The 72,089-nt window shown below is 38.0% G+C and overlaps 2 protein-coding genes across 2 annotated transcripts; both read right to left on the reverse strand.

Annotated features, from left to right (window-relative positions):
* Positions 1–4,458: 4,458 nt before the first annotated feature.
* Positions 4,459–54,045, reverse strand: mybpc3 (myosin binding protein C3). Its single transcript, XM_084716176.1, has 33 exons — positions 53,997–54,045; positions 48,362–48,631; positions 45,643–45,840; positions 43,338–43,415; positions 42,763–42,911; positions 42,130–42,247; positions 41,945–41,993; positions 40,397–40,435; positions 37,635–37,694; positions 36,090–36,116; positions 34,533–34,696; positions 34,302–34,434; positions 34,124–34,126; positions 33,804–33,928; positions 32,815–32,920; positions 31,466–31,632; positions 28,406–28,571; positions 27,306–27,412; positions 27,169–27,198; positions 26,940–27,079; positions 25,408–25,479; positions 23,482–23,641; positions 23,189–23,293; positions 22,888–23,076; positions 15,907–16,041; positions 14,611–14,778; positions 14,389–14,477; positions 13,505–13,700; positions 13,275–13,414; positions 9,299–9,458; positions 8,731–8,867; positions 7,051–7,237; positions 4,459–5,014 (listed from the first exon to the last, which is right to left on the reverse strand). Exons 1-33 carry the CDS (start codon positions 54,019–54,021, stop codon positions 4,974–4,976), a joined length of 3,933 nt encoding a protein of 1,310 aa, XP_084572302.1. The 5' UTR covers positions 54,022–54,045; the 3' UTR covers positions 4,459–4,973.
* A 5,379-nt stretch (positions 54,046–59,424) lies between these two features.
* spi1b (Spi-1 proto-oncogene b) lies at positions 59,425–69,362 on the reverse strand. Its single transcript, XM_084716186.1, has 5 exons — positions 68,985–69,362; positions 68,363–68,453; positions 66,867–67,066; positions 61,286–61,436; positions 59,425–59,759 (listed from the first exon to the last, which is right to left on the reverse strand). Exons 1-5 carry the CDS (start codon positions 69,024–69,026, stop codon positions 59,446–59,448), a joined length of 798 nt encoding a protein of 265 aa, XP_084572312.1. The 5' UTR covers positions 69,027–69,362; the 3' UTR covers positions 59,425–59,445.
* Between the last annotated feature and the right edge of the window lie 2,727 nt (positions 69,363–72,089).

Genomic DNA, 72,089 nt, shown 5'->3' on the forward strand with positions numbered 1-72,089 from the left:
GTGCCAAAAAGTATGAAATGGACCATTATAATTGAAATGTAGGTGAGCATTATTCAACCACAGACATTTAAAGACAAGTATCTGCAGTGTGTTTGTGCATTTAAAGGATTTTTTTGGGGGGGTGTCTGCCTGCACGTGGGTAGTTTGTGTACCTGTTGAGGCACTTGGAGCTCCGCAGAGAAGAAATTGTCCAAATTTTGATCAGAATAAACGGGCATAATGGTACAAAAAGTCGAAAAATGGGGCCTGCGTTGAAAATAAAAGGAATTATCTTCAAACTAATTAACTTTCCAGCCAAGTTACATTATCAGACACTTGCTGTATGTTCATTTCAGTCTGTATAACCCAGTTTTATTGCGCAGGTCATCAGAAGAGCATCATTATATTGTAATATATATTAACGTAGATCTCTTTTCCTGACCCGAGTGAGTCTGTGTTTCGAGGGATTGACTGATGTTCGGTGTGCTGGAGCATGACTGTACACATTAAGGTGGATACACCCTCGGAGCATGTATCCACAAGTACACGTCATGTGAGTGCTCAGGAATTTAGGCAATGTAGGGAAAAGTTTTCTTCCACCAACGAGATATCCTTGTGTCCTTATAATGCACCGTTTAATCTGAATTGTTTGGGTTTTATTTTCAGTTTTCACATATTGTCTTGACTGGTTGTGTCAATACTTGCACCAAACAAAATGTCTGTTGATTGTTTGAAATGTCCCATCTGGTGAAAATGTACAAATCTTTCAGTAGGTTTTTATTTTTTTTTTTGTATTTTTATGTAAATTATTTGAAAAGAAAACATGTAATCAAGAATGGGATGCTAACTAAGGAAGCTACCTCTTCGACTGTAGTGGCTACCAGCAGTGCTTTGTAAAAGAAAAGTTTTCATTTGTTGTTATTCTTTGTTTGCCTTCTTTTTGTCGACACACATGGTTGTACATCATCATTTTAGATAAGTGCAAATTGTGGGAGGAATCTATGTACTGTATACTGTGATTTTTTTTTTTTTTAACCAAACTATAAACTATGAATTTTTTTTTTGTTTTATCTTTTATAGATACGAACTTGCAGAACAATACAGATTATAAACAGAATCTCACTTTAATTTCAGTTCAATTTAAATCTTATTTGTAGTTTTTCATGTGAGATCTTTCCGAGTTGTTTTATTCTGTTCAAGTAGAAAAATAATTCTATAAATTGTGAATGAATAAAATTGGAAGAACACAAGCATTTTTATTTACCTTTGTGTAAAAATTGAAACACTGCAGTTAACATCGTCTTCATCAAATATTTTGTAATTTATCTAAACCTTGTTACAACTTAATGTGGTCCTGTCACACCTGTCTTGCTAATGAAGCTTTGCCTTTCCAACGAAGATGATACAGAAAAATCTGTTTATTGCAAAGGTCATATCCCCTGAAATGAACATATTGACTATAATTCTACTTTTTCTTCCTGAAAGCAGGTCAGACCCTCAAGGTCCAGTATGATTTACAAGATTTTATTGGCAGAATACAGCAATGGAATTAGTATAATATTCATGTACAAGTATGTTTTCATGACTGTATAATCACCTGAAAATAAGAACTGTTGTGTATTTGTTACCTTAGAATGAGCTGTTTATATTAACAGAGAGCGCAGGTCCTCTTCTGTGGTGGCTGGAAATGTTGCCTTTCACGTTTTGCAGGAGCTTCACGGACACTGAAGGTTCTCATATACGTGTGGAGAGTCATATGAGGCAGGATGTGTGCAGGATTTAGTGGCATCCATCAGTGAGATTGCATATTGCAGCCAACTCCGCTTGCCTCACCCTCCCCTTCCAAATTTGTAGGTAGCTGTGAAACTCACAAAAACACAAAGGGCCCCCTCTACAATTTAACATGGCTCCTTCTGTGGATATAGCGTACCTAAGCCACGCCCCTTTCAGTGTGCCCCATCGGACCTAAACTCTGAAAAAATATGAATTGTAGTCTGTGACGAGTCACGAATTATTTTTTGATTCTGTTTGAACTGTAACACAAATGATATATGTTGCTTGTCAATTTAAAAAGTTAATCGTAGTTTAGGTTAGTTTTGTGTGAAACCACTTAGTGAACCACAACTCTTGTTTCGCACAGTGTACGTCATCAACACCAATCTCGCTGTCCCTTGTAGCGTTATCTTATCCGACGTGTTTTATCCAGCAACCTGCTGTTGTGTGACTACATCCTGATACGAAACAACGCAGGCATCGTAGCTTCAGTGGCTAACGTTAGCTTTTGAAGGGAGAAAATCATGGCATAACTTACGCAACTTCTGGGTGTGTAGTCTCGAATTACTTACTACATTCTTATTACAATTTTACAACAAACTACAACTTTCTTGACTTGTAAAATTATCTCTTAAGTTGACACACATGATGTTTAATTTGTGGCATAATTCAGATGGGATAAAAAAAAATAATTTGTCTTTTTTTTTGTATTTTTATGTAAATTATTTGAAAAGAAAAGAATGGAAACAGTTCACATTTTTTCCACAGTTAGGTCCCATGGCGGTCCACCAGAAAGGGCATGACTTAAATGACTCATGACTGATAAATGACTCATTCTAAGGTAACAAAAACACAGCAATTATTATATTCAGGTTATTATACACAAATGAAAACATATTTTTGAATAATATATTTCATTTCTTTCATATTCTGCCAATAAATCCCCATAAATCGCTGGATCTCTAATTTTTCATGTAGTACCACCATCAGGTCAAAATTACCTTTCAATTTGTGTTACGACTGCAGAAAGCAGTTTGTACAAAAATGCATCAGTAATTATAATCCAGTAATATATTATTCTGAAATGGACCATTGAGCATAATAAGTAATTTAAATTGTGATACTTTAAGACTATGTAGTGTTGGCTGTTTGAAGCATTTTGGCTGTCTTCTTTGAGTATTTTTACTAAGAATATAAATTACGTTATTCAGAAAAACAAACATAATGCAATGGAAACAGACATTTGACATCTGTCCGAAGTTTCTCATTATTATTTCGAAAAAGTCTGTACTGTGATCACCTTATCATCATTAAAAAAAAGTTTTCATCTACCTTAATTAATCACTGATTGAACGCACCAACATTATTCCCTTCAACTGTGGGATACTTTATATACTTGTATATATTAACTGTAGAGTTTCTGTTTCCAGTGCAAAGCAAAATCTTTGTTTTCAGTTTTTGATTTTCCAGTATTCCCTAGTTAAAGGGGAGAAGGAGGCGAGCTTCAGACAGTTCAGAAAACAAGCTAAAAATATAAAAATGAAGGAAGAGAGAGACATAAAAAAAAAAAAAAGTGATTCTTTGAAGACACAACAATTACACTGCCAATGAATATTATTTTAGAAAATACAACATTTGGCCAATTTAACGTGACTCCCACTGTAAACCACGCCCACTTCGGGTCTTCTATTCGAATACAAAAACCAAGACAGATAATTGTGCTGGTTAAACAGATACAGATACAAATAATCCTGTCTCTGTCTCTGTGCACCTCTAATTTCTATACTGTTAATCTGGCTGTCTGCCACCACTGCAAATCTAAATGTTTAGCTCAAAGCACCACTGTGCATTAAGTACAGGTTCACAGAGCTGTTAGCTGTAGTCTTGTTGCTCGAGCAAACACCATTTTAGCAGTGAAATCTTTCCATTCCTGTTAACATGAATAAGATCGTTTGTGCCAGTCAGTGGAGTTTCCTTCCGCCCTCAGCCGCACGTCATGTTGTCCGCCGCTGCTGGCTCCCGTCACTCGAGCACCGAGCTGTAACTTGGTGATGAGTGAAAAATAACCTCTGGGATTGTGTAAAGAAAACAGACATGAAATTCGATGCGTCCTGTTTAGCTCAGAACCGTGTGGCCTCCTCACTCATAATTTGTGGATTTTGGTGAAACCTGCACGTCAAAACACCTGGCGAACGTGTAGGCTAGAAGACATTTGTCATGTGTGTTAATAGCCGCTTGGTGACACGTACAAGGCTCGGCGGATACTTTGCAGCTGTATGTTGAGAGGGGCACAGGAAATATTTACATTCAAGGCATCAAAGGAATAACTGTCGAGTGATGTTACAGCGGCTCCTGCTCGACGAAGCTCGCCATGTGTTCCACTTCACTGACACTCGTCCTCAGTGGTATAAGGACATCTCAGCTATTCCAGCCCTTCACACACATCCCGCTGTGGCGTGCACATTAGGCACATGCCTCACACCTCTGGCTTTAGAGAGGCTTTGTTACAATAAAACTAAGCCCGTGACAATTCTTGTCCGTTCCTCTGGACTTCTGAGTATCAGTGCCGTGCTTTTTCTGAATACCGCGGCTGCTGGAGCTGTCATGATGGCAAGTTCAGGAATTAGGCTCCACCTGTGCACTATTACTTTTACTATTACTGCATTAATGCCGTTATTTGATAAAATGACTGACTGAAATCACTCATTCTTGTGTTTTTGAAGCATTTATATTGACCTTTGTATGCACACAAACAAATCAAAACATATCAATTTCTATCAGCTGAGATATGGAAGAGACAAGATGACAAATCATACATTAATTTCATTAACATTACTACTTTCTTGGGCTGTTGTACATATTTACTGACCATCATCCATTTCTCTCTACTATTTAAAAGGAGTGACGAACCATGAATTATTATTTATTAAATAATACATTAATACTAACGCTTCCCTTCTAATGAACAACAAATTCAAGCACGAGGCTCCACCAGTTTCAGTGATCAGACGGTACACATGATGCTCGACATAACAGTGACGACGACCAGATGCAAGATGACTGCAGAAGAAGAAAGTCATGCAAAAACAAGACACGGGTGTGAGCTAAACACAGTTTGTGATGCGGGTGAAGAGTTTCTTACGACACAAAACAGTCAACATGCAGGAACCGGTGAGGAAAAATCAAAGTCGATCTTCTCTTCAGTCAGCAGCTCAAACCTCTCACTTCTTCTCTTCCTTCTTTTCTTCTTTAGCAATTTGAGCTGCAAGGCAGGAACATAAGTAAGATACAGAGTTAAATCAGCAGCACAATCCTCAAAACCAAACATTTACATAATATTCAACAGTGTACTACTATTCGTGGATATTTTAGTTTTGTAATAAATAAATAAATGAAATAAAAATCTTCTGACTTAAAGTTTTAACAGTATATATTTTTTGTCCACTTGGGGGCAGCAGAAACAAGGTGTGAACACAATATTGACATATTAGCATCTTATATGTTCATATGACAAACCTATTCACACATTCAGCAGTTACTGAGTAACAGTCACTCTTTTTTTTTGCTCTGTTTTTGGTTTCCACCAACTCCGGACGGAAATAAGTTGGGTTTTTTAGTAAATCTGCTATAGTCTTGTTTTACTGCAGGAACTTTCATCAGGAACTACTAAGAACCTTTGGAGGAACTTTGTGTTTCCACTGCAGGGATCAGAGTCTAAATTAAATTGTGGGTATAGTATTTTACCCCCTACCCCCAAAAGTCTCTGCTCATGGGGAAGCACCTTCCAAAAGTACAGGAACTCTGGGGGTGGGGCATGCAGCACTTAACATTTCTGATTGGTCGAATACGTCATTTTGTGTCAGCCACCATTTTATATGCCATCATAGTGTTTGGCAAAAAAATGCCTAATCTTTGCAGGTCTTTAGACTGTGGTGGAAACACAGACAACAATAGGCTGAAGGAACCTTTTTGTTCTTTGACAAGTAGTTCCTGTGACTAAAAGTTCCAGGTACTTTGGGTGGAAACATGGCTTATGCTCATTTTACCGAAATCAGTCACATTTAATCCCCTTACGAATGTTATCTTGAGTCGAAATGTTGTGGAAAGTCAATACGTTTTTAATGTCTACATCAGATAATTGTCTTTAAGTGAAGATGATTTCACAAGTCCTTCTTAATCATTTATCACAGTGTAGATGGGGTTGTGTCTTACCTCAAGATCACAGGTTGGTTTGAAGCACGACAGGAAAAAACATTATCAGTAAAGGGTGAAGAGGGAGACACTCATTTAGCGCTGGATCAATGCTTTAAGATCTATTTTAATGTGATTAGCAATACATGTTAAGAACGTTTGTTATTTTGACCATATGACCACATCCTTCCATGTTTGTGTTTGTTGTTACTATAGATACCATGATATAGTATTCTTATTTGGCAACACTTTCTACAGCAGTTACTAAAATGAAATGCTAGTAACCCTGACTGTTTTTTCAGAAGTGTACAGCTGAACATGGAAAAATATCAAATATCTACAGTCAAGTCTACAAATCAAACAAGGTTTCAATGAATGAAAACAGAAGAAAATCAAATTCTGAACACGACAAACAACTCATTTGTTGTCTCGGGGGTTTTCATTCAGCCACGTCTCATAGCCGTCCTCAGCACATGGACTTACTGAGCCGCTCCGATTCAGGGGTTCTCAACCATTTGTAACCTCAGGCCCACCTCTGATTGTTAAAAAAAAAGAAAAAAAAAAAAAAAAGACCACATTCCCAAATAATGAGAGAAAAAATAGAACACGACAAACCACAAATACACACACACATTACATCACACCAATTAGAGTCTAATTAGTACCAACTGAGCAGAGCAACTGAGACGTGTCTGAAAGCTTGTGTTGTGGTTTTCTTTTTCTTTTTTTTTGACAATATTTATTTGGGTTGTAAGTTCAGCAGCTCTTTTCCTATTTTTCCCAAAATGATAAACTCACATTGTTCTTTTCAGGAAATGTTTTGGAAATGGGGAAATAAAGCATTTTAGAAATTCCAGAGGGAAAATAAGTGTTATAATTAAACCTGTTGACCAATTTTATAGATATATTTTCATATTAACACTAAAATGTGTTTTTCTCCATAACAAACTGATATTTATTTGGTGTGGACTTTCACAGGGGATGAAATGCAGGAGAAAACCGTCGGGGTTAAGGAGGATACCAGCTAAAGTGTGGAGAGTCTGAGTGGGTCATAAAAACAGAAACCACATGTGTTTCCGTCCCTGTCCCACCCAGCAGGATACTTACGGCGAACCTCCAGTTTACACTCCACCGTGTCCTCTCCGCTGTCGTTGACCGCTTTGCACATGTACACTCCTCCATCGAACAGACAGGGCTTACGGATCTCCAGCGTCAGAACGCCCTGCTTACTGAGCATGCGGTACTTGGCTTCATTTGAGATATCCATCTTGTTTTTGTACCAGGTCACTTTGGGCTAACAAGGTAGGATGAGGACAAAGTATTATAGTCGGGTCAGGTGATATTTTACACAATCCGCAATACTGTCACTATCGCACAATTAGCACTAATCCATTAACAACAAGAGTAATCTCTGGATTTGTGCGGTGGATACTGTTTCACTGAGGATAAGGTGTTTATTACTTGATATAAATTTCCAAATGTCTGCATGAAGAGGCGGGCAGGGTTGTGTGTGCATGTGTGTGTGTTAGAGGGTTAGGGGTATATTTCTATGGGTTTACAAGTATTTTGCTTTTTTATGTTTTGTTGTTGTATATTACTCAGTCATTCTATTGTCCAGTAAAATACTGAAGCATTAAATTTATTGTATTTATGGTAGGAAACTCTGCAAAAAGCCAGTAAGTGGACCTTGAGTTTGGATTGTTTCACTATTTCCAAAGTCAAGAGTGAAGTTTTCATGCTTAACCTTTAGGTCAAACAGATAAAAAAAAGTCCTAAAAGTGCTCAAAATGAAATAATAACAGATGAGAAAGGGTGAAATCAGGGGCAGTTGGGGGTGATCATGTCATGTCAGAAGGATTAAAATGTACAGAATAATTTAGAGTAACTTTAAACTCTAGCTCTAGTAATTTGTTATTAATTATGAAGTTCAATTACAGATTCTAAGGATGATGTGAAGGACAGTGTCCTGACTGTGTTTACAAGATGCATGAACCATTATGCACAGGTGACGGTTACAGTCATTTTAAACGTTGTTTTATCAAATGTTGTCTTTAAACTGAAGGAGCTCACAAACACATTTTAAAAAATATTTTGAACCAAATTCCTCCGGCAGTGACGAATGACAATTTGTTACTTATGATAGCCTAATCAGTGCAATAAACGAGTGAAATCACAACAAAAGTCTTGGACATTTTACAAAAATTATCAGGGATTTAGAGAGTAAAAAAATAATGTAGTAATTCATGTAGACTAATTGAATTAAAGCTTTCTCTCATTTGAATCTGGAGCTTTCGTTATTCTGGTCACAGCAGCAGCTTGTTGCGCGTATCTGCGTTATTAATTATTCATGACAATTTGGCAGAGCTCCAAAATACACAATACACTCAGTGCGGCATTTTTCAATACGGCCGTGTCACACCACGTCAGGTCTCATCAGCATTTCTGCCTTCAAGTCTCAAGTCAAGTCTCACAGGACACAGACTGCTCTTGTTTTAGCTTGTCCATATCATCTGTTAATTTAATAGTTCATTTTCAGGACAAACAGGACAGGAGTTGGGACAACTGCACCATGACTCGGGAATGTCTCCAATTTTTCAGGACATCTGGTCGCCCCTAACAGCTACTGTTATACTGTTATACTAACAAATGAACTTTGAAAAGGATTTTTTTTCATTACAATAAAAGTTTTGAACACATGCAAGATTTTTTTTTGTTCGTTTGTTTCTGTGACCGAAACTGAACACAAATATCTTTTCACGAACATTTTCATGCAGTGACCTCACTGACCTTTGGTATGCCTCTGACGGAGCAGCTGAGGGTGGCGTTGTATCCTGCTATGATGGACCGGTTCACCAGAGGATGTGTGAATTTAGGAGCCTCTGAGAAGTCGTGCTCCTTGTGCGAAGGCGGCTTGTATGCGATACCTAACAAGAAATTATCTTCAATTTCACATGTCAAACTAGAGCTGCAATGATTAATCAATTATTAATTGTTTATTAAATTAATGCCAACTATACTGATAATCATTTAATTGGTTTGAGTAATATTTTAAGAAAATAAAAATCAAATTTTTTTTATTTCAGCTTCTTAAATGTCAAAATGTTCTGGTCTCTGTATCGCTTTATGACAATAAACTGAACATCTTTGGTTTGTGGACAAAACAAGAGATTTGAGGACGTCACATTTTTCAACATGTTCTAACATTTTATGGACCAAATAACCAATCAATTAATCAAGAAGACAATAGATTGATCAACAATGAAAATTGTTAGTTGCAGCTTCACATAAAATATGTTAACATGACATAATATTATAAGTGCTGTGTAATAATCATGTATGTGTCGTCGGAGCCCACCTGTCTTCTGGATGTAGGCGCTGTCTTTCGTGTTGCAGGGATCCTGGCTGAGACCCACCAGGTTCGTGGCAAAGACTCGGAAAACATATTCGTTCCCCATGATGAGGTCAGACGCGATGCAGTTGGTTCGCCTGTACTGTTCGTAGACCGTGTACCACTCCTTCGTATGAATCACATAAAAAAGGTTCCAGATTCAGATTTGATGAAATGAGCGGAGAAACATCATGAATGCAGAACATAAAATGATTTGATGTGAATCATGTGCTGCGGCCTGTGTGCTGTTTGGCAGCACCCGACAACATCACCGTCAAAACACTAATTCAGAAAATACATTCTGAAGGAGCAGCGTTCATCCCAGTAGAGGGACTGGCTTGACAAGACTTGAGTCTACGCAAAGAATCACTGAAGCTGCTCTGGAGCCTCGTGGAGGTCAAAAAGCTCACGAACACACTTTGTGTTGGTTTTTAATTTAACATGTGATTTGTGCTATATATTTATATTGGACCCTTTTCAGAGATTTGAGACTTACTTGCTGTGGTTTTAGACATTTTCTGTGTATTAGTCCTACATGCTGACGTATACAGTTACATTTAACAATAAAAAACGCTGAAGCACCCAGACTAAGGTGACAAAACTTTATTGCCACCTTAGTCTCTGTGTGCTCCAGTATCTTCAGATCTGTTTTCAAAGTCTTTCTGACAGGTCTGACAAGAGTATCCAGCCCTTGAGAGCAGCGGACAGGCCCGCGATTCCTTGTGAGTCTGTTGAGGTGCGTTTAAATTCTTCATTCATCTAATACACTTGAAAATACTTTCTGTATCTAATGGTGCAACTAACATTTAACATTTACTCAAGTACTGTACTTAAAGCATAAATTTGAGGTAGTTGTACTACTTGAGTCTTTTCTTTTCGTGTTGCTCCACTTTCTGCTTGTTCGACATTTCAGAGAGAAATATTATACGTTTTACTTCACTACAATTATCTGACAGTTTTAGCTACAAGTTGCTTTATAAATTACGAGTTTTGCACACGAGACATATGAAGACCTTAAAATTATTATGTTTTGTTACAAATGAAAATACCCAATAATTATACAAGTATAGCTGAAGTGATAAGTTGGTAATTGTGATGGCACTTCTCATCATGTTTTTATACAACAAACAATCAATGGATTAATGGAGAAAATAATAAGCCGGTTGAGCCGTCATGCAAATAATCAATAGTTGCAGTCCAACACAGTTCAGCTCTGCTTCAATCATCTACGACAGTAAAATCCTGCTTTTTCACTAATCCATAATAATAAGCTGATGAGCCAATATTTAATGGTGTAACAGTCAAAGGGAACCTTTTTCCTAAATTGAGTACTTTCACTTTTAATCCTTGAAGTACATTTTCTTGAACATACTTAATACTACACTTAACTTATATTCATTATATATAATGACTTCAGTAACATTTTCAATGCAGGACTTTTACTTGTAACAGTGTGGTATTAATACTTTTACTTAAGTAAAGGATCTGAATACTTCCTCCACCACCTGTATCTAGTTAGAGGACTTGATTCTCCTGAGATCTTCACCTGATGATGTAGCAACTTTAAATCAAATATTTGAGCAAATACAGAATGTAATACAGCGAGAAATGACTGTGAGCCGAGAGGGGAGTTTTAATTAAGAAACTCATGTATCAAAGTTAAAACATGCTAGAAAAAAATTATTAGTAATAATTAGTAATAATAGAAATGTATAAACATTTCCGTCTTTTTCCAATATCAGCCCACATATATTAACAGTGTTGACAAATTATATTTAAGCATTAAAATATAGCAAATAACAACAATAACATCCTACAATAATGATCTGATTTCAAAATAGCTTCATAATATACCTGATTCTAAAGAAGATGGTCTTAATTTAATTTTTTTCACTTATTTAGGTACAAAAAATGAACTAGGATATTAGTAGATTTAAACTACATGTGCCCCCTTATATTTGCCTCTGACTTCTAACAGGTACACAGTACATTGTTATTGGTAACATGATCATCGGCATCCCCACACTTGCTATAAAGAGACACAAGTGAAATTAATTTGATCTAATAATGACTACAGTGAAACATGAACCTTCGGCCAAGCTGGCCGGCAGAACAATGGCCCCTCGTCACCGCACAGACAATCCAGACCAGGTCAAGGCTACGAGGATCAGATTAGGACATTCCTGGCCGACATTGTTCCTGGCAGCTCGAGGTGGAGGACGGTGCCAGTTGGAGCTCTTGCCAGCAGGCCCATAATGCATCGCTCCTGGCCCACAGAGGAGACTGTGTGCTCAGCATCGGCTGATTGCGACATATGTGTCACAAGGGAGGCTAAAATATCCCTCTGTGTCCGTGCAGCCTTCATCCTGACACATGTACCGACACGTTCATGTTCATAGAAGCTAAATCGGTTTCAGTGAACTAGAAGCTATGAGCTGTAATGAGATGGTGACCGCTGCCGTCCTCTGAGAAGATCTGTTGAGACCAGAGTTAGGCTATGTCTAATTTACTTTAAATTTTATCGGGATGGGTAGTGTCCCATTGTATTCATGTTGCATCCACGTGCTACCCAGATGGACCCATTTCCCAGGTTGGAAGGTCGTTCTTCCAGCTTCAGTGCCTAAATCAGGCAAATGTTTTATTTTTCTGCTCTAATATTGACTGGCGATTGTGCCTTCAAAGCATCAAAATGATTTAAAATTGGCATATAATCATTTATGAAATACATTTGCACATCATCTTACTGTACTTTTCATCTGTCTCTCTCTTTTTTATTTTTATTTTGTACTAAACTAAGTTTTATGGACTGATTAACGATGTTTTATAAATCAAAAGATTCTGTTTTGTATTGGAAAAAGGAACTATTAACAGTAAAAATATGAAAAGCATCTTTCAGTTGAAGGGAAAAGTCTTCAAGTGATGATGCTGCGTTCACGTTTCTGGATGTGTTAATCTTACTGCAGTTAACTGTACTAGAATATGACACATATACACATATATTATTATCATAAAACAATAATAATAATGATACTACTACTACAAATTATAATTATTATAATTATATGAAGGAGAAGAATTAATTACTATTAAAGTTAAATACTTTTGTAAAATTGTACATAAAAGTAAAAAGTAGCACTCTGAATGTTACATTTTGTTAATAATTCTTCTCAGAATAATGACAAGCAATTTCGGATAGAAGAAATATCTGTTTGTCTCACATTATTCATGCTTTCCCAAATAACGTATTCAGATTCAGGTGCATACCTTCTTGTTATCAGTGTTGATGATGATAAATAACTTTCCAAAATAATCAGGTTAAACAGTTACAACCTGATACCATATTACAAATACATGTGAGCAAAACATTCATATGCAATATATCAGTTAAAAAAAGATTCTTAATATCAACCAAACATTTACTTTTGTCCATGTTTATGAGTATGTGACATCAGCAGACAAACTCAGCAAGTTGTGTAACAATTTTTTTCTGATTCTCCAATTCGTTCTAACTTAAGGGGGCGTTCACATGAATCTTCCCTGTCAGGAAATCATTTTTCCAATTATTCCAACACCACATGAATGCAGGGTCTGATTTTGTGTGTGTCAGTACATCCAGTACCCACATGGAACAAATACCAGTACTAATGGCTACACTCTTCAATCACAGCTGCTCATTATATGGTGGTGCAACATGCTAACACCAGCAGTGTTTGAATCTCTCTGACTTCCTTCTGGTCCCGTCGGGATCTAGTCTCTTTTTGTGAAATTTATTTAATTTACATTGAGCTCATGACTGGGCCCAAGAGTGTTTGCTTCTGGCTAATTGTTGTAAAGTGATTTAATTTGGATAATACTTGTCGACCAACAACATAAGAAGCTTGTTTTCTGCTTCATTTCATGTAATACAAAAATAGATGTAGGCTTTGCTGTGCTGGAGTCTCACCATGGTCTTCTTGTCGGCTTTCTGGACGGTGTATCCAGTTATGTCACAGTTGCCGTTGTCCTTAGGCGGCTTCCACTCAAGTGCCACATTGAAGCCCCAGACATCCATGATCTTCAGAGCCTCAGGGGGCCCTGGGAGATCTACACAGGAGAAAAACAATTTACTGTCTGCTGGTAAAACCACTGAATGGTAGGTTGAGACAGACAGCCATGTGTCACAGTCCTGCTTACCAACGACCTGCAGTGTGACACTCGCTGTGTCCTCCACGTTCTCAATCTGCACCTGGAGATCGTACTTCCCTGAGTGTTTTCTGTCTGTCTTGCGGATGAAGAGGATCGTGTCCACGTCACTGTTCCTGACGCTAGCAAACTGGGCGCTTAGAGGCTCCCCTTCTTTGCTCCATGTCACCTTCGGCCTGGGCTTACCCTGCATAGAAAACATAAGGGACCTCAAAACGCCATGTGTCCGTCTATGATGAACAAATGAAAATTTTAACACCAGCACACCAAAATTATTCCTGAACCAACGCTTGACTTAATTAGCGATGGTTACATGATAACATAACGGTTGATTATGTTGTCATGGTAGCATGCTCGGCAAGAACACGGCCTTTTTTCTGGCACCACCTTTGGACCAAAGTTTACATTTTTCATCCTGACTTTATCCTTTCTTCTGCATCTCTCAGACTCTCAGACAGAAGTTACTGGTTAATTTCAATGTTTCGAATGTGAATAGTAGTCTGTAAGATTTAGTAGCATCTAGTTCTTTGCTTGCAGATTGCAAACACCTTGTGTCACTTTTCCATTCCAAACATTTAGGACAACCTATGGTGGCCAGATCTAGAGCTAGTGTTTGGTTTGTCCGGTCCGGCTGCTGTAAAAGGATGGTGGACTTCGTGCAGGACCTGCAGCCTCTGTACATAGAAACAGCTGAGGTATTTTCAGGTGATTATACACTCATGAAAAACATGTAGGAATATTATATTCCATTTCTGCCATATTATTCCAATAATCTTCCGTAAATCTTACAAACTGGACCTTTAACTAAGCCTTTTGGTGTTTTAAAAATGATTTCAAGAGGGCGTATGATTGATTTAGCTGAATGTACACTGCACCTGGAATGGGATCACAATGTTGACAGTGTCTCCGACTTTCTTGATGAGAGTCTGGCGAAGATTTCTGGGGAGCCAAATTTTAGGCCGTTCTGTGAAAAAACATTCACAAAATAAGAGGCATGACAGGGACTGAAAAACAGAAGAATAAGGCTGTACGAGATTTCTTGTTTATCACGCCTCATTAAGGCCCAGATGTGGGTGTTGAAACCTAAAAACACTCACGCATGATCTCTCTGATGGTGACAGGTTGAGCCAGAGTTGCGGGAGCGCTGGGTCCTGCCATGTTGTAAGCTCGCACACGGAACTGCAGCTTGTCTCCGGTGGTGAGATCTCTGATGATCAGCGAAGTCCTCTCAGTCAGACCCTGAATGGCTGGTATCCATTCATCGGCTATGACCGGACAACACAAAACAAACGAAAATAACATGATTCACTTCACTGGAAATGTTAAAAAGGAGACGTGAAAAATACAAACAGTAGCTCATCTGAGTCTTGATTTTGCCAGCATGACGGAGAGACACAAAAGTTCATGGCAGCAGTAAATTTCAGAAATAACTACAAATTAAAATAATTGAAGTAGATAATTCCAGTCATTACCAAGGTTAATGTGATCATATAATCACCATGCCGATGGCACCCCTAGAGCAAAATATTACAAGAAAAGATGGCTCAGGCATTCATCTAAACCGACATGTTGAAAGAAGCATGAAAACACTTCATCTTGTATTTATTGTTCATAGCTGGTAGCCTTTGGGCTTTAAGATTAATTCTGAAACTTATTTCTCAGCAGCTTTTGTTTGCATGTTCATTTTTGCTTGATCGCATCAACAAATCATACTGATTTTTTATTTAGATGTAGCATAATGCACTGTTTATTATTCATTTATTTTAGATTTTCTTTTTTGGCATTTCTACATGTATTGGAAAGCTTTTAGCATGGAGACAGGAAACAAAAACTGGGGATGTTCAGACCATTCTCTGTAAACCTTAGAGATGGTTGTGCGTGAAAACCCCAGTAGATCAGCAGTTTCTGAGATACTCAGACCAGCCTGTCTGGTGCCAACAACTGTGCCATGTTCAAAGTCATTTAAATCAACTTTCTTTCTCATTCTGATGCTAAGTTTGAACTGCCATGTGGTTGGCTGATTAGATATTAGCGTTAACGAGCAGTTGAACTCGTATACCTTAGATTAAAACTCACCCACATCAATGCTTTTGGTCGTATTTAAGACACTGGGTACACACAAAAGTAATCACCATTTTTCAGAGAAAAAAACTTGCCCCTCAGGTTTTCTGTATTATTCAGCTACCTGGTTAAAATATTTTCTCATCATTTTCCTAACTGTACATTGATTTTGTGAATCTGACCATCCTGTGAGGGCTGTTTGGAAATGTGAAGGAACCCATTGCTGCGCTTCATTGCGATTGACTGATTGTTGCATATGAACTTTGATGATACATGCTATAAAAAAAACCTTTCTTATCAAAGGCATGCAGGCGAGTGGCTCCAGCACTTACTGCCCTCCTTGCAGTACTCGACCCCATAACCCTCGAGTTCAGCTGCGCCGATCCTCTCAGGCGCACGCCACTTCAGCGAGATGGAAGTGTCGCTGATGTCGTCGACGCACAGTCCGATGGGCTCACTTGTCGGGGCTGAGAGTGAGGAAGAGAGCAGATAAATGGGCTGTTAGTCAGTTACAGCATTAATGATATAAATTCAGAATTAATTAATGGACAAGTGGACGAACTAGATCAGGAATTAAAAAACATGTAATGTAACAAAAAAACCTTCCAGAGCTTTTTAACAATAAACAGTGCTTCAAAGCTCTTATCATAATTCATTACAACTTTACGTTTAGAAATGTTGTGTAATGGGTAAAAAATATGTTTATAAAAATTCACAAGTGTGGGCACAGGTAAAAATAAACTAATTGCTGGAGAGCAGCAAGTGAAAACAATAATATAACACAAAGACATGATGTTTTTTTCTCTAGATTTTGATTTTGATTTGCAGTATATTTAACATTTTTAACATTTTTGTCAACTAATACAGTAATATCAAGCCTAATCAGCTGACAGGATTTTATTGTGAGAGGCTATGATACAAATTTTGACTCCCAAATCCTGCCAAACATGGGAAGTGACTGAAAGCAAGGTAAGCTAGCTGCTGGCAAAAATAGCCAGTGGAGGACGCCAAATTGTGGGTAATACATTGTTGAAGGCCGAGTCAGATGTATGGGAGGGCTCCTGCCACTGTGTTCAGTGACTTTGCCGCTTGAAAAAAGTTTCATAAAGTATTGGCATTTGATAGCGGCATGTTAGGCTCGTCATCACTATGGAAACACACTGACAGCTGGACGAGCACAGACGCCGCAGCGTTTGAGAACACAAGTGAATGACAAATGAGTGACTGCGCCTGTGTGTTTAATCACGGGTATAGGGTGGTTCTAGTTTTCAGCTTTGCAGGTGGAAAACCTGTCCACAATGTCCACATGAGTGAAGGATGTTCATGTAAAACACAGGACCTTTACACAGGACACCAGGGTTTGATTCAAGTGTTTTACAAATAGTCAAAGTTGATTGTTTTTAGGAAATAGTTACTTTAACCAAGACTTTTCCCTAAATCTAACCATGCAGTTTTGTTGCCTAAACCAATGCCGAACTGTTATGGCACCTGGGCGGCATGGTGGCGAAACAAGGTCATGAGTTCAAATCCGGGGCCTCTCTGTGTGGGGTCTGCGTGTTCTCTGTGCCTGCATGGGTTTCCTCCAGGTGTTGCCGTTTCCCCCACCATCAAAAACAACGTATGCAATGTCAATTCTCCTGTTAGTAGCCCTGAGCAAGGTGCAGGGTTAGATCTGGAGCTGGTTTCTGAGTGCTGTTCAGCAGCTGCACACTGCTCCTAGCACTAAGATGGATTAAATGCAGAGACTAAATCTGACCGTATAATTGTACTCTGTATGTTTGTGTACGTCACAACAAAGTTGACCTTTATTTTGAAAGTCTAGACGTTACATACACGGGTTGTTTCATACACTACATGGTGATATGTATAATATTTATCTCCTGTAATAAACTGCAGGGCACACTGGTAAGCAGCATGAACAAGAATATTTTTTTTATTTTTTTTACTCACCTGCAGGAAACAGAAACGCTATGAAGGAAAAGTAACACTGATCTTTCAGCCAGTTAAGGAGGATAGTGGGTGATCTGGACAAAATTTTGTGGGTTATATGTGGTTAAATGGTTCTGATGTCTACTGTTTCTTTCCATTCAATCTTAAATAACAAAGTGATATATCTAAGTTTAACATTAAAAATGTTCATTATCCAAGAAACCAGTTACAGTTAACATTTAATTTACTAAGAGTGATGTAAGTGAGTACAAAACTGAACAACGGACTGCTTGATCCTGGTGATATCCAACATTTGTTGTTGTGTTATCACTTATCAAAACAGTCTATTAGCCTGTAGTAACCCTGCTTATGTCATCCTGCGAAAGATGAGCTTTCTGAATGACCTGCAGTTCACAGCTGGGCTGAAGTCTGAGTGCCTGTTGTTGTTGTACTTTCTGTCCCGCAGGGATGAAATGACATGATTTAAGTTCGCATTAAAAGACTCTGGTTCATCAGCTTCTACCCACGCATTTCTTTCACCACAGAAGTGCCAAAAGCAAACAACCAATGTCACAACACATTTTAGCAGCAAAGACTAAAAGGCCTTATTTTCAAGAAAAAACAGCAAATGATGAAGACATATTATTATTACAGAGTTTAGCACTGGGATTTTAGGACCTCTACTCTCATTCACAAACTTACTCATGTCTATTATAAAAGTGAAGGGGTCAGGAGGAAGTATGGAGGGAGAAAAATGTGTAACTGACTGCTAGAGATAAACAATGGTCATGCATTATACATATCCACTTACATAAGAGAAACTAATTTAATTTCACGCAATTTTTAAAGTTAAGGAATAATTCCAGATGACACACAAATGTCACTACTGATTCCACACATCAAACACAATAGATTCAAGCAGGTTTGTCCCTCAGATGGCTATTTTTAGCATAAATTTCACTTGGCTATATGAAAGAATTACATTATTTTGGCCACCTGTCAAGTTTAAATTAGCATGCTAACTGTAGCTGGGACTGGAGCTCTTGAAGCACTTTTTGGTATTTACACCTCTGACACAGGAGTTTTGTAAGAGGACGAGATTTTTAGGCCCAGTATTGGCAAGAATCTGACAATATGATACGTTTACATTTCAATATACTGCGATACTGTAAGTAAAATGTTATATTATGCTATTTTTAAAAATCTCTTTTGATAAAACTGTAATTTTATGAAGAACAAACCACCATACCTTTGACATTTTAGTTAAAAAAGTTTGCATTTTTATGCAACCAGAACAGGTAACAGCACTGCTATGTAGTGGTTGGGGGATGAAATAAAACACAAAATTCAACCCCTGCCATGGATCTTGGTATGTATCACAATATCACAATAAAACGTTTTGAGAGTCAATATAATATCACAAACTATCAGGAATTCTGGCAGGGAGCTGCACCGGAATGGGAACCAGAATTGGAGATGGCTGAAGGGGGAACAGAACCGTGCTCAGCAGTGTTTCGGTGAACACGGCTGCACCAGGACCAAAAACACCTGAGCAACACTATCAGGCTATCGCCCCTCAAGGTACAAAGTGGTGGTAGAGAATGGGCCGGGGCTTTTAGACAAGTAAAGTATGCTGGAAATTACAACCAGCTTGGTGATGGATTAACACACACTGGATAAAACTTTGGTCCCACTGGCAACCATGAACAGCACATACTACTGCTGGTTGTGTACAAGTGAAAACTCCTTCAAATGGCAGCAGAGAAGAGCATCATCCCTCTGAGGTAATATTTAGTAAACGGCATATTTACATGTTGTCGCAACAACTTGTTGACAACATGAGGACAGACAGAGAGGTGATGAATTTTTGTTGTGGCCTCTTTGTCACTCAGGCCAGGGCTCCGTGTCACAGGACACATGCAGTATAGTATACAGAGGAAGCAAATGATGGGAACACCTGTCTGAGGTCAAGGGTGTCGGACACTGAATAGATCGTAAAGGGCTGAGGCAAACCATGATTTGTGATATTGGGCTATATAAATAAAATTTGACTTGACTTGCCAAGGATATTCTTGCCTGTAGAAAGCGGTATTTGTTTAAAATGTAACTCAGATGGTCTGGACAAAAGGTACAGTGAAAAAATCTCATTCAGGAGACTTGCAATATCAACAGCATGATTACTAAACCATGCTTATCACTTTCAAACACGCACACCACTGAAAAATGAGGATCTGGAATATGCAGCATTAAGGTTATTTAACAAAAGTTTAATTTCTATGTCTAAAACCTACATGAGAATCCAGCATCTTAAAATGAATAATGCCTACTAGCAGCAGGTTGAGGCTCTGGCTCTGGTTCAGCTGCAGGAACAGGCTCTGCAGGGGTCTCCTCCACTTGGGGGGCACTTTCTGTTGGGGGGACACCCTCTGCTGGTGGTGCCTCATTCTCAGCTGGAGCTCCCTCTTCCCCGCTGGGTGCTGCCTCTGCAGGGATGGCTGTAGGTGGCGGTTCGCTGCTGGTTTCTGGTTCCTGTTGTACCTCAGGAGGCGGAGGTGTCTCTGTCTTAGGCTTGCTGGCTTCCACCTCTGCCGGTGCCTCTGCTGGTGTCTCCACTGGAGCATCAGGTGGTGCCTCTGTTGGTGCCTCTGGTGCTACTTCTGGCGGAGCATCAGCTGGTGCTTCTTCTGGTGGAGCATCAGCTGGTGCTTCTTCTGCTAGCTCCACATGTTTCTCCTCTTCCTCCACTGGCTTTTTCTCAGCGGTCTTAGGAAGTTTCGGCTTTGTCATCCTTTCTCAGTGCGTGGCAGTCCTGCTGCTGGTTAAAGCTGGTGTTTGCACGTGTGCGCCTCTTCTGCCAAATGCCTCGCTCTCACCTATGCTCTCATTCTCTCGGGCACGCACATACAGCCTCGCCTTCTCTTTATTCCTGTCTTTGCTGTGGTGACAACAATGCTTCCTCTGGAGCAGCCTCCACAGTAGCGTGAACCCCTCAGTGTTAAGCAGCTGGTCCCAGCAGAGCCAACCACTTCCAAGTCATTATTTATAGAGAGGGATGCCACAGATAGTTTCCTAATCAGCTGCCTTACAAGCGATTGGCCATCTGGATACAATGGTGTTTCTTTTAAATCAACAAGTGGAGGATGAGATGGTAAAAAATAAGAGACAAGCCAAACCTGAGCCTCTGTCTTACCATCAATGAGTGAGTAGTACATCTTACTAGACTGGTTGTAGAGTTTTGAGCTACTGCATATGTCTCCAGTTTGTTCAGCAATTCATATGGAGGGAAGTAAAACTAAATGGTATTTCAGTCTGATTTTCAACCATATTAATGTTTCTATGTTCAGTCCCAAGCTGACTGCCAAATGCCAGAGTGTCCTTATCTGTGTCTGCTGTGTAGCACACTTTCTTTGACGTACACAAGATTTACACAAGGAAGAGCATCATAAACAAGAAATACAGTAAAGCGAGTGAGTGATCACTACTGGACAAATTCCTCAATGAAAAAGCCTTTGAAATCTTGGCTTCCAATCTCAAGTTTTTTTCTAAACAGTCACAACTAAATAAGCAAAAATCAAAGTATGTAGGTGATCTGAGTTGATTTGAAGTGACAAAATTACCAACCAACTGCAGAAATCATACTGCTCAGCATCAGTTTAATCCTCTTAGTTTGACAGTGTTCACCAGTCCATGGTGGACTTTATTCTTAGAGTCAACCAAAATCCTCTACTTATAAAATACTTGATTAATTAAATCACATGTGATTGCTTGTGTGTGTGTGTGTGTGCATGAGTGAGTGAGTGGGTGTGTGAGTGATCAACAGTCCTGAAGCTTGTCTGCAGCTAATCTCAAATACAACTGGACTGATCAGCCGATTTTTTTGTGCACATTCATGACCACGCAGGTGACAGCCACAGCCTGTAGAGATATGTTTTCAGGTCATCCCATTCTTGTGAAGGTGATATCTCATGAAAGCCTGGAAAGAATTTCATCAGAATTGGCACAAATGACTAGTTGGACTCATGAATGAACTGATTAGAATTTGGTGGCTAAAGGTCAAAGGGTCACAGTGACTTCGCTGAACACACTTTTGGCCATAACTCAAGGATATGATAATTATGAGAAACACACAAAAATGTAATAGGATAAAATGATGAGCTGACGACATTTTATATCCAAAAGGTCAAAGGTCAACTTCACTGTGACATCATGTCTATCAGTCCTCTGTACTCCTCCGTAAAAATAGTCTCTTAGCAACAAGACAGCATGTTTCTCGCTGGAAATTGTTCCCTGAAATCACACATGCATAGTGAGAACTTCCATTTAGCCAAAAAGTACACCTAATACCTTTTATTAGATTCCTTCAAAGTTACAGGTCGATATGATGGTACATTCCATATTAAATTCCTTCAAAGCCATCATTACAGACAATATATGAGTCTGGACAGACATGGATGTAAACTACAGTGTTACTGGCAAGCGGATGCATACAGCTGTGAGGCAGTAATTTTATTTTTTGACAGCTCAGCTTTATGACCACTGACAGCTGACTTCTCGATTTTCTTAAATGGCATTGTCAAGCAGAAAGACTGACCAGCACTGTTATAAAAACCAACAAATCCTGCTGACCTCGTCAAAAAAACAAAACAAAACAGTACTCTCTACTAGTGAACTTAAAAAAAGCAAATAATGCTGTTATTCTAGTACCAAAAAGTTTAATTTGCATTTGCATTATTAATAATTTCTATAATAAATGATCAGTACTTTTGAATCAATACAATGTTGCCAAGCAAAATATTGTGATACTGTGCTGTATTGATTTTTTTTTACACCCCTATAAATGTTTAATCATCAGGACAAATATGGGTTCAAGGACAGTTTGACATGCCGACAGGAGGAGCCGAGGATTAAATCAGTAACTCTGCTCTACCTGAGCCACAGTGGTAATAAATTAACCTGTCATGACTTTGGTGTGTTATTTCCTCATCACCTGCCACACACAACACTGACATTCTACTGTACAGTGCCAATCTATCCGTACCACGTGGTGGTGCGACAGACACACACACCCCCTCATAACTGACATTACTACAGACTGACCCGAGGATCACGTATGTGCAACCAGTATTTTTGTTCCACAGACGTCTTGGATTACAACAAACATACAACAAACATGACCCTGTCCTGTCATGACCACAAGTCAACCGGGCCCTATGACCTGCGTGAAACCGTAGACTGACCAAACCAGGCGTGACATGACCTCAGAGTCATCAAAAGGCTGACATGTCAACTTCATCACCGTCAACCATCAAATGTCTGAAAGTGATTAATTGAATGCAACAAGTGAGACAGGAGGAGCTGGTTTAAACCTGCTGGTAAAGACTCACCGACTGGCACGAAAGGCTGCGAGGCCGGACTGTGACGAGACATGCCAATGCCGTTGACAGCGTAGACCCGCATCTCGTACGCCACTCCTTCAATCATCCGCTTGGCTTCATAGGTTGTTTCAGGATAAGGGTCAAAGTTCAGCCTCATCCACCTGTAGCTCTTTGTCTTTTTTCTTTCCAGCACGTAACCTGACAATCAAAATGCTGATATCAACCAGGCTTGTCGGGACGATAAGGGAGGATGTAAAGAAGAAATTTCCAGATTGTTGAAACAAATGAAGCGTTTTAATGTTTTTCATACCAATAATTGGCTGCCCTCCATCAAACTGAGGGGGATCCCACTGGACCACACAGGAGTCCTCTCCCACGCTGAGGATTTTGACCCCCTGGGGAGGATCAGGAACATCTGGGGGAAAACATTGCTCACTGTTACGGAAATAAAATCCATTTGGCATCAGGAATTTGTTGCTACATGAAGCCTTTCCTCTACTTTGATTACAGCTTTGTATGTGCGTGTGGTAACTGGCAGTGTTGAGGTTTATGTCTGCATGGTGGTGATAATGAAAACCAACTGTTCCGGGAGCTCTGTCTTACCGACAACTTTCACATTGATATCTGCAGTATCTTCCCCGGCAGGGTTTCGAACCACAACAGAGTAGATTCCCTCATCCTGCCTCTCGGCACCCTCGATGGTGAAGACACAGTGTCCTTTGGTGGTTTCCACATGGACCCTGCTGTCTCCCTCTGAGAGGACCTACGCAATGAGAATCAGAGGAGACTTACTGGATTTTGCCTGCGTAAGTATCTCTTTGAGTCACCTCTCACTCTACACTGATGGATAGTTCTCTTGTACAGTTGATGCAGCAGACGAATGAAACACAAAGTTTCTTGACCTGTTTGGTCAAATCATGCTTTTCAAAGCCAACATCATGTTGATTTGAACACACAACTCCAGATGTCACCATGCAGATGCAGCACAAGTGCTGGACAGCGTCTGAAATGACACCAAGCAGTTGTGTCCATTGACTGATTCTGTGCAATTTGAAAATAGAAAGTAATTATTATATATATACTGATCTGGTTGGCAGTAACTAAAATTAGCTCAAGAGAAATCTTGAGCAAAAAAAAAGGATAACACTTGTGCAAGACATACTTAAGTAATGCTTAACTAATGCATGGCTAATGATGATTTAATGCATGATTTAGAGCACAGCTGTAGTGACAGTAATCACGTCATTAGGACTTTATGTGATTAGTTTAGACTTAAATCATCAGATAATCAGTTTAGGAATGTTAATTCACATTTACTTCATACATTAATTGATAAGCACCAAGTTAGCTGCATTTCAGTTACATTAAAGTTTATTTATGTGGCTCTATTTATGCTTATTATCCTAATGTTTGCACAGCCAGTCTGATTAAAAATAATTCTGTTCTGCTTTCATAGAGGCTGAGCAAATACACGGACCTGAAATAAACTTTTATGTAACCGCAATGCAACTAATTTGATAGCATATCACTTAATATATGAAGTAATTATAATCAACATTTCCTATGTGTGAAACAGTTACATAAAATCATAATGACTTGATAATTTGTTTGTGGTGAGCAATGGGATTTAATGATACATCCATGCATTAAATCATCACGACTCAAGCATTAATTAAGCATTACTTAAGTATATGATTTGCACCTCTAAGTGTTCCCATAAAAAAGCTGTAGCAGTCTGACAAAAATAAAATCTTAACTCAAGGTCCACTTACTGCAACTGTAGCTACAAATGTGTATTTTATTAAAGCTGTCATGAAGAAATGATGGAAAGAAGAAGTTAATTCCAGTAGCCTTTTCTGTCAGTGTCTTCATCAGTCCCTGGATTTTTACCATCCAGAACAGCTCCAGAATATTTAACATGTTACTTTATTTGATTACATAATTATATATTTGAGCGTGTGATCCAGAGATTATCTCACCAAGTCACTTTCTAAAGTTGTCATACACAAATATACTTACTGCCAAGTCTCCTCTGACTTGTGCCTGTCTGTAGGAAGATTTGAAACATGCTCTTACCTTATTAACATGGACGGACACTGAGTAACACCACGTGCTCTTATTGCTTTGCAAAACTAGAGACATCAGCAGCGAAACACACACGAACGGTGAAAGCCATGGGAGAAGCTGCTTTTCATGTACTTGTCTGTTGTTGCTGCTGTAGCCTGTTATTTCTCTGAGGCTGTGAAGCAGTAAATCAATAAAACACACAACCTGTTTGGTGAAGTAGCTGCAAAATCAATTCTTTTGTGTTTTGACGGCTGTATGCACAACTGCACGTTAAGGTAGAGTGAAATGCACGTATGAATCGCGACTTCTCCACTGGCTATGTTCAACAAACTACAGGTGAACTTATTGTTTTCATTAGTGACAAAGAGGTGGTGAACTTATTGAAAAACAACATACTGACTTGGATTTCACAGTTGTGATACTAAAAACAGGCACATACTCATCAGGAACATGCACACTTACGTTCCCATCCTTCACGGTCCAAGAGGATGTTGGCCTTCCTGTCTCCTCTCCATCGGGTTTTACAGAACTAGCCTACATTTGAGCAGAGCAAAGCGGTAAAAGCCAAAGAGAACAGAGAGGCTGTGTAACCTCTCCGTCTCCTCAACTCAAGGGTCAGAACGCTAGTAGGCATCATTAAATTAAGCTGTCAGTAGCATTGTACTATTTCAGCTGGTTAAAAAAAATCGGTATTATCCCAGCCAGTCTATTAGCAGGGAGGAAGGTATTAGATGTCATAACATCAGTGTGCCGACAGAGCCAACCTTAATAGTTATTTTCAGGCTCAAAATAGTTAGTTGATAAGAGTGTTATCACCTTAGCTTGTGTTACGTTTGAAATGTACAACATATCTCACTATAAAGTAAGGAATCTCTGTCTGTACTGTATGTCTTTGATTTTCTCAGCAACTGTTTATTCAATCAGCTTCACTCTTGACAGGTATTGCTTATGTTTTGGTGTGTAACCTACATACAACCTTATTCTCATTTTCTAGATCAAAATGCTGCCAAACTGTGCTGGTTTAAATGTTATCTTTGTCCCATTTTCCACTTCAATGGTTTACATGCAGCCCTGGTGCCTGTGTAAGATCTTAGATATCTTAATGTTGCACATGCATAAAATAATAATAAGTTTAACTGACTGGTGTTTCTGGTGCCAACCATCAAGGATAGCAACATTTTATCAACTAGATAATTCATCGTGCACATCTGTAATATTAGCCACACTCATTTGTGTGTAGATTAATTTCCCATCATTTAGAATTTTATACAAATGTGTTTTTCCACTACTCATCCTGCGGATTGTAAGCAACTGTCACCAAATTTGGTTTAGAAGATCTCTGGAGCAAGCTTAAGGTTCTGTGGGCAGGGCTTATTTTACAAATGTTATGTCTCCTGAATGCTTGGTGCCAATGCAGCCACATTTAGTGGACGTGTAGATATGATATCCCAGTGACTACGGCAAATTTGGTGCCATTTGGCCAATAGTTGGTGTTGTAGCAGCATCACCTAACTAATGGAGGGAATCTCAGTTTGTCTTTCTGTATGTATGTGTGTATGACTGTCCTCCTCATATCTCAAAAACCGTTCATCCGATTGACTTGGCGGGTGTATTGCTGAGGACCCAAGAGAGCGCAGTGTCGAGTGTGGACAAGTGTGGAGAATACTTCAAGCTGTCATACCAGGGGCCCAGCAATCAGCCCGACATGAATGGGCACACGCTCTGGACAGGCATGACCACTAACAACGCTGCAAGCAGCAAAACCGGCAGCCAAGTAATCGGCCTGTTCTGACCCGCCATGCCCCCAGCAGGCACTGCAGTATTTCTATAAATCTGAATTTCACATTGCATCATTAGTAAGGCTTTTAGGTATATCTTTGCTAGCGAATGAGCTTCAGATGTCAGACCTTACCTACTGTGCTCTGAACAGATGGTGGATGTCAGATGATGGTTGTGAGGTCGATTAATAACATAAGTCTATTTGTCTGTTTTACCTTCTCTCCCTTGGTCCAGACTACAGTGGGAGCAGGGTCTCCAGTGATGGGGACATCCAGACGCAGTTTGTTGCCAGCCACCACGATGATGGTTGACTCGGCAGTGCGACCCACACAGTCCAGGTGGATCTTAGGAGGATCTTACAAAGTGAGAGAAGCGGTTAAAATGAACAGACAGAGTTTCAAGTGGTGTAGTCTGCACACAACAAAAGAGTAAGTTTGGGGTTACCTTGGCGCGGCACATAGTCAATCTTCACCTCTAAGAAATAAAGCAAAACAGGGAGTGAGAAATCCCAGTAAAATTTAGACTGTGAGGCTATGCCTGATGTTAATTCTGGGTTGTAAGAAGTAAAACATCAATATTACCCAAGAAATTGAGTTTAGCAGAAAGGTTGAAAGCATGACCATCTGGCACAAAAGTGTAGTCTCCTTCATCTTCTGGTACAACATCATCAATTGTCAGTTTGTGGATCCTAAAAAGATAAAAAATTCCTGTTTAGTCCATGGCATCATGAGAAATATACAGGAGAGATGGGACCAAGTCATTGTTCTGCAAGTCACAAGTAAGTATCAAGTCTTTGCACTCAAGTCCCAAGTCAACCCTACCAACATCTAGGAACTACAGAATTGTCCCTAACAATAATTTTGATCAAGAAAAATCAAAATAAAAGTATTGTCGTCAGTCAGTGTCTATTCAGTGTTAGTGATATAGATTCAGTATTGTGACAAAACACCTGTACTAATTATAGATGCAAAATAATGGTTGAGAAAAATATCGTCTCACCCTCTCAAATGCTTCGCAGTGGTTTAGTCCACTGCCTTCATTTAGCCACAGGTCTCTTTTTACTGCCAACATATTTAATATATAATTTAAGCGGCTAGCACCAAATCTAGCAAGGTATTCAGGCTATCAGGGGAAAAGACAAAAATATACACAAATCTATTATATTTTAATTCATCTGCATGCATGCTTTAATCTTCTTCTGACAGCAGCACAGTGTGAATCTCTCTCATTTTCTGTCTGCATGTTTTGTATAATACATTTTTTGTTGACGACTGCATAGTTTTTCTAAGTAAATGAAATACTCTTTTGTATCATTTTGTCCAACTGAAGCACAATAATAATGTTAGTTCTTTGTGGTTCTTTCCTGAAACTTGATTGGATGCTGTCAGACTGGGTCAAACAAATTGGATCAGGGGAAGTGTCAACTTGCTGGGAATGAATGGTCTTAATGTACGTTGATTTAGGAAATTTTAAAATTTCTGGGCTAGGGGGAAGTATCAAGTCAAAAGGTTCAAGTCCAAGCGCAGTCACGGGTCACTGGCATTTTAGTCCAAATCAAGTTGCAATTTGTTTTTATTTCATTAAGTCTAAAGTTATTAAATTCGACTCAAGTCCGAGTCATGTGACTTGAGTTTACACCTCAGATATGCCTTATATGTAACACATGTAAAAGTGTCCTCACCTGCCAATATGTGAGATATTTACTCTGGCGTCAGGCTTGACTTCCACGCCGTTCTTGTACCAAGTTCCCCTCACGTTCTCATCCGACACCTCACACTTAAAGACCGCCTGATCCTTCGCCTTCACTGTGAGGTCCGCGATGCTCTGGTAGACCTCCAGCTCTTTCTCTGCACCGTCAAAAAACACAGTGAGAATGCAGGTAACGGAAACTCTTAAGGCCGTCAGACTTCAGAGGAGGTGCTACTGCAGGAGGCGGTAGAATGAGATGCAATAAGATGATGATATGTGGGGATAATATGATAAAAAATTAGATGCAGCTTTTGCGATGAGATAATATGGTAATAATATGTTGGAGCGTGAGGTGTTCATTATCATTGTGCAGCCTTTGTGTGTTGTATCTTAGCAACAGACACAAGGGATACAACTAATTGAATTTATGGTAGAAAATAAAGTGGGAGGATAAGAGGACCAGATGCAGTAGCTTCAGGCTATTACTGTATATCACAAGAAATAATGTACTTGGGAGTTATTAAAGTTATCACAAAGAAATTGTTATCTGGGCAAGATAACTCACACCACGCTCCTTGTAAAGGTTACTGGAGTTTCACATAAGCGCGCTGCCAGGGAGGGCAAATAAGGTGGGAATGGCATTATAATGGGAGTTCTGCTGTGGACGGAGGTGTTGATCCCTGCTGCACGATGGCAGCTGGTAATTCTTGGCAGGCTCAGTATTTGATTAACAGGCCAGATAAACTTAACTGGACAGAGAACCAGAGCAAAGATCTGGTTTAAATCTACACACAACAAGCCCTGGGACACACACACACACACACACACACACACTAATATACTATAGATCACACATACCAATGAATATATATGCAAAAATGAAAGTATATATATTCAAAATATAGACATGATGAAACTATAACTTCTACAAGAAAGCACAAAGGATTGATGGTTGTCATGTAATGACTAGGATTTTTTGGTTCTTCATGAATAGTTTTGTTCTGTGGAGTAATGGCACTGAGATGAAATGGTTACTAGGTGATAAAAAAAAATAGGGTGAAACTATATCTGGGTTTTTCATTTTGCCTACGTCCATGTGTGGATGAGTTTGAACCGTCCCCATCCATCATTTTTAGATCACCTGTGGATTGAAATTAAGACATACAAGCATATCTACTTTACATGTTAAACTGCAAATCATTTCAAGTCCAAAGTATACTAAAAAGCATCATACTAATAAACGAACTCTGACAAATCAACACTGTCTAAGAATCGTCTTCTGAGGGCTCCAGTACAGATATTTCATCGGCATCATCAGGCTGCTGTAACTTGATACAAGAGGAAATAGAAAGATTTGATTTTCCACTCTCATGGAAAATCTGCCCCTAAAACATTGAAGCAAAAGAAAGATAAGGTTGCTGCAGGTGATACTGAGTATCATGAAAGTGTAGCATTTTTAAGGTTCAATGTGTGACATTTGGCAAACTGTCCAACATCACTCCAAACTATTAGCGGACTATTGAGACTGCTGCTCACTATAGGTTTTTACAAATTTTTCATACACATTCACAAGCTTGGCTTAATCTGGTTTGACTCAGCATATCAGCCAAACACGACAGGGATTTGTATCTCCATTACAACAGGGCTACCTGTTTGATGGTGTATCTTTTAACTTAGCTGGAGTTGAGTGGCTGTAACACTTAATTTCCTACAAAGTCTTCACAATAAAATTTCCCCATTATTTTATCATTTGAATGCTTTCATTATGAAGCAGCAAAATCAGGAAATGCTGGGTTTTCAAGTGCTGATGTGATCATGTGATCATGAAACAATAAAGTGAAGCAGATACTTGAAAACACAACTCAGCTTGGTGCTTTGAAAACGGCAATGGAAATGCAAATCCGCACTTGTAAAAGCCATATTTGCCGTAGCTACCTGTGGCTGTATTTATTTGTTGCCATTAGCTAGTTTGCTCAGTTAGCTGTGCAGCTGGTGGGCCGCGGCTGATTCCAGTCTGCTTGGAGTGGAACGTGAAGCACTAACAGTTTTATTACGGGGAATACAGTATTGAGGGGGAAACAAGAGAGGCATGAAGCAGGAGAGGAGCCAAAGGGAGGTTGGGCACCAGAATATTTTCCACATCTAACTTGTGAATTAAGGATTTATTTAAATGAAACCTGAGTTTGTGATTGTTGGAACAGTGGAAAGACAGACCAAGATGGATTTGTATCTGTTCAGTTTGAGTGAAGTGTGTTTTAACAAAGCAATATAGTCTCACTTATGTAAAAGAAAGAAACTTTAGAAGATGTGTGGCTGTATTTTTCTGTATAATACATAATACAAGTGTAAGAATATTTCCTTTCATGACATTTTGAGTTCATTTTGTTTATTTATTAGACTAAAATACTAAGAGAGCTTATGAAACATGCAAACTTAGGTGGGGGTGCAGAAATCTCTACAACAGAATACATAGACATCTTTGCATAATGTCAAAACTGTTATTTCTTCACATTCTGTTGATAATTTTAGTTTATTTTTTGAATGTTTTAAATTAAAATTTTGACCATATCTCACACATTGTACCTTTACATGTTAACATAATGTATTGTGTTTTCTGTTAAAAACTAGTGAAATTTCAGGCTTTTTTATTTTTACTTTTTGCTTTCACTCTATGATGACATAGCAGCTTTTGAATAAAAAAGTGTGATAAAGATACATTCAATCAAAATAACAAAACAACAACAACACAGAACACAACGACAGAGAAAACAAAGAGCTGAGGGACAAACCGGGGCACTTGTGCAGACCTGTGCCCTTCAGGTGAAATACGGTCCACGTCTTCTAACTTTAGCTGGCATATGGACTTACGTCGCCGCAGTAACCTTGGCAGAATGATGCAGGCAATGGCAAGAGACACTGTCCAAAGATAGACAGCATGCCAGGAGTGGCAAGGCCACCCGACTATTGGTAGGATACGAGAATGTGCACTGGGAGTGTTCATCATCACTGACAAAAGTGTTTTCATACTGTACTCCGCATGACCGCCACTCACCCTGCACCAGGAGTTCAGCCATGGACTCGCCGCCATTCGTTTTAACCTTGTAGTGGCCGCAGTCTTCCTTTGTGGCCTCGTTGATGATCAGGACGTGTTTGCAGCCGTCTTTCTTGAAGCGATACTTGAAAGACTCGTCTCTGGTCAATTCCACTCCGTCCTTCTCCCTGCACAGAAATTCACACCACAACCAAAGTATCATAATTAAATGTATGAGCAGGTCTTTAAGAGCTGGAGGAAAGCTTTGTTCCTTTATTTTGCATTTCAAGAATAAACAATCTCCCACCATACAATATATGACATTTTTTTACAAGACACAAAGTCCACATTTTGGTCTTGTGAAGATTATTAAGGTCCATATACTGAGTGAAAATAGCGATATTTAATTTAAAGCTTTAGAAAACACCCAAATGGACCTTTGAACTTGACCTTTAACATAATCTGTTAAAAATGTCAAAAACAAACACACATGCACAGACTAGAAACATTTAAATACCCTAGAGAAGTGATGTATTTGACAGGTCCATAAAGGTTAGTAAATCAGATTTATCAACAACACTGTGCATTGATTTTTGTCTGTTTTACACTGTGATACTTCTTACCTTTTGTCATGTTAAATTTATCTCACTTTCACCATTAATCATTTGACTTTTTACCCCACACATATTGATCTTTGGCCTCTATTCCAAGAACATTATTCTGGACTAAAATAAAAGCCCTTGCACGTTTGCTGCAGCGTTCTCCTTCAGATAAAGGTCACATGGGACATACTAAAAATGCTGATGTGACCTTTTCGTTGAGGTGATAATTTACGGCTTGCAGCCGTACTTCAGTCTGTCATGGAGACACAGGGCTCTGCCTGTGGACATGACAAACTCAAATGCCATCTGCTGGGTGTCTGAGCAATGAACACTGTGCAAGAATGAAGGAAAGTTTGCTTTTAATTCAAAGAAATTCTATTAATTTGAATATTGATTTTGTATTTTAGCATTTTTATAACCAAATGCCTTATCAACTGAACCTATATGGTTCACATCTTTTGAGTTTTATTTGTACAATTAGTTTTAGGTGATGCTATGTTTATTGAGGTTTAGGGGAGAATGGGATTAAAAAAAAAAGCAATTTACCCCCAGATGGCTCATAATTTCAGTGGATAGGAGACATCCTGAAACAAGTGTAAATGTTTTCAAGGTGCTTCTGTCTCATTTTTCTTTGCTTAGAGGACAACAAAAGCAAAACTGGCTCATCTTACCCCACTCTCCACTACCTTTAGGATTTATAATCCAGCAGCATGAAAATGTAACTCCTGGCAGACAGATGATTTGTGAATGTAAAGAAGAATTACTAACCATTTTACGTTGGCCCCTTCCTCTGAGACTTCACACTCTAACTCCACCCGCTCGCCCTTCATGACCATCTGATCCTCCAGATTCTTCACAATCAGAACAGGAGGCTCTGCAAGAAAACAGAGAAGAATGAGAGACTGAACTACAGCTGGTTCGGACTAACAACAGTTAATCTAATCTAACATTAGTCCAAATCAGAGTTGACTTAAAATAGGTTTACAATGAGCAAAAGTCTATTGCACAATTAAAAAACGAATGCCTGTTCAGTAAATCCAAGTTTTGTAAACTGATATTAAGTAGTAATTCAATATGGAGATGCTTGTTTACCCAAATTAAAATAAAAAATGAATAATTAAAAATAATTAGCCTACTCATGATGGCTCAGCAGAGAAGCTCTAATTTCTCCTTCATGGAGGAAAACCTGTTGGCTGAATGGATGGAGCAATACGGCCAAATAAAAGAAGAGTTAAGAAATGGAAAACAGCACAGTAGAAAAAAGAGCCTGTCTGGCAGCAACTGACTCACTGTTTTAGCTGATCAACTGGAGTGAAAGAAAGAAGAGACACCTCATAAAATTTAGCTGGGTTGAGTCTGTCCCTTAACTTTCTTCAAGAATCCAAAAAAGCAGCCATTTAAAGAGTTAAACATCCTCAAGTGTAAGTTTAAAGTTAAGACTGGATCACAGTTTACATTAAGTTTTGTTGCAACAGAAATAAATATCATTTCTACTTTTTTATGATCCCAGAGGGCAACTGTTTCACCAGCAAAGAGCAACAGAGCAATTTAATCTTGTTAAGAGTAAAAACTAAACTAAGGTTTAAATTGAAGTATAAAGATTTATATGTGGTCTTTCTTAAACTTGGTGCAACATAATTTAAAGTTTAACCATGGTTTAATCATGTCGAAAAATTAATTAGTGCGACCCACCAATCTTGCAAATGTATATACTCTTGATTTGTTATGTTGTGAATTTCCTTGAAACCTTTAATTACCTTTAACAAAGAGCTCAGTTGTGCATTTCTCATCTCCCACCACACAGGAATAAGCTGCATCATCCGCCAGGGAGCAATGGTTGATGGTGAGGTAGCGCATGTTGCCAACACTCTCAAAGATGTACCTTGACAAAGGCCAGAGAGAGTTTTTAGGGATTTTAATACAGTGTTTGCGACGAAATGTTGAGAGCATGTATGTGATTTAATTCAGATAAATAACTCTAGGACAAATTGAAAGTATGAAAATGAAATATCACACATGTGGGTTGTAAAATCCAAAAGGACATTAAGAATGTTTGTATTTGCTCCCGGACACTTACTTGCTAGTGATGCAAAAGGTTTGGTGTTCATCCATCCATATATCGATGAAAACAGAGAGAAAAAAAAAGAGACAGAGACATGAAAAATCAGTACATGTTGAATGCTTCATTATGTACAGGTACAGCATGTTTGTTTTAGCTGAGGTGAATTGTTTCCAGCTCCTCTTTAAATTCTAACCTTCCTGTTGGATGAATTTCTTGTCCGTTCTTCAGCCATTTCACCTCAACATCTGGATTGGCAACCTCAATGGCCAATTTTATTTTATGTCCCTTTGTCACTTGGTAAGCAGGATCCAACTTTTTGAGGAAGGCTACGTTTCGGAGAAGTTAAGACATACAATAAACAGTTACAGTTAGGGCTATACTTTACATTTTGTCTGGATCAGCCTGTTATAAAATTTCTACAAACCTGCACTTTTCTTCTCTTCTTTCTTCATCTTCTTCAGTCTCTTGAGCATGCCTCTCAGGTCCGTAATGCCATACTGAAAAGCAATCTTCTCATATTCTGTGGACGGAGCGTGACTAAGAATCTCCCACACGTCCACGTCAGGCTCTGTGCTCGTCTGCACGGCTCTGATACACGAAAACCAACAAGAGGAAGATGTTAAAACCAGCCAGTTAGCCCTAGGATGTAGGCTATATCAGCATCAGATGACTTATCAACTTCATATATTGTTTACTACTTTATAGCACACAAAACTGTCCATGAAGTATTTATGTAAACTCTATTCTTAACTGTGCATTATAAAAAAGAGACATTATGTTCACATAGTTTATGTATAAAGCTTGTTAATTCATTCATATTTCTGAATTGGATTTGTCAACCTTTTAGAAAAACTAGATGAAAGGAAAGAAGGATGACAATGGAGTGATCTGACCTCCTCCTCTTCTCTCCCTCTCACTGATCTGTGTGTTTCTACCTCACCTGTCCACCAGGTGCCCTCAGCAACTCTTCTATTTCATCCAATCACCTACAGCCTTAGTTAGCAGCCGTGTGTCTGCAGCTTCCTCTTTGTGCACCTGATTTCTCTTAGCTTATTTGCTGATATGTTGCTTGTTGCAAGCTGTGTCAACTGTCAGATCGTTTAATTTTTCTTTTTTCACATCCCCTGCCTTGTTTTCAGCTATCTGTATTTGAGCCCACATCCGTACATGACCTCATAAATATTTCTTCTCTGTTTATCAGTAGTGTAAGTATTCATTCCTTAAGTAAAAGCAGCAATGTCACAGTCGACTAACATTCAAAAACAAGTAATATAAACATCTTAAGTACAGAATTATTATCAGCAAAATGTATAAAAAGTAAAGGTACTCATTATGCAGCAAATGGCCCTGATGAGAGTCATATTATCATATATTATATTGTTTGATTATTATTACTGATGCATTACTGTGTAAGCAGCATTTTAGTGTTGCCAGATAATTATGGTGGTGTAGTTTGGGTGGTTTAATCTACAACAATGTAATATGCTGGTGATGAAGCTACCTAAAGCTGTCAAATAAATGTAGTGGAGTAAAAAGTACAACATTTGTCTCTGAAATGGACAGTATAAAGTAGCTCACAATAAAAATACTCAAGTAGTAGCACCACAAAACTGCACTTATGTACAAAGTAGAAAGTAAGGAGTAAATCAGCTTAGTTACTTTCCACTACTGCTGTTTAAAACTCTTGTGAGCAACCATCGAACAGTAGGTTTTAAGAATCAAAATGATTGACCAACACTATTTTATTAATACCAGACTGTAAATTATTTCTACATATATATTCTATCATTTTTTTATATAGATTAGAAAAAAAATATTTCTTTGTGCTATCAGTCTATAGATTCATCATTAAACATTCACTGTATCTTTGCTAATTATTACGAAATAAAATTTACATCACTGAATTTCTGACACATTAAGATGCATGCAGAAGAAAGTTTTCTTGCCCAGATGTGCAGACAACATCTCAGCAGTTTCTTACCGACTGGAGGATTTTAAGAAACTGCTGCTCATTCACAGGTAGAACCCAAGCGGCAAATATGACAAAACAAACCAGACAAGTTAAAACACAGCATTTCAAAAGCATTGCAATCAGCATATTTAGAAATATGCCTTTAAAACAAATTAGATATTACACCCGTGGTTAATCAGTGAATCAAAGCTGCAGAAATATAGGCACCAATAGCCTCAGGCCAGTTAAAATCACATGAACAAAAACTCTTTGTTGGGGGTTTGACATGGTGTCCAATTATCTTGTGCACAGCGGACAATCTGTTAATGGTGTGTGATACACAGAGGTGATTTTTGACGTGCTGGGAAGGTGACTTGTGTTGTTGAGTGGAGAAGAGCAAGTGAGCTCTCAGAGAATCTTGTTGACCAAACGGGGAAAACCATCAAAAACATGTCAAGAGAGGGAAAAAAACAGTAGAAACTCTGTGCCTGATAGGTATTAATGAAGAATTGCTCTTTGAGTTATTCTAGTATGACTGAGAAGACCTTCAAGACAGAAAATACAACATCAGTCATCACAGTATTAATGTAGAATCTGATGAGTGTGAAATAAAAGTGGGAGAAGATAACTTTAACTAGACAGGACCCGTATGGTGGCAAATCAGGACTTAAAAGGATAATTCAGATTTTTTTGCAGTGGAGCTGTATGAGGTACTATTCCATGGTTAGTGTATTACTCATGGTAAAAGGCTGGTTGCCACACTCCCAGTAGTCCCAGTATTGCTCATTCACTCTATCCAAACCAACCAAATTCCACAGGCAAAAACAGTAATTTAACCTCACAGAACAAGGGAGTTGCTGGTCCACCACTGCCTTGACTGGTTAGTTTGTTTGTGTTATTGTGTGACTTTGCCAATCTGAGTCTGGTTGCATTGGAGAGTGCAATTTCTGGCTTATATACTATGGTTTGCCATCAGTAAAAGGCTGTCTGACAGCAAGGTGAAGCAGTGACAATATCCTAAATATAGTGTACACTTAAACTGATACAGATTTTTTTTGGGTGGACTCTTTTTTTAAGTGGCTAAAATACATTTTATGGTTGACCCGGTCCACAATTGCATAGCTTGCCACATCAGTACTCCTGCTAGGAGTGGGTCAACCACCATCTTAGTAATACACTTACTATGTGTAAGTACCTCACATAACCCCACTCTAAAAAATCTGAACCATCCCTTTAAATGGCTGCATGTGTCTATATTTCAATACGGTAGTACTTTGTATTTTCACTGGCAGAGATATAAAATGATTTACAAACTCAAAAAGACACAAAGGATCATGTCACATTAACTTATCATCATGCACTGTGAGTTAAAGTACAGGCTTACTTGCATACAGGGTAAGTGTTATTAGGTGATCATTCCAAATTTTAGTTTGAAAATGCAGGAGAAATATCTTACTCTCTGAAAACGCAGGATGATCCAGAAAGAATGAGAGCAAGACAGAGAGAGATTATTAAAAAGTGGCAAAAAAAAAGTTGTTACCTAATCATGAAAGTCACTATATTGTAACTGCTTACCTCTTTTTTAATAAGGCACTAAAGTCCAGTTCTCCTGAGTCGTCTTTTCCATCTGTGCTACTGCAGAAATATCAGTCACCAGCAGCAAAACATCATCATCACAGTTTTTTCCAAATAAAAGATACATGCTTATACTTGACAGACATGGTTTGTTTTAAATAAAACAAATCCACATTTCTAAACTTTAACACAATCCTGTTTACCCTTGCTCCAATATGCAAGTGTAGAAGGATACTGAATGGTACTGTACAATAAAAATACTCAAATACTAAAATCATGCTAAGATTAAAAAAGAAAATCGACTGGACAGTGTCATTCTTTAAGACTGAAAGGAAATGAGTGCATTTAAGGATAAAAGAAGTGAATGTACAGGCAGATGTTTTACTGGACAGACACGTGTTGCCATGTTTGAAGGAACAGTTTGACATTTTAGGCTTATTTATCTATCTATGTTTGCATGTTTGGCTAAGCATAAAGATTATTAGCACAGTGAAACAGATCTGCTTACAGGACCTCTTATTAACACCTTACATGTCATTTGTTTAATCCACATGAAAAACTAAAGTCTCCTTCTTATCTTAGCTACAATTTCAGCACATGATTTCCCACAATTTAACTTGTTGAACAAGCCACCAAGCAAGTGCAGAAGTGCACTGCCAACTCCAGTTTGTTCAGTGTCACTGCTAACAGCTTATAAGCTACAACAGACTTTTGTTTAGGCTGTTGTCTGCAGCTCCCCTGCCAGGGCTCAGCCTGCCAGCTACTGTTAATAAAACATGGACACTAACAGGCCCCTTCTGCCCCTTAGAGGAAAAGAAGCATTTCTGATATTTCCCCAAATTATATATGCATATATTTTCCTCCTTTTAATATTTGAAAACTAATGCCATTAAATAAAATAAAAAAAACAAACATTATTTTTGACTTAGGGGTGACAAAATATGATTTCAGTTGAGCATTAAGCTTATTTCAGGCTACCATGGATGGAGTAAACAACTGTGCACCTAGAACTGATTGCCTGGCACATATGGCAAAAAGCTACAGCTTCCAGGTTTGTGTCCACAGTACGCAGCCCACTGATCAGGCACAGTATTCTCCTGCTGACCCCGGCCAGAAATTCCCATTCAACCCATAGACTTTAAATTATGATGATGCCGCAGATTGTTTTTATTGCTTTTACGGCTCATGGAAAGTTTTACAAATATAAAACTTGAAGGGATCAAAAATTCTGACTACAAAGAGTCATAACTGAGCTTGTTTTCAATTTGAGGTTTTACAGGCTTCTGGTGAAAAAGGTATTTGGGCAGCAGAGTAATTTTTTGTTGTAATACCACATGTGGCCACTGGGCAAAACTGAAGCAAGGCTGAGCAGTGACACTGCGTCCAGGTTCTCCTTTATGCTCCATCCCATCCCATATACAAGAATCCAATTTTACTTGTTTTTCAATTATAATTTTGATATGTTTGTATGAATTCATGTTGAATTACACAAACCTTTGTTTTAAGGAATGTCTAAGAATTCACCTGAACCTGAGCGTTCATGATATCTTAATAAATTAAGGTTGGCCAGTCAGCTGTCACACTCCTTCACTGTTGCCCCTCGCAGTCTGACGCTGCTATACTGTAATGTTACGACTACACTCAAGCTAATTTTAGCTCTCCATCAGTAGTAACAATGGCTGTTCTCTGGAGGTTCAGACATTCATACTTCTCTTTTTTGGATCATTTCCTTTACATAAACGATGGGGAACCAGAGATTCTGATGGAATTGTATATTTATTTGTTTTACAACCTGCAACACAGCAGCTTTTCAGCATTTTCCCATCTCTTCTGTTATATGAAACCAAGAGTTTTCCACAGAAAGGGGCGTGGCTTTTCTCACTCTGGCTTGATGATGCATTACCGGTCTGACATGTGGTTTAGCCTTGCTTCCAGTCCTACTAAGCTATGTTAACATAAAACACAAATTGTAAAAAAGCAAATGAAAACTACTTCCAAAATGTCAAACTATTCCTTTAAAGCCATGAGCAGCAGCAGTCATCCAAGCAAGAACAATACAAAACACTCAAGGTTAAAGAACACTGGAGGGTCTGCTCGACTCTAATCAGTGGGATGAAAGATAAAGACAAGGGCATAGATTTGACTGTGTGCATGTCTCCTGCCTCTGATCCCAGGGCAGCAGGATTAGAAGCTGAGTCTCTGGTTTATGCGGTGAAGTTACAACACACCAGAGCTGCGCTTCCTCTATGTGGCAACCGTGTGGAAGAGCACGACAACTGAAAAGCCTGTGTGTCTTAGCACATCCTGCACTTTCAGCACGATCAAACCACCGTCAAAGCTCACGCTGCCGGGTAGCTGTTTGTGCAGCTGGCTCTGCTGTTTTGATTGAGACCCAGGAGTAGATCAGAGAGAGCTGATGGCTGCAACTAGCACACGTTACTTCACGGTTCAATAACCAAATCACTACGTATCAGGATCTGTCTGAGTCAAAGGTTAACACAATGTCAGCTACTATAGTTAGCCACTACTGTACATCCAGGATCTAAATCTGAGTCCTCTCAGCTCTCTCGTGGTCTTCGTCCTGTGGTCGTTCTATCAAAATTCAGCAGATGGGAGGCTGCACCATCCACAACGCTGGCTCTGTTTGACTTGAAGGCAGAGAAGAAACAGGCCGCAGGGTCCTGATTTCTCTGTTCTTTAACAATCAGAGTCCTCAGAGTTTGAATACGAGCCTCCATTGTTGCAACAAACCACTTTACTACCTTGATTGTGGTCCACTTCTCTTCTTACCAGCTTCACTCCTAATAGGTTAGCATTTACTCAGTTACTACACAAAACATGGCGATATTCCACTGAAGTTTGGCAACTGTGTTTGTTTATTTTCTTTTTTCTTTTTAAGCTCTTATCAAGCTTTAATTAAACCTGTCCACAAACTAATGAATAAATTCTGCTAATGATCAACTTTGCTTTTGATATGCACAAACTTATGCTTATGTATTTTTGGAATCTTAAATCTTATTTCACCTCTAATCAGACCTACTCAACTGGTGACCCGTGGGCCAAATCAGGCCCTTTGATAACCTCAGTCTGACTCCTTGATCATTTATAAATATGAAAAAAGTTTAAATAAATAATCTCTTCAAATGAGAGACAGGCTAATTATCCTATTAATTGGTTATGTCTGTTGTTAAGCACAGAAACAAAAGGTTTTACTCTGTATTTCAGGCTGAATAAAAAAAAGTTAAATGCAATATTGTGCTTATTAAAACTACAAGCTATACTTCTAATCTAGGATTAAAAAGGTGCTTTGTTTTTCCAGTACTTTTGTACATAATGACCTGTATCTAATTGTGAAAACTCATAAGTGTAGAAAAAATGAAAAAGGTGCATTGTTTTACTAACTTTAAAGGCCAGATATGAAAAATGTAAACAACCAGCACTTTGGCACTTAACTTTTTTCACATCTGTCCCTCTAAAAATGCTTTTAAACAGGTCTGCTCTAAATGATCTTTGATTCTTTGTATTATCTCCACTATTCTCTTCACACAGTGAGCTATATATCAAAACACACTATGGATCTGACCTGGAACACACTTATTCAGTGAATATGGATAATTTCTCCACCATATTTTAGTGTAAACTGGTGTAATTTTTGTTACATAACTGTCTCATTTGAAAAGGAAACTGAAGTTTAATTTAAAAAAAAAAAAAAAAGATATAGCAGAAGAAAGAATTCCTGAAATATTCTTACTTCAACACTAATTTGATGCATAATTGTATCAGTTTAGTTTTAAGAGATTTTCAAAATCAATTTCAAGATTGGGTGATTTTTATATTTTTTAATGTTATTTAAAGCTTTGTGGTATTTTAATCATAATAAAACAGATGTTGGATGTTGGAACTTTAATGCCTGGTAGTCTGCACGACATTGCATTCAGATCACACATGATTCCAGGCTGGAATTTTTCTTTGCGATAACATGAGCAAATATTTAGGAGCAATATTTAAAATTATTGACTTAGATTTCTAAAATTGTCTGAGATGACTGATGTAGCATTAAACTTACAGTATGAATCAAAACTCTTAAAAAGTATTAGCTACAAGTGTTTGTAACTGATCAAGGACTTCAGTATCTGACATACAGGGGTTTGCTTAAGGCCTGTCAGGAAAAGAAACAGGTTGACATTTATATGTGTGACAGCATTAATGAAAAATGTGAAATTGATATGGGAAAAGGGAAACTAATCAGTTTTATTGTGATCAAAGGCATTTTGTGTTTGTACAAAGCAACAAAGTCTTATAAAACTTACGTGCGCCTAAAAGCTGTTCTTATGTCGAAACCTTCAACAGCACAAGCCTCTGAAATGCAGAGCAGGAACCAAAGTCACAATCATGTTAGTGACTGAAATGATGATGTTGGAAACAGCATTAGTCACTGCAGCAAACAAACGACAACAAAAGAAAAATAAAGTACTCCAGTAACAGGCCCACTCACCATGTACAGTCAGGTCAAAATTACAGCTGTCAAACTTGTCCCTGGATGAAACCTCACACCTGTAACCTCCAGCAAAGTTAGCCTTGGCAGCAATGATGTGCATCTCAAATGTGTAGACCTGAAACCACATGCATGAGGAGATGTGAGAAGAAGTACGCGAAACATCTTTGATTCAAAACCTTGTCATATATGTGCTCCAGTTTTTGTTAGTGTCAGATTTGGGGTCTTTATGTTATGTGTGTGTAAAGGTTGCTCTCTCCATCTTGTGCTGAAATTTCTGAAATTCTGGGATTAAATTTGAAATTCGGGGTCACGCATTAAGTTTCCCCATAACATTACCTCTAACGTGGCGTGCATGTGGTTCACCATGTTATCAGGATGAGAGACTGAAGCAAGAGCTTACAAAACTCAGGGTGAGAAGTTTAAAACTTGCAAAACACCTTTGTTGCCTCAAAGTAAAATGTTACACATTGCAGTTTTTAACTAAGTCAAATAAAAATACATGAGATAACCAGTTGCTCCTGAGCTCTTCAAATGACAGAATAAAATCACAGATGTGTATTAAAACATGATAATTTCCTTTCTGCTAATAATGTCTCTGTTCCTGTCTCAGTGTCTGCAGCATGAGTCTACCTTCGAGTTGCGGTCGTACAATTCCTTCAGCTGCAGGTGTTTTCCAGACTTGCTGGCGAGGTCCATCCACTTCCCTTTGAACCACTTGATGGTGGGTTTCTTCAGCAGAGATGCAGCATTCACTTTAGCCACAAATGTGATGTTTCCACCTGCACAAAAGAATAGCTTGTGACGTGGTTTAACAACATTATCCATCAGATTCTGACATCCAGTGCAGATTCGACTTTTTGGTCTAACTTTATTTTGTTTATTTTATAATGAAATTCTAGAAATTAACAGCATACTTGCATATCTGTGCATATCATTACATTTTATCACTTGGATCAAGAACATACATATCTGGGTGCATGCTCATGCAGCAACCAGCAGCAAATTTCAAATTAAATGACATCTTTTCACATTTTCCAATAACTTGCCTACCTCAGTGTTTGAACCAAAAAGATATAATAATAAAAGTGTAAATTCCAGTGTTAAACCTTGCTGAGATTTGAACAGTTTTCTCTAAGACATAAAAGACACATATTTTAGGTTATTTCCCATATGTTAGAAGTATTCCTGTATGTGAAGTCACTCACCTACAGTGACCTCTCCACTCTGGGGTTTCTCTGTGAAGAGTCCGGTCAGGTCCTGCCTGGTGTCTGGAGGCTGTCCATCTGAAAATCCAACAGGGTCTGAGCTGAATGCCACATGAAGTCAACACTGAATGTTTAATTCACAAGCATTTTAGAAATGAAAACCATCTTCATTCAGTGGACTGATGTTGAAACCAGCATCTCATGAGCTTGGATACATAAAGGTTTCATCTGTTCTCAGGAATGTTGTGAAATATTTACTATTCCTGTTTTCATTTCATGCATGAAGCTTTGGGTAAAGGCTAGAGTTTGAGCATTGCTTCTGTCATCAATATGTGTCATTTGGTCAATTATATCACATTTAATGTTAGATTTATGCTTTAATATTACATGAAACTGTCATATGTGGTTGGTTTGACAGTGGAATTCATGAGACCATTGTAAGTATGTTATGACAGCATTGTCAGCATCTAATTTAGTCTACCTTGACTGGGAACTGACAGTGGCCAGTTTGATGACAGGAAATACAGTAAAAAGGTGGTTTTCTTGTTTGGGTCCTGGCACTCCGAGGCAGCTAGCTCAACGGATAACCAAACTAACTAGCTGATGCCAGCTATAGATAACAGCAGACAGTGGTTAGCCTACTTTAGCAACAACTAAACATGCTAATTTAAACGTGTAATACATCTACTGTAGTGTACAACAATGTGGCATTTCAATTAACTTTGAAAAGCTTTACTCGAAAAGTGTAAAGGTTGACAGTAATTAACAGGGGTGTCAAAATTAATCGTTTCTAAGATGCATCGCGATGCGGACGTGGACGATTCTGCATCGATGCAGCGACAGAACATACCTGATTATAGCGTCGAGACGTTCCGTTTTGATTTTCCGGCCGCGGCTGAACAATAACGTTCTAAAATTCAAAATAACTTCCTGGTAGCAACCAGCGCGTAGCAACCACCGCCGTAGCCAGCGCAACATGGCGGAAGCAGATTACTAAGAAGAACAAGTGATTAAAAACGCACCTAGTATTTTGCAAACAGATTTCTGGGCACATTTCAGATTTTATGAACTTGCTGGTAAGCACGAACTGGACAAGACACACGTTGTGTGTTAAGTCTGTCACACAAAAATCAAACACCTTGAAAATACCACTAACTTAAGAAACCACGTTAGCCGTTTTCACTCTGAGAAGCTAACGCCTGGCGCTACTGAGAAAACAACGAACCCAGCGCAGAGGACACACTGTCAACTTTGCTGCCCAACTCTGAGAAAGGGAAGAGAATCACCTAGTGTTTCCCTGTCGATTAAACACAAAATTTAATTTGTACTAGTCGACTAGTCTATCAGTAAGAAAATACTCAGAAAGCAGTTAAAATTTAACACAGCTTACTAGCTAGCTAACTGATAATGTTTAACACCATTTGAAGCAGTAAACTAATCACAAGTCTACAGTCGCCGAATCGTATTTTAAATGCGCCGTGCAATACATTGCACATTAACCTACAAAACATGACAATATCTCATTGAATGCGACACCTTTTCAGACCGAAGAGGATCACAGTGTCTGGGGTTAAACAACATCGTTTACCTGGAGCTGACGTTAGCTGCTAGCTTGCTACACAGTGCGGCTAATAGTATCAGAGCTAGCGACAGCAGCTGCTCTGTCTGTAGGTTAATGTCAGTGTCTGTGCTTAATGTGGTCACACATCACTCCAGTCGAGTGGTTATGGATCAGATTATTCTGTCACAGTCTACATTCAACTTTATTTCCATTTTCTATATCAAAACACCGCGCTAGTTTTACGAGCTGTCACCTGTCCGACTCTGCTGATTAAAAACATCCGGGATTGGGTGGGACATCAGGGCGTACGCGGTGGGCGAGAGGGGCTGCTGTCTGATGCGGCTGCACTCCCTACTAGTGGCCGGCGGTTGCATAACACCTTCGAGGCAACTGTAACTGGCATTGTACATGAATAAAATATTGATAAATAGTTAGCTAGACCTATACAATTTATTTTACAGTTTACTGTTAAGACTTTTATGCTACTGAATTCTGAAGCACTTTCTAAACAGGGAAAAAGTTCATATTCTTCTGACTGCTTGTATTAATTGATGAAAAAGTAGCCATGTGCAGTAATATAGAAAATTGAGGATGCATTGTATTGTGAAATCGAATCAAATCGTTGACAGGATAATCGTAATCGAATCATGAGATCAGTGAAGATGCACAGCCCTAGTAATTAATGAATGAACAAAGGAGGAAGTGAGTGACTGAATGAATGAATACAAGGACTTAGTAACTCACCCTCAGCCGGAGGAGCATCCTGGGTTGGGGCAGTGGTCTGCTCCACTGTGGGCGCTGCTGCAGGTGGAGCGGGGGCCGGTTCAGCAGGGGTCTCAACTGGTTGTACATTGGACTCCCCGGATCCATCAGCAGCGGCCTCAACTGCAGGAGCCTGTTCTGGTTCAGCACTGGACTTTTCGGGTCCATCAGCAGGAGCTTCTGTGTTACCATCACCACAAAGGAGACACAAGTAAGCAGTGCAACAAAAAACATTTGATCGATTAAAAAGTAATTAAAGCAAGTGTCCAATCTGCATATGTTAATTCACATTTGGATTACAGTTTACAATAATGTACACAAAATTTTGAGTAGTGACTAAGGAACTTATGAGGAACGAATGAGGAACTAACTGTTAATGAATGATTATTTAATGAGTAACTCCTGATCAAATTTTATAGCGTTTCAGGAAAGACTTGATCATTAATGAATTATAAATAAGTATTTCCCTAATACTTCCTAATGGAGGACTATAGATGATGAGTTACTAGTGAACAAACTGAGTGATCCTCTATTAATGAATAATTTGGTAATGATTAGTTCATGAATATCTATGAATCAATCATACTAATCACTTTCTTTATGAATGGTTCCTTATTAACTCTGAACCAGCCAGTGAACAGCACAAAACCAGTAATAGCTCATTTTTCACTAATTATTTAAACATTAATTACTCTTCTTATGTCCTGCTAAAGTACTCTTTATAGTGTGTAGTTACCAAGCAGTTCCTCATTACCTTATGATTAATTACTCTTTTTGTGTCCCTTAAGTGACACATAATACTGAGTAGTTACTGAGTAGTCCCTCATTACCTCAGGATCACTTTCATTAGCGTTACCCACATTTATCCAGAAAATGAGAAGAATGTAACATATGGACATTTTGTGTACTAAGAAACCTAACATAACTGTACTGTTCAGTCTATCTGATATTCTTTTAAACACTGACTTGACAGAGTGAAAATATTCTTTGGCGAACATTTATCACCCAAATATTTCTCCTGTCTTATCATCTTCGAATGGTCGACTGACTTTCCACATGTTATCAGCTGCCTCTCATGCCGATCCTGAGCGCCAGTCAAGTGGTGGTTACTCATGAGGAAATAATGTGCGGGTGTGAGGGTCAAGGTCAGCGTGCAGACAGAGTACGGGTGGCTATGATATGAGCCATAAACAGTCTCTTGTAGCACAGTGGGCCCATTAGTCTGCTGCCTTTCTTCCAGATTTGTTTCCAGCTTATCAAATTCAAACAAAACAACCTCAGCGGGTCACATCGACAGACTTTTGACACAAATGTTGCTGTGACACACTTAACACACAGTCATTCCAGTATACAGTGCAGAGTGCTCTATGGGAAATGGTTGTGACTGAGGAGTGATGGAAAATATCCTTAAAGAAATAGTTTGACATTTTGTGGAATATTCTTTTTTTCACTTTCTTCATAACAGCTAAATCGATACCACTCACATGTCGATACAGTAAATGTAAAACTACAGCCAGCAGACAGTTAGCTTAGCTTAGCATAAAGACTGGAGGCAGGGGGAACAACTAGCCTGACTCTGTCCAAAGGCAACAAAAATCCACCTACCAGCATCTCTAAAGCGTATTAATTGAAATGTTATATCTTCTTTTTGTCATTGTTTGTCTGATATAAAACATTAAGGAAAGGTATAATGTAAAGTGAGCAGGTCTTCATGGTGAAATATTTGTTTTATCACAATGACCCGCTCACTGTATGTTATCCCTTACATGGCTGGTACTAAAATAAAATTAATAATCTGACACAAAATATAGTAGATTAAAAATAGATTTTACTGATTTAATGATTTTATTGCTTCTGCCATGTCCACCAAAATCTTTGAAGAGAGCTGCATCCATAGCAACAGTCTATGTAGAAATAACAAGCCCATAAAATATGATACCTCTGTGGTTTAAACATCCATAATACAAAGAAACTGACCTTGTTTATAGCTGGACATGTCCTCTGGACAGCTACTTAATGGTTCTGGTAATGATAATGATTGTAATGGTGGTCTTTGTGGAAAAATCTTTCTGGGCCGCACAGTAATTCTTTTGCCTCTGGGGCAAATTGGCAGCAAGTAGCACCACTGATGTATATAGAAAAACCTAGACACAGCATCACTGCTCAGCTTTGTGTCTAATTTTTCCCAGTGGCCACTTGCAGTATTGCTGCAAAAAAATTTAAAGTTTGAATAATATTACCTTTGTCCCATGTCAAATATGCCTCTCTGACAAAACAACTGGCCCCTGCCTGGCCAGCCAGTAAAACTGGTCTACAACTGCCACTGGCCCTGAGATAACTTGAAATAAATAAACCGATTGACCGTTTAAGCTAACTCTCTGCAAGAAATCCAATTAGCATGTTTCCAATACTGTCAAACTATTCCTTTGAGAGAGAACACTTCCTAAGAATAGACCACACAAAGTTCCTTCAGAGATTTGTTGTCTGTCTGATGGTGCAGAATGTGAATTCATGTGCAGAAACATCAAGTACAAGCAGTGCATCAAGTATTTACGGCCTCAGTGTTTTGTTTTGTTTTATTTATTTTTTTTGCATTGAGTGCAGTGAGTCCACTTTTCTTGGTGCTCTGTGACGACTACGCAGAATGCAGGTGAGCGAGCAGAGACCTCAAACACACAGCTGCAGCATCAAAGTCTCCCACCTGGCTTTGATATGACCTTCAGCTCAAACTTGACCTTTGACCCCCCAGCAATCACTGCATAGACGTTGGCATCCTCCTTGGTAATGGCTTTTATAGTGAGGGAGTGCTTGTTGCCGTCAGCTGTGATCACGTATTTGTTGCCACTAGCAATGTCCTTTGAGTTGCACTGCCATTTTACTTTAGCATCAAGCTTCTCGGTCTGTGCTTCAAAGACCACAGAGGAGCCCTCTGCTGCCTCCTGAGTCTTTGGTTTCTTGGCAAATGCTGAAACTGAAGAGGGAGGGTGAGTTCAAAATGAAAAGCCAGCCTTTTGAAGTGTCCATTAGAGGGTGTAGAGTGTAATCTATTCATCTTGAAAGGAAAACACAGGTATTGTCTTGATGAGTGGACATTTTGGACTTTTGTGGATTTTTTGCACATTGTGAGAAAAATAATAACAGCAGGTTTATTCTTTGCACCTTAAATTGTTGTTAAATTGTTGAATGAAATAATAGACCCAAAATATAGAACAACACTCATACTGTAAAAATTTTTAGAGGAAGAGAGAGAGGACAGAGGAGACAGAGATGGAGGGTAGGGAAGGGAAATGGGGCCATTCATATTTTTTAAAAAGAAGAAGAAGGGCTGACTGGGGTTGCTCATGTTGAAAAAGTACAGTGTTGTACAGTCCACAGCACACTGGGTGGGGCTAACTGAAAACCAATGAATTTGACTTTTCTCACACCTCACAGAATGTGAAAGCATAAACATCTGGTTTGATCATAAGTCAGATTTGTGTAGTCTTGGTGTTGTCTTACATTGTTTATGTACTTACAGGTGAATATTTAATTCTGAAGCATCCAAGTTTAGCTTCATTTCAGTCGTGAGAGAGTAAATGTAAACATAACTTGAATTAAAGAATACCCTTGTTCAGGTTCAGACGAGCAGAAGTTAGAGGACTGAAATCATACAGGCTTATTCAACATAAACACTGATTATTTAAAATCATGAAAAACTTAAGTTCCCAGAATTCCAACTCACCGATGGTGTCTGTGTGTTGATAATGTGGCATTTGGAGCCCATTCAAACTGTAATTGTGTTAAAAAAGTGGGAGTTTAAGTATTTACATGTTTTACTTGTTTTTACTTTTAGTTTAGTTTACATTAGTTTGGTTTGGTTTTGTTTAGTCATTTTCCAACTTAAAAGGTGTAGACAAAAGGCTTAGCTTATTATACCGATCCTTTTTAGTTTATATATATATTTATATATACATGCATAAACATGTACACACATACTTATTTTTAAACAAGTAATGTGGTGCTCCCCTTCAGGTAAGATGATGTTCAAAGTCAGGAAGACAGTTTATTGTTATTGTTGTTGTTGTTGTTGTTGTTGTTGTCTCACTGCCTGAGATGTTGTTTATCACAGGATGAAAAGTATTAGAGGCACACAGTCTATAGTCGTCCTTAGTCTATAATCAGGCGGTGAAGTCCATTCACTTTCATTATTTAGCATTCAGTCACAACACGAGCTTGTTTTTTGATTGTGTTGTTGAGGGGAATTAAACTAGACAAAAATCAGTGAACCCAACAAATGACACATCTGGAACATCAGCACACAATTAAAAAAATCTCTCCACATATCATTAAAAGAAATAGGTAAATGGAAAAACAAATATCAGTACCTTGTTTCTGCCATCAGTCTGAAAAACTATTAATAGTAAGATTTACACACATTGTGTAAAACACCAGCTGTTGTCTTTCTTTCGTGCTGGACGAGGTAACTTTCTTTGTTTTAAAATGTTATACAGCGTTCACAGCTCTGTCATTCTCGAACACTTGTCATCTTTAAAACAAGGACCTAAAAATAGTGATTGTAACTGCCAGCCTGAGAGCAGACTTGTGTTTCACAGTAACACCAGGTGTTTGGAAACATGACATGTACAGTATGTAAGCTTAATGCATTTCCAGGTTTAAGTTCTGAACAGTTCAACATGACATCAGAAAAATACACAGAACGACGTGTTGCAAGATGACCTTATGGGTTTAAATATAGGATACATATGTTATGTACTGACCTAATAAATGACGCTGGCGGGCTTCAGCTGCAGCAGGGGCACTGCAGGTACCATAGTTGAGGGATTAACTTGACTCTATTTTTGTGACTTTGGAAACGCACAGTAAGAATGATGTGTCCTCAGTCTGTCTGCAGCCGGCGTCACTTTTACAACAAATCATGTCACGCTGTCACATGTCAGTCAGACAACTTTACCTTTTACACCATTTTATCACATTTAAACTAAAAAGACTCTCCTAATTTTATTTCATATAACATTCAAATATAAATAAAATATTTTTTTTGTAGTAACTGGTAGTAAAATAAAATAACTTTGATTTTGTTGTTATCAGTGAACATACCACATTGTTAAATTATTCTAGTTAATTCTGCAATTTAGCTATTTAAATAAATTACTGTACAATCACTGGAAATAGTTGTTCAACTATATTCATTCAGGTTATTTTAAGAAAATGAAACCGACTGTTGGTAAAGGTTTGTTTTGGTAAAATTTATTGGAGCTATAAGATAAACATAGCAGACAGAACCAGTTTTATTATTTAGAGTCTGTTGATGATCTCTTTGTTTGTCAAAAGACAAGATACTGTTGAGATTAATTTCACTTACTGTCAAATGACAGATGGTAGAATTACTGTAGTTAGACTTTCTTATATGTATTGAGTTGGTTTTTTTTTTCTTTTTTGCCACTAGAAGGCACCATAAACCACTTGTGAACATATTATCCCCTTATTATCACCTTATACACTCACTGACCAATTCATTAGGTTCACCTGTACAATGCAATGTGATCCAGTACAACAGCTGTGCCATGAATTCTACTTTTACTAGGATTATAATTTTTAATTTTTCAGTTTTCGTTGAAATATTGGCTGTAGTGGGTGGTGGTGGTGTACTGGAGTGCATTAAATTGAAAGGCGTTTCTTATATTCTGCCCCTCTCATGTGTGTAAAACGGGGTGAACAAAATACTGGAAACATCTTTCAATACAACGCAGGCCAGTTCGACACCACTACACACAAACTACAACCTCAATAATAAACATGCAGTTAAGCTGATACGTCCCTGACAGTGTTAATCAAAACTAAACATTATTAACCTAGCAAATGCAGAATTTATGGAAGATTTGTTGTATTGGATCACATTAGATTGAACAAATTTACCTAATGAATTGGCTGGTGAGTGTATATATACTGAACCTGTGAGCAAGCAGTTGCTTGTTTGCTCATCCAGCAGCTACAGAGCAACATTATCATTCATTTGGAGTGTTAATGGTCACCTGAAGAAAGTGAGTCCAATATTCACACTCTTTTAGCTCTGTTTTTGGTCTCCCGATGGAAATATTTGGCCCTTGAGCTGCTAAATTCTCTACAATGTTCACCAGCTAGTTGCTAACCGTGTCTGCTACCTGGTGCAGTGGTACAGTGGACTTTTAGAGCTTTTTCATTGAGAACAGCCAGCCACTGCAGCTGAAAATGATGCTATGAGAGCGGCAAGAGTGAACCACAAGAGAAAAGTTGCAGATGAACACCTAAACAATGAGCTGAAACTCTATAAAGCTCTGTAAAGCCGAAGGCAGCTGCAAATTCAGGTGATAATTCTCTGTAAGTTCATCACATACACCTTTTCACGACCTCCTTCACATCGTTACATGTCTTCACATTGTCATTTCATGCGTTCTATAAAAAAAGTTGATTGTAGATGATTTAATCTATCTACAATCTCTATCTTTAATCTTAATATTCTTAACTTTAAAGTGACAAAGCCACCAATGTTTATTGTAAAAAAAAAAGCATCCTGTTTATTGCAGGGTGTTGCTATTAATTAATAGTAATGCTACAGGCTCAAGATGATCATAACAGCTATTGTTCTGAACAAATGACACTAAAAGTCTTGGCACACACAGACTGGCCATTTGTGTTGCACTGTGTCATCTGATACATGAGGGGAAAAAAAAAAGTGGAGAGTCATTTGTCAAGCTGGAATCCTACTGGGCATTTTGGGATCAGTGGTGCATTTTGTGAATGCAGTGATGCTGGAAATGTGATCGTGTCGGTTTCACATCAGACGATGTTTCCAACTGGACTCTAACATCTCTGACGTCTAACTGAGGTCATGACCACTGGCTGAAAGGGATTAAAGTAGCTATCACACCGCTGGAAAACATGTCAAACTAAGGCTGGATAATTGCACATAGTATGTTGTGATTTTAACTACCAGCTACATGAGTACTGGGACGTCACATAACAATGTAACTCGTGCTACCTCAAAAATTTGAATTATTATTATTATTTATGATTATAAATATCGAACACTTTATTTACTTTTTCTTTCACGCCTCTTTCATTTTCATAATGCATATGTCATTCTAATTCTAGGATGTCCATGTCTATAACGCATCATAATGCAGTATAAACATATTTAAAATGTGTTATACTGTGCTTATAGCAATGTAACATTGTTTACATTGTTATGTATAGCTATAAACATGAATAAATATCAATAATTCTTTACAGAAGTAATCACACTATATCATAATTAATAATGTAAATATGAAGTATTATGATATTATAAAATGCTTTACAATGTATTATGATTATTGTTATTGAACCTTTTTCTGAGTGCTTGTTACTATAATTATTGCTATATGCACTATATAACCAACTATACATATTTTTATATTGTATTTTAATGCATTTTAAATATATACACTGTATGCTATTAATGCTGTTATGAAGCGTTATGAATATTTATGAGTGCTTATAACTATAATTATACATTGGCATATGCACAGTATAACACATTATAAATATGTTTATATTGCATTACAATATGTTAAAGACAACGACATCAGAATATGTTATGATTACTCTTATGAAGCGTGATGAATATTTATGAGTGTTTATAACTATAATAATACATTGCTTAAAGGTTGGTATAACACATTATAAATATGTTTATATTGCATTATGATGCATTATAGACTTGGGCGTCATAGAAATAGTTACCTAAAACTTTTTAAAATTACTTAACTTTCAGTTGTGACAAAATGACAAGAAGTGTGACTTAAAGAACACCATAGTTACATGATTAAACCAAAAAGCACAGACGTCCAAATACAAATTTCCATTTAGTTGTGTTAATTGTAATAATATCATAATTCTGCAATCAAACAGGATAATTTATTTACTTTTTTATCATGAAAACAAAGCGCAGGTCTCAAGTGAGCAGTTTCATTGTGGTTTCTAGTTGCTTAAGAGGGGCGTGACCAGACACTGTACAATATTTTCTCACTGATATTATAATTATCACAGTATCTCAGTTCAAGGAAAAGATTGTGCAAAGGAAGTAACATATACCACTAGACACCAGTTGTAGCATGTTGATAAGACGGTGATGAGTGTAGTTAAAATACAGGTCATCAGTACAGTGAATTTTTTGACAGATGTGGCCTGACAACAGGATTATGCTAATATCAGAAACGTTGACATTTACACAATGTACTGTAATGACAGTGTACTTTTCATGCGTGAAGGAAATGTTATGACAAAGTTTTCAAAAGTATCTGAATGAGGAGACTTACCTGGTTTTTTGACTGGCTCTGGCATCCTGAATGATCTCCTTTCCTCCACAGCGTGACTCACTGTTCACCGTCTGTTCCAACCCCCATGCCTTTAATAGTGGTGCCCCCACACCCTCCGCCTTCCATGAACCATCCCACCTCTCCGGCCATTTTTTTCTACAGTAGGCCCAACACAATGTCCAAAAGACAAAAACCACCCCCTCGTACTCCCCAGCCCACCCCCGTGTCACGTCTGACCTCGGGCTATATTTCAACCATCCTCTCCTCCAACACCTCGGCTGACTGATAGGCTCTGAGAGGGAGGGGAAAGGATGTGGGGTTAAATTTAGAACCTGTATCCAAAAAAAAAGTCTGTTCGCTCTCCTCACATCTGTGCTGCACCCTGTCACCCCGTAAATCTAAGAATGAATCCGAGAGGATGGTTGAGAATGAGAGATCCCCAGTTTTGTTTTGTCTGTTGGCAGGGATGAGTGTGTTTCCCCCTGATGACTGACTTAAAGCGCACGTTTTCAGAGTGGGAGGTGGGCTTCCCAGGGGGGGTCCAAACAGTGTCAGGGGAGGCTCAGGGAATGGAAGTGAAACAATATTACATTAGTTATTAGTACATTATCAAAAGGAGATCACATAGAATAGTCTACATGCGTGTGATCTGATTGAAGAGACGGCTCACAGATACAGTATTTGGGGAATCTTTTTTTATGTATTTCCCACTTTACCAGAGTCAGAAACTAATAAATGCCTTTGGGCGGTGTTTTTTATGTGTTTAGTGTAGTCTGAAGTTATGTAAAACAGCAATATTAGAATATCTTGGCTATATGAGATATAATAGCATCATGATCCCATAGACATCCAGGAAGTAAGCAACTATATTAAGTCATGTGATTTCCAAGCTTTGTCTGAGCGGAATCCCACTGCTGTCATAATGAAATCTTTCCACAGGTGCAGATCTATTAAGGAGTCCAGGTTCATTTTGGTTCATTTTTGATGCATATGCATTATTATTTGTCTGTTTAAAACCTCTTAAACTGTCCTTTAACTGTCCTTACACCACGTGCATGATATCCTTTTTTCGAGCAGAAACTCAGCAGCTCATCTCAAGTCTGACTCATCATTTCATCAATTAAGGGGATAGTTCACCCCAAAAATGAATATTCAGTCATTATCTACTCACCCTCATGCTGATTGAGGGTCAGGTTTATTTTGTTAGTCCGCAAAACTCTGCTGGAATTTTTCAGGAAACAAATGTTCTGGAATCTCCAAAACAATGGAAGTGAATGGTGACCAGTTTTTAAACGTGACAAACAACTGGAAAAAAAAAAACAACTAAAATATGTCCATGCTGCTCGTCTGGCATAATCCAAGTCTCATAAAGCCCCAACGTGCCGTCACAACACGCACACCCTGTTCCGACAGTGTGCATGTGCATGTGAACGTGGCTCCAAGCTCTACAGTGAAGATTCAGGCTAAAAATGTATAAATAACATTTTTTTTACTCAATTTGGCATGTTTGGGCTTTAGGAGTCTTGGATTACTCCTGACTAGCAGTATGGAGGCATTTTGTGTTTTTATTCTGTTGTTTTATATGTTTGAAAATTGGTCACCATTCACGTCCATTGTTTGGGAGATTCTGCAGTGCTGTTTTCCTGTGAAACTCCTGCCAGAAACCCAAAATACGAGCAAATAACAAAGGCTGCATATACAAAATTACAAGTAATCAATAACAATCACTCGAAATATTATCGTAGAACAGTTCAAGGTCAAACAAAATATTGATTCAGCAGAACAAAACAGAAAAATGTGAGAAATAAATAAATGTAAAGTTATTTTATTTCAACTTGTTTTTGTGCCTTTTCTTCTGCACTAGAACTCCATATACAGTGATATTGCCATACTTACTATGCTATACTATACTGTACTATAATTATGCTGTTTGCTTTTTTTAAGAGTTACGTTTGTTGCTTTTGGAACCTCTTGAACCTTATGAATAATTAGTTTATCTTGTAGATATAATGATTCATCTACTGCATGAGATATGTATTTTCTATTCTATTCTATTCTATTCTATTCTATTCTATTCTATTCTATTCAAGGCCATCCCTCCTCATCGTCTCACCTGTTAGTTATGGGTATCAGCGTGACCATTGAGGGGAGCTGTTGGCTCTTGGGACACCAGCTGCTGCAGTATTTTTATATTTACACACTGCACTTTTTTTTTTTTTTTTAAAGCAAGTTATCACTCCTTTGTAGTGCAGTCTTTCTGTATTATGTTATTTATCATGAGTTCATTTTATTTGAGATTTTAAATGTTTTTAAATTCTATTTTATTGAACCAAATTTCATCTGTAAACATGGTTTTGAAATGTTTTGAAACAAACAGTCCTGCACAAAACTGCACAACTCTCTAATTTAAATTTAAATAAGATCTTGTACATATTTTAGTAATATTTTAATGTATTTTATTGTAAACCTTTGATGCCCTTTATTAACTTGGAGTACTTGTTTTCATCTGTCTTTGTACTTCTCTATTTTCCATGTCTCTTCACTGTTTTGCGCCACATTCCGGAGGCAAATTCCTCATGTGAGGTAAGTCTTTACAGGCTTAAGCTATTTAATAAACTCAATGCTAAGAGATACCTGTAAATTCCCAATGTGTGACTTTAGGACTGGTTTCACCCTCTGCGAGTGGAGAGCTGGTGCCTGCAGTGTGTCAGGATGCAAAGGCAGACGTATGTAAGAAGTGGTTGACAGGACACTTCACCCGCCTTCCCTGCATTAACCTCATAGCTCCTCATAGTCTCATTGTCGCCTGTTATCTGCATAGCTGTAGTGAAAGGCGAGAGACCTCAACTGAAAACCTAAAACTATACAAAGTTTATCTCCTCTTCTTCTTTGTGTTATACCTCTGGTGTGAGATGTGATCAGTTAAAAGTTACAGTACACATACATTTAAGAACAATTTATTTTTTTTACAAGCAATTTTACATACAGAGTTTCACGTATTTTCTAAAAAACATTTCTTGTAATGTAAATAATCATGATAATGATCGTATCATTTGACACTAATGACTTCTTTGTGCCTCCTTGCTGTTTTAAATATTAGGTTGCAATGTTGATATATACAAACAGTAGTATTTCGCACATTTAAAAGAGAACTTAAGCATGTCCAGAGAGAGTCAAACACAGTAGGAAGAAAGAAGGCTTGGGCCTATTGTGAAGTTTCAAACCATAAACTTTCTGAGGACAAACACATATAACATGTCTTGAAACAAAATCTGGGCTTTGAAATTGAAAATGCTGAAAAACAACAAAAAGGAAAAAAAAAAAGAAAAGAAAATCGAAAGAAAATATGCACTGATATGTGTGTGCACACACATTTAAACATTTATATAGAGTTTCTCAGTGACCCAGGGTCTAAGATATATGACATGTAGCTGCATCATCCATGTCTCTCTGTCCCCTTTTGCCCATTGACTGTACAATACCAATTATAGTTAAAGCAACAGTTTGACATTTTGGGAAGTACACTTATTTACTTCCATGCCATGATTTCGATGATAAGATTGATTCCACTCCCAGATCTATAAAGTTAAAAAGTTAGAACCTGTGTCTGCATGTGTACTGAAAACCTCACAGTGACAACAAGACTCCAGGAAGTCAGAAATAATCCAGCAGATTGCCACCTGGAAAACCACAAACTTGTTGTTTGTTTTTTGTACAAATTAAAGAATTGACATAATACATTTATTAGTGAGCTTTAGAAGTGCTGGAAGACCATTTTGTTGCTTTTTGAAAGATCCTTAATGCTAAGCTTAATGCTAAGCCAAGATAACCTGCTGCTGGCTTTAGCTTGGTATTTACTGTACTGAGTAGTATTTTCTCATCTTGGTAAAGCCGATGTGCCCTTCCCAAAATGTTTGATTGATGTTGGATGATTTTTTTTTCTGAACATCAAATAAAAACATAAAATGCTTAATCTACCAAGATCTGGAAATGTGAACCAATGTTTGGATGGGTTCTTTGTATGCATTAACATGTTGAATATATAAAACTTGGGATGAAGTATTCAAATTGTGGCCATTTTAATAAAACTTTGTCACCCACTACACAGCGTATGGTATAAAGGTTTTTTTATGCTTCCTATTTGCACACCTGTAATACTCATGCATTTGTGTCTTTCTCTTGCTGGGGCCAACTGCTTTAATGTATTAGGTACATCTAACTAAAACTAATGCAGTCTAACACAACAGTACTGCAATAAATTCAGCCTTCATGAAGTTCAATTTCTTTTTAAACAGTTTCTTGAGAGGTGTTCATTAAACTTCCTGTTCATGTTGGATGATGAAGTTTGTGGTGCTATTGAACTGCATTGTATTATACAGAGAAATACCTGTCAACCATCCTGTTTTTCCCAAGATTCTCCCATATTTTACTTTTTTCTCCCACTATCCTCCCATTTACATTTTCCCTATAAATCCTGCTGCAAAGCTACACTCAAACTAGCAAGGTGTTGGCGATCAGAGCAGAGGGATTTAAGTTAATCAGTGAAGTTTCTTTTGGCAGTAAATGTACAGTTTGTCCATGAATAAACTCTGCAGAAAAAAGGTCAAGAAATTCCAGTGTCTTTCTTCCCAGCTGCTGGGGAAAAAAAGTCAAAATTATGAGGTAAAAAGTTCTAATTATGAGATAAAAAGTTGAAATATGAGATATACGTTGCATGAGACGTGTTAGTGGTCTAAATGTAAGCGGTGTGTGGGCATTGGTTGGAGTGGTGGGAATGAAAATTCCGCTTTTTTCAAATCCCAATATTGACAGGTATGTAGAGATGTGTTGTCTGTATGTCGAATAAATGTATGGCAACTGGAGTGTATTTGACCTAATGGTTTAAAGTGTGATGGTTTTTGTACTCCTGTGATTTTCTTCATAGTTTTACTGCTGTTGCTATGTTTCTATTAGATGTGTATGTGTACACACATCATCACATGACCATCACATGACTTGCAGTTCCAACTTTGGCCACCACATTGAAGTTGCTGCTTGGGAGTGTGCAGGGTTTGGAGGGCAGGTTTTTACATCTCTCAGGGCCAATCTGAGACAACTGAAGGGGCCAAAAGTTAAAAAAGGACATACTTATGACAGGTTACACATTCTCACAAAGTCATGTTCAGACAGACAAGTCAAACTGAGATGTCTATGATATTTCTTCTCTACATTAGATGAGGCTTACAAAGAGGTCCCCAGCAGAAAGAGTCTTTAAGGATTTTGTCTCTTGTGTCATACTTTCATGCTGCATTAGCTTGCACCGTCAAAGGATTGATCCCACTGAACAGTAGTAATGAGGCTATTCACAAAATGCTATTTACCAGATCAGCAAGTTTGATTAAGCATCTAACACCAGAAACTGCACCTTCACTGTCAACACCTGTTTTTGACATTTCAGCATCCCTCCTGCCTACACATATGATTTTCTCTCCAGATGACTCTTCCCCAGCACCTCATCACTGAACTGGTACGTCAGCTTCTTCTTTATCTTTTTCACCTCTCCAGTTTTGCCATAGTTGCGCAACGCACGGGCCATCTTCTGGTAGGTCATTTTTTTGCGGTTTCCTTTCTGGATTCCCCAGCGATGTGCGAGAGCCTCCTTGTGTTTGGATGAAAACTGGAATGTCCCTTTGTCTCTGTCCACCCACCAGATACTGTCCTTCATGTCGCCGTTTCTTAAAAGGTCCAACAGGAACTGGTACAAACGGATCTTCTTTTTATTGCCTTTTGGAAACAGAGAGTTGCAACATTAGTTATTTAAAACTGATGTGCACTTTATTACTCTCTCTCTCATTCAAACCAGCATAAAACCCCATTTATAGAACAGTGACTCTGCAAATGGTTCAAAACATTTTTGATAGTTTCGACCATATAAGGCAACACATCATTTATAAATCAGAGATGTCAGACATGAGGCAAATTAGCAAGAAAAAAACATTAAGTAACTTTACAGGACAGTGCAATGACTATATTAATAAAGTCTCTAAAAATGTAAGAAATATTGGCATATGTAATGATCCATGAGTCATTTGCCCACTGTAGTCATGGTGCCACATCATTAACGTAGTTTATCACATTTTGGTGGCTTTCTTAATCAATGCAGCAAACTGACCCTTTCCTAAGTCCCACCCTTTTTGCTCTGGTCTCCAATAACAGTTGAACAAACTTTGTACCTCGGTCACCTTTCTCTTTTTCCTGTAAAACCAACATATAGGGTCGTATGTCAAGTTAGCTAAAGTTATTAAAACGGTAGCTACAGCCTGCTAATGATTAATGCACGTTAACTAGCAAGTTAGCTAACATTTTGTTAACATTTAAGCCCCAGTAACATCTTTTAATTATCTTCAAAACTTGTTTTTCATTTCAACATAGACGAGCCTTCCACATAGAATATCTAAGTATGGGAAAGTTGACTGAGGTACAAAGCTTGTTCAACTGTCATTGGAGCACAGAGTGAAAAGGAGTCGAGTGTTTGAGTATACATATCAAAAACAAAATGAATGGCATTATACATATACCTCATAGCAACAACAATCCTATCATCATCATAACTGTTGTTCTAAAACAAGCTAGTCAATGCAGAGCCTCCCAGATGAGCAACAGTGACTGTTAGACATTAATGCTTGAAGACTTTGCAGAGACCTGCTGTGTTGGACATAACACCTGTTCAACAAACAAAGTGCTGAGTGGCACATTTATGCAGGAGATCATGGTTAAAGCAGACAGGGCAGACCAATAGATGAGCCTAATCAGAGCGCTCAAGATTTATGCCACCTTGTACACCTGCTTCATTATTTCCACAATCCAATGTAAAAAATCCTGCCTTGGAAACCAAGAGCCACTTTATCTTTTTGTGAGCCTACTTCCGTTGAAGATGCATGACCGGCAGTGCAGTTGTGCAACTGACTAACTCATCTCAAAAGCGCATCTTAAATTGTCAGCAGAACACAAAGCTGACATGACTCAATGCCTCCAAGACAACACTGACCTTTCATCGAGAGGGGCTCATTCTTACATGTGAGTGGAAAGCCTTAATGGCTCACACACTCACACACTAAAAACCACCAAAGCAACTGCAAACATCTTAAGATTCAAGACTCTAAAGCCGGTCCAGTGACTTAGCACTTCTAGATATACCATGACCTGGATGACTGAGAGTCTTCACATTACCAGCACAGTTGGTGCGTCTTAAAGTATCAGTGTTAACAGCTTGGTGTAGTATGAAATGATCTGTAAATATGGGTCCTTACTCAGATCTCCTTGTGTGACGTAAGGGACTCGATCTCTCAGACACTCCTCATCAGACACCTCCAGTGGGGGACTTCGTCCTCCATGCTCCTCATCATCAGAGCTGCGCTGGGACATGTGTGTTGGATACACAGGCCGGGGGAAGAACGGTACCTACAACACAGGAGCGAAAGTCTTAAATGGAAACATTTGCAATGATTTAGTCTTGCATAGCCAGATCTATCTGCACGGTGCTCCCAATCACAATGTGTCTGACAGTGTTAAGCTCAGGGTGCAGTGATGGTGCCCCTGCAAAATAGTGTCCATGGGGGCATGTTTTGGTGGAATATTCGCATGTGAGGAGGTGAACCCTGGCATTAAAATGATGCCCCAGCCATACAGCTACAGCGCAGTGGTCCATCAACCTGGCTGACTCTTTCTGTGCTGGAAGCTGTCAGTGAACACAGTGAGACTGGGACTGAACAGTGCCTCCAAGACACCAGGAAAACAGTACAACAGTGGTTTTCTTGCAGGGCTTGGCTGCTGGTATCCCAGGGCTTAATCAACTAACTTAGCATTAGTTGCACCGCTAATTGAGCTAACAGAGGTAGCGGTTAGGTACTTCAGCAACAAGTAAAGCTATCAGGAAGCTCAGGAAAGCATCAAGAAACTCTTTAAGTGACCTTGGTATTGTACTGCCTGTCGGTCTTGGAGGATTTGTTCGGTCTCAGTCTGGCTGTGTTCACTAGGAGGCTGCTGAGCCCAGATCCATTGCTCACTAACAGCAACTAAGTTAGCAGATACTCTGAACCAGAGTTGAGGCTGAGCAGCTGGAGGACATCAGAGGAAAAGCCAGAAAATATTAAGGAGGAAATATGTATTATTTAAATTATTTTCTCTGTTTCCTGTCCTTGACTACATTTACTTCTCAGCTAAAATTACTTTTTCTTATAGGTGATTTTCCATATAAAATATGATCACTTAAAATTAGCTACACGGCGATCAAGTAATTCTTACATGTTAAAACATCACTGATAATGACCCAGTCATATAGAAATATAATACTTCTGTTCTTGTACCTTACTTGTAATGGTGTAACATAATTGTAATGGAGTATTTTTAACAAATATCTTTCAAAGCATTTTTATTTTCTTGGCATGCATTGCGTGGCCAGACATGTTTGAGCCACCAGAGCCAAAGAACGGTGACAGGACATTTTTATTTCTTTCTACTGTGTCTTGTTTTTGGAACTGAAGTGAACTGAAGTGAACTGAGGTGATCTGCTGGGCTGATTTGGACTAAGAGAACTGCTGAAGGAATGTTTGTAACAGACCATCAGGGAGGATCAGGCAGTGGTCCACCCAGGTCCACCCAAAAACTCCTGAACAAAGAAATCATGAACAGTCTACTGGTCTAACTCCAGAATTTAGCACTACATTTTTTTCAGCAAGCATGTTTCAAAATGTATAATGTTTTTATAAGAAAAACTCCCCTTTTCCTTCACAGGGACTTAAACTATTTTATGAGCATTTTAAACTACAGTTTCAGATAGATTATGTTGTTACTGATACATTCTACTGTGCCTGTCGTCAGACACTTTCTGCAGAGATATCTTCTCACTGTAAGTGAAAGAATAAGGCAGCATGTCTCTCTGCATGAGCTGTGATGTGTGGACGCTGCTATAGCTGTATATGCCTGGGTGGGCAACACTTGACATCCTTTGCAAGAAACAGACCACAGTGGTGGAAACCTTTATGTGAATTCATCACATGAAGAGTGGTTTTTCAGAATGTATTCTCATGCCACGTTTCAATTGATGCATTAACACCTTTTCTTTTCACTTGCAAAAACGTTCTCCCAATGTTAAAAAAAAAAAAAAAAAAAAAGGTCAGGCCGTTTTTCAGAAGGGAAATTTCACTTGCTCACAAGTGAAAAACCATCATGTGATCTAAAAACACACATTGCTCTGTGGGTTCTTTGTCAAGGATACAAACAGCAAAAACATAAGCTGTAGAGCTGAAATGAAACATTTCTTTGTCTTTGTATTTATAAGCCTTTGTATTTATAAGCGAGTGCACCCCATCCTTTAAGAAACTGATGATAAATAACATTAAAAATGCATTTTATATATTGTAAATGGTATAATATCAATGATAAATGTATTATTCACAACAATAATCTTAATAAAATTGAGGTTCCCCACTGAGCAGTGCCAGATGCTCATAAGAAAATTATATGAAAAAAAGTTCATTTAGGTAAGAACACAAAGGTTCCCCAACATTACCCAACATTTGAAGTTGTTTAAAATATGCTTGTTTTTCAACCATGTAATGGAATGGAGTTTATATTGAGTACTTCTCAGCCCTTTACAGACAGTATATCACACCCTGAGTGAAATATTTCAATCCATCACACCTCTTTGGCGTCACCATTATGGTATAGGTGTTGGACAGTATATTTACTTATAGATTTACTTCTGTAAAAGTATTGCTGCATTAAAGAAAACAAGGGACACTTTAGATTTTGTTGCACCTCATATTCTGTTTTGGTCACTTATTCTTCCATGAAGTCAACAGATATATGACAAAAACTAAATATTTTTATGTATCACAGAAAAGAATAGCAAGACTTTTAAATTAAATGAATGTAAGACTGTTTATGAAATCACATGTTAAAACTTTAAGACTGATTTAAAAGCATCATTAGTCATTTATAAAGCCAGAAATACACTATTTTCTGGAAATCTACAGAAGATATTTATATTATGATAGGATCATAGATGGAAATTTAATTTCAAAAGTCTGTATGCATGTAAAACATTAAAGCAGATATGCATTTATATGGAGTGAAACAGTGGAACACTCTGGACAATGATTTAAAAAGTTGCTCAAATATTATTAAATTTAATAAAATTATAGAGAAAACAATAATGGGACTTTCATCGGCTGAATTTGAGCTTGTAGTGTTACATTACTATGTGATCTTTGTTATGTTATTATTACTAAAAGGGCAGGTAATATAAGATTTTTCCCCTTCCTGCTCCTTTTCTGAAATGTATGAGAGGTTTGTGTTTGAGTGTTTTATCTCTTTTTGTAAAATTGGTATAAAATACAGCCTAGCATGAGCGAAATTAGCCAAATTAGACTAAACTTAACTAAAAATACATGTATAAAGTGCACAAATTGTTCAGTGTAAAGTAAATAAATTTTTAAATTTATGCTCGTCTGCGCAAAGTGAGCCTGTGATGCTGAACCAATGACACATGAAAGTGAAGGGACTTGTTTAGACACACTGTATTTTAATGTTGTCCAAAACCAGAGATCTCTGTTCCAGTTCACTGGTTCACAACTGGAGGGCTGAAGCATGCAGTTGTGACACTGGGAGAACTTTGCCGAGCCTTCACACCCTATTCAAAGAACATATTCTTTTTAAACAGAAATAAAAAAAACAACAACAAAACACTAAAATGAAAGTTCTTTCTTGTAGCTCAAAGATTCACTTCCTGATTTTTGTCACAGGACCATAAAAGGTCTCCAACTACCCAAATGTCACTGATATAAAACCAAACTGCGAATTATGTTGAGTTAAAAGAATATTTGGGGTTTAATTGGATTATTGGACGTTATGCCAAGAGAAGTAAGTGTAGGTCATAAAGCCTGTCTGGCATTGTCCAACAGTGGCATTGACCAACAGTGGTCTCTTCCTTGTAATTATATTTCGAATAACTCAGCAACCAAAAATACTGAGAACACTATGTTCAGGAAAACCTCATTTCAGTCACAGTTACTGTCATCACTTCAACAATGAGTGATCACGTCATCATGCTAAAGCCCCTGACCAATAATACAGGGACCACATACGACCACCCTCAAAAACGATTTATAAAATGTTTAAATTTGGTCATTAATAAGGTTGTAAACACTTAATAAACCATTAACAAACAAGGTATATTTCACACATCATGTGGGCTCACTATTTGGCAAGATTCAGTTACTGTTCACTACTGATTAATCTAACTGATTACTGGTGATGGGTTTTAAATTCATGTATTTATATATATGATTGTAATTATAGCAGTAAGTCATTAATAATTGGTGATGTGTTACTTTACAATAAGGCTTCCTTTTGCCAATTAGAAATGTTAGTGACATGTAATAATGTCAGTAAGTTAGATTAATCAGTTGTCATCAATAACTGGATCTTGCCAATAATGAGCCCACATTAATGTATGAAAACTGTGTTATATCTTGTTTTCAGTTGTTAATTATTGATTTATAAACATGATAATATATTATACGCCATTTATAAAGGGTAATCACTCGTCAGTCGCACTTTATTTTACAGTACACTAATGTGCCATTACAAGCTGTACTTTGTATCGAATTAGACAAAAATTAGGAATATTATTTTTCATCAGCCAGTAAACACAGAGAGTTATACTCTTATAAGAACACACAGCTTTACCTTCATACAGACTTCACAGGGCTCTGAAAAAATTACCCATCCAGGCTGCAAGGGATGTGTGACATAGTGACTGTGTCACCTGATGTGGTTTGACTGGACTATAATTGACTTTTAATCAGTGACAAATGATTCAATAAAAAGGTGAAACTATATTTAAGTAAAGGCCAACAGTGTATTAGGAGTATAAAGTGGCATAAAAGTGTCTGAGTATAGTAGGCTAAAATTTGGGTCTAACATGGCATTATATGCAGTTTCTAATTACAACATGATTTAGGTCTGTGCTTAACTGTAATTAACTGCATACAGTGTCTAATGAAAAAAAGTAATTTACTGATTTGATACAAAATACAGATTGTTAGCTCTTATCAAGACAAAGCTGTGTTTGTTTAGTGTCTAATAAAAAAGTATTATTTCTAGTTACACCGCCACCAATAGCTTTAAGATTGCATTTCTTTATTTAAAAAAAGATGTTTACAACACACAACAACCATTTTTTTTAGTTTAGTCTTCTGTATTTCAATTAAACTTCCATTTATATCTAAATGCATGAAGTTCTTTGTTGTGTTCAGGTGCATCCATCTGTGTGTGTTGATAATGTCATGTCTTTTTATTTATATATTGTCAGGTGACAGAGGGACTTACTGGTTGTTGGTGTCTAACCACATCACACTTTGTCTACTGATCAATCAAATCACTCTTTAAATAGAGATTTGAGTTTGATTGCTTGGATGAGCAGGGCAGGGAAGAGTCTGCTGGATATAAATACTCACTTTTATTCTGTTGACTATGCAACATATTGTGATGAAAGATCATGAATGTATAATGGGATTTTGTGAGACCCATGAGGACGGGGTAGGTCAGGGTTAACGTGCAACCAAAAGTGCAGATATGCTTTGTGCAGCTACATCCTGATCAGTCTTAGCCATATTAGTAGGCTGCAGTGTGATTGAATGTTAAGTTATGAATCTATTAAGAGAAGGGGAAAAAGTAGTTTTCTTTAATTTGTATTATTATTTTCCCTTTTATTGTTTGCCTCTTTTGGTGTCCCTGTATGTTATATGATTGACAGAGTTTATTTGTTGATGTACACCTGCAAACCTCGTGAAAAACTTGATAAAAACTTGGTCAAAAAGGACTTACTGGTTGCTGCAACACATGTGGATGACCCCCGAGGTTTGGATCGAGCAGGTTTTCTGCATCGTATCGTATGGCCTCGTGTCCCCGTATGAGGCCTGGCGGGTGGAGAGCCTGCACACTCTGCAGCTCTGTGAAGTTGCTCTCTGGGAGGTTTTCAAACTCTACAGGGTGTACGTGAGGGTGAGGGTGGTAGTCCCAGTGGTCTAAAGAGACGAGGTGAGAAACAGCATAACGGCCACAGCTTTTTGTTGTGTCTTGTGATCACAAAAGATTAAAAAAAAAAAAAGACAGAAATGAACCCCAGCAGTATCAACTGGAACACACAGCTTCATACGAAACACTTTAACGTGTCTTTAGAATCATTCCATTCAGCAGAAATTCATGTTTTAACAGTTTGAAATGACTCATGAGAAAAGCTTGTGAATCTATGAAAATTCTTCCAAAACTACAAAGTCAAAGGCAAGTGGACCTGACAGCGAGCTGCTTACTCATAGTGCTTGAGTTTGCATAAACGGGGTGAAATGAGGAGAATAATAGAGAATTCAGCATGAAGCTCTTTCCTGTTTGTTGCCACACTTGCAGTGTCGCCACAGCCGTTGACTCTGAATTTGCACTCTTTCTGTTGTTTTTTTCCAGAACTTGTTTAAGAATTAAACAAGAAAATTAAGCAAATCAGTTCTCACGTTCAAGTTTTACATATTTTAAGTGTTACCACGGAAATTGGGATAGCCACAAAGGAGTTACAAGTGTTTCAATGGAAACTACTGCAAATATAAGTATTATTCTTAAAAATAATAAATCAAACCGAATAATGCAGTCATGTCATGCATCCAATCTGCTACTGTAAGATCATTCTTTTTGTATGGAGCCATATTTTTTTGTTTTTTAAGGTTATACATGAGAAATTTAGATACCAGACACCAGATATTTTTATCACAACGCCAACTGAAGCTTTCTCAGTGGGCTATAAGGTCAGGAAAAGTTTTTTTTTAACCCTGTTTAGGCTGTTTTGGTGCAATATTCAAAACAGTTGATTACAAGAGAAAGTAAAGCACCTCTCATGTATCAACAAAACCCCATGGGGCGAAAGTTGTTCTATGTCTGTAGCTCTAGCAGCCGAAAGAAATGGCATCTGTTTCCTGTGTTCCATACACGCTAATGCGGTGCGCTCCAGCTGCACACACTGCAGCCTTTTTATGAAGAATATAAAAAGTCAGTGTCACCGCATCAGGTCATGGTGATGAATTTGAAGATAAAAATGAGCAGAAGACTAGAATGTCAGTATTTTCTTTAAATGAAAAATTGAGAGGAAAACAAAATTCGTGACAGTGGATTAAGTTCACGTTGATAAATTTGGCCTTTTAAATGTATTTTATTTGTTTTATTTGTTTTTTTCTAATTTAGACATATAAATGAAATTGTAATTTAATAGAACATGTGGTGATTTAATTCAAAAGTTGTTCACATGAGACAAATAAGAATATTGAAGTAAAACTCACCTGCCTGGATATCTGCATCTAGGACATACGGATTATAATATTCTGCGATTTGATGTCTGTAGATCTCAGGATCGTACATTTCTTCTGAGTGCTGCAAGAGCAAATAAAACAGTTTCAGCCACAAAGTATCATGAGAGTAAAATCTTTTACTGGTTGGTGTTTTTGGTGCAGACAACATATAGTACATTATACATCTAGTTATACATCTAGTCCCCAAAAGGGAGCAATAAAACTCACTGATCAAATGTTCATATCATCGTATGTTCAAATGTGTAAATCAGGTGAGATATTAGTGATATTTTTGTTATAATGATGATTTTTTTTTCTTGGAACTGCTGTTATGAAACTTTCAAGAACTCTAGAGTTTCATTTTCATGTGTCCCGTAGTATAAAAGACTCTTACAGTTTGTGTCCTGTATTCAAATTGAAGTTGAACTCACATTAAGTCATCTAATTTGAAATAATACACATTGTACATCCTCTTGACTATTCAGTATCGATTTCTTTTTAACACTGCAACAAAAACAAACTACTCAAGGAGCTCTTTTTAAGTCTCTTTTTAGATTATAAAGTATAAAGTCCCTTGAGAGTTTAGATAAAAAATAAAATAAATGATACTTACAGGCGGGATGAGGTAGCTCTCCATTCTGTATGGATGCAACATGGAGACCTCTTCTCCAACGGACCGGCTCTCAGTCGCTTGGTTGGCAAAAACCCTCTTCTCAACCTTTCAAAACTTTTGCGGCACCATTGCACAATGTTTCAAAATTTCCTCTCACTCAACGAAAACCAAAAAATGTCTCTCCCTCTCTTATTGTATAGCAGCACACAGTTATGAACTTAGTTTCTCTCGCAGGCCTCCAGCTGTGTCAGATAAAATGAAATAAAACAAGGCCCTGCTGTTTGACTGTAAAATGAAAAAGGAACTTTTGACTTCTGTAAAATGTGGCTGTGGGTGGGAGCAATAGAGTGTGTCTGCTGAAGGTTCCTGGCCATTGATGATTTGTCAGGGGACACCATGAAACACACACATTTATCAAGGTCTATATACTGTCCCCTCCTCTCACAGCCAATCACCAGCGAGGGTTTTCCTCAGTTTCTACCCCCAAATAATCTGATAAACACAGGGTTTAATATTTTAACTTTTGTTGCTTTTTATTTTTTTATTTATTTTAAAAAATAATTTAAATGATTGCATGCTTTGGTCTTAATAGCAGTAGAGTTATCAAGTGAAAAATGTAGCTGTTGTCATACAGAACACAGTAAGTAGCATTTTTAATCACTTTATAAGCACGTAATTAATGTTTTATCACACACTGTATTGTATTTGTTGGCAGGTATAAGAAAATATTTAAGCATTTATTAATGCGTTTTTGCAGAGATGGTTTATAAAAATAAAGAATGATTATATTCTAAAGCATAAAATATACAGCGTGTAATAAAATATAAACATGTCTTCATTGGAGGAAGTTATAATTGGTGATAAATACTGTAATTAACTCTTATAAATATATTTCATGTGCACAACCAGATTACATTGTGTTATAAACCATGTATTTGATGTTTCAGACTTATCAGTGCCGAACTGTGTGTGTGTGTGTGTGTGTGTGTGGGGGGGGGGGGTTATATTGTTATGGTCACATTAAAACAATATACTATGTGCATGTTGTCATAATATGCAAATATCTTGTTATAATGTGAAAAGATATTTTAATATTATGACAAGCTATTTTGGCATTATTAAAAGTTACAAACTTACCATGTTATAACAAGAAACATTTGTGTGATAGCAGTATATAATCTATTTTGTTATATTATTAGAATTAAATTTTATTTATATTTTTATCGTCGCATTATAACAATATAAGTTGGCTTTTTATAATAATATATTTTATCAGGCCATACCATGAAAAGTTTCCTATTATTGCAAGATAAGTAGAATATTTGTATATTGTAATACCATGAAAATACGTGATGGATAATGTATAGTGAGTGGGTCATTATGGTGAAATAAACCCTGACACGGAGGTGCAGGACTGTTTATGTCACCACAATGACCTGCTCACTCTATATTATTCCACTTATTAAATGGCTACTTGCTAAACAAAATCAATAATTTGACACAAAATATGGATTTAAAAATGATTTTTATTGATTTAAAACTTGATTTTATTCCTTTTACTTGCTTTCATCCCAGAGTCTATGATCAGAACTGCATCCATAGCATTGATCTATCATTCACAACAATGATCTGCTACTGTAAGATAACAGACCATACAATGGCATCATTGACCAATCAGAATCAAGTATTCAACAAAGCAAACTTTTCAAATTATAACATGGATCTGTTTTCCTTTTCTGGCAGAGCAGCAATGCACTGCCATACTTTGTAACCAGTAGTCTGTATCAAGAGTGTATTATTGACCATGTTTGTTTAAACATACACTCAATGTCTATTAGTATATGTACACACAGTGGCAGTAAAAAGAGCAATACTGCATTATGATGCCTCCACGAGGTCATATGACAAAAACTATTAATTAAAAGATATACTGGAATTTACAGCAGCGCCTTTGCATGCAGAGTGTTTTGTGTGACAATGGATATTAATTTTAGTGTCTGTTGTGTGAAGTGTAAGTGTCACATTTTAAATAACCATGCGTCGGTTCTGCAGACCTGAAACTGACACACTGAAAGAGAACGCTGTAGCGAGATGACTGAAACATGTAAACACAAGTTTGTTGAGGAAAAATGTTGACACACAAACATGCCCACACACGTGCACGCACATGCGCACACTCACACACACACACGCACGCACGCATGCATGCACACACACACACATACATGCGCACAGCTGGAAGATAAGATGAGGGCACAGTATCTGTGGTTTGAACTCACTGAGGTAAATGGAACTAATGATTATCAGAAAGAGGAGATACCAACCTGATAAGAACCAGTGGGGGGTTACTGAGTTTCAAAATAACTGAAAAAGGCTGTTGTTTGGGGTCAGTAATACTTTGGTATGCAGTAATGCTATGATTAATTATTTGATTTACTGTATGCTCATGTGGCATGAGGGCAAATGCTGGTTGCCAGTTTCTGCACATATCATGCCAACTGCACCAACTGAAGGTACTGCATATGTCCCAGATGCTAAAATAACAGTTGAATTGTACAGTAACAGTGTGGCACAAATCTGAGTGTTTATTGTTAGCACTGCCTGTTCAAGAGGAAGACTGCAGCCTTGTGATAAGGCGACACGCTGAAAATATTACTTTGTGTAAGATTGAAATACAGAGGTTATGTTTAACTCCGAACCACAGACAGTGTGTTTATTCTCAGATCTCAGTCACACATTACAAATATGGTCAAATCTTCTTTAAAATGCTGCTTTCATGCTTTACGCAACTCAGGATGAAGCTGCAGGAGATACTGATTCTCACTGGAAATATTCATATAAATAAAATAGTCATACTATGTGCAGATTAATCTACAACATTTACCTTCTTATACACATTTGGGTTGCATGCTTTTTATCAAAACTTCAAAATACCATGTGTAGATGTCATGTCTGCTGTAATTTCAGGCTTTTGATACTCATGACCTCCTGTTTTCCTTGTTAACGGCTGGAGGACCATGATCACGGTCACCAGAGTCTCTGTTTGAGAGCCGTTAAAACCACGCGGACCGTGGCCGGTCCCAACTGGGCCCTTCTTAATCACAG

The sequence above is a fragment of the Lutjanus erythropterus genome, chromosome 1, assembly GCF_056507025.1.
Source record: "Lutjanus erythropterus isolate fLutEry1 chromosome 1, fLutEry1.hap2, whole genome shotgun sequence".
Lineage (NCBI taxonomy): Eukaryota > Metazoa > Chordata > Actinopteri > Lutjaniformes > Lutjanidae > Lutjanus > Lutjanus erythropterus.

Excerpts from the sequence above, each read along its gene's own strand:
- mybpc3 (XM_084716176.1), bottom strand. The coding sequence starts at position 54,021 with ATGCCAGAGCCAGTCAAAAAACCAG. Across the intron at positions 43,416-45,642 it reads GGATGCTCCTCCGGCTGAGG|ATGGACAGCCTCCAGACACC; the intron begins GTGAGTTACTAA and ends TTGGATTTTCAG. Across the intron at positions 13,415-13,504 it reads TGTCACACTGCAGGTCGTTG|ATCTCCCAGGGCCCCCTGAG; the intron begins GTAAGCAGGACT and ends TCTCCTGTGTAG.
- spi1b (XM_084716186.1), bottom strand. The coding sequence starts at position 69,026 with ATGTTGCATCCATACAGAATGGAGAGCTACCTCATCCCGCCT. Across the intron at positions 67,067-68,362 it reads AGATGCAGATATCCAGGCAG|ACCACTGGGACTACCACCCT; the intron begins GTGAGTTTTACT and ends TCGTCTCTTTAG. Across the intron at positions 59,760-61,285 it reads CGTCACACAAGGAGATCTGA|GCAATAAAAAGAAGATCCGT; the intron begins GTAAGGACCCAT and ends TGTTTCCAAAAG.